We start from the raw sequence: 72,089 nt of genomic DNA, 5'->3' as shown, positions 1-72,089 counted from the left end.
TAATATATTGTCTTTTATTTATCTAAGTTTTGAAGATAAGTAGAAACAAGAATCATAGGATGCCTTTTGCATATGCATTTCACTGAAAGCTAGTGTGAATTGGTAATAAAATATTTTTAAAATATTTACTATATATATTTAAAAAATATTTAAACAGAATGAGGTATGACTGCATGAAATCTGAAATGTCTGAAACTCAGCTAAAAATCAAGAAGTCCCCCTACTGAATTATCTATGTTCTCTTGTGGCCTCACTTTGTGGCTAGTAGGCTAGGCCCAGTTGTTCAGCTTCAGACTTCCCCATTGCGTTATGTAGGATAATTCCTGATTTGTATTAAACAGTAGCTGCAAGGATTACACTTGGATAACGAAAGGAAAGCGCTTTAATCAACTAAATACAAATGTTGGTTTTGCTATTATCAATTTTATGGACAGATGAGAAGAGGACACATAGGAACAACGGTGCCCGGTGTCACTCTTAAATGGACTTGTCAAATACATGCTGGAGCCATTTACCTAAATACTCACACATGCATAAGCCAGCAAGTCAAGGATTATTTCCCCCACCCCAAATCTCCTCCCACTGTCCCCCATTTGAACCTGGTCTGTTACTTCCTTTGTTTGTTTGTTTTGGAGGATACAACAGCTAAATAATAAATTAAATGCCCCCCTTTTTAAAAAAAAAGAAGAAGAAGAAGCAGGTGCATCACAAGTTCTCCAATAGGAAACTTTTTTTTCTTTCTCTTTTCCCTTGCTCCTCTCCCTCTCCTCCCCTCCCCATCTGAAAGAGGGGTATGTTTAATTATGAAAGGCCCCTTCTTGGTTGTAATCCGTTTCCAGTTCAGTTCCTTGGCTGGATAAATCCCTTAAACGTGTTGTCGTTTCTTATTTATTGATTGGAGGTATTTGGGGGTTTAATTGAGCAAGTCGGTCGTGGCCCGGGGCAGGAGTGGCGCTACATGAGCAATTAAATCTGATTAGTCGGAGCCCTTTAAGCCCCAGCTGGGTGATTGATAACCGAGACCAGCATTCCTCAATTGACTCGCTACATCAAAAAGGGAAAGGGCTTAGCCGAGAAATGCTGGAGCCCGGCGTGAAAAATAGCAATGGAGTTGGGCGGATTAGGCTTTTAAAAGGAGTTGAACTAAGAAGAAGAGAAGCGATGGGGGAGGAAAGAAAGAAAGAAAGAAAGAAAGAAAGAGGGAGATCCGCCGACCATAAAGCAAACTCCTCGGGGACTGACTCCACTTAAAAAACAAACAAAAAAAACCCCTTGTCTGCCTACCGCTTCAAACACCACGCTAAAGTCCAAACCAAAATCGGGCTCCGCCTGCGTGTCCAAAGGGTTCGCAGGACCGCTCCTCGCGTAACTCTCGTCCAAACCCCCTCCCGTCTCTCTCTCGGGAACTGCGCCTGCGCTCATAAAACTTTCGAGAGTTTGTTCGGCGCGTTTGTTCTCCCCGCTGTTCGCAACTTTCCCAATCTTTGAAGGAAAGAAATTCTCTTTATGAGCCGAAAGCCGCGATGCTGCGGCCCTCCTCTCAGCCCGGCTCTTCCCTTCGCGTAGAAACCTGGAGGAAGGACGCCGAGCTTCCAGATTCCAGCCAAACTGAGGCGTGGAGACTGGATGTAGGGGTCAATGGGCTGCTGACATTGTTATTGTTTACCTATTTTCATCCAAAGTAGTCCAAAGAGTAGAAATAGTGCTCTCCTCCCTGTTTTAGCTTCACGATGCTTGTGAGGGATGGGAGACTAATCTGGCTTCGTGCCCTCCCGCCAAACTAGAACGTTCCTTTTGGATGTAACATGTTGGATTAATCTGAAAATGAAGCTGAAGATGAAACTGAAATACTTTGGCCACCCAATGAGAAGGAAGGACTCCCCGGAGAAGAGCCTCATGCTGGGAACGATTGAGGGCAAAAGAAGAAGGGGACGACAGAGAATGTGGTGGCTGGATGGAGTCACTGAAGTTACAGTAGGCATGAGCTGAAATGGACTCTGGAGGATGGTAGAGGACACGAAGGCCTGGAGAAACTGTTGTCCATGGGGTTTGATGGGTCGGACACGACTTCGCAACTAACAACAACAATGTTGATGAATCTAGCCAACCTGGTTTAAAACATTTAGCGACTTAATGTGTTGTGTGCATTATTGGTCAAGCTGCAGTGAACAAACCACAATTGGGAAGATGTGAATCTAGCTAGACGTTAGCCAAGTTTGAACACATCCAAAGGAAAGGGGATGGATTCTGAGCGAACATCGCAGCTTCCCCCCCCCCCCCCCGGTTCAGGGATTTGCAGAGCATCCTAAATGTTTAAGACCGGCTGTTAACTCCCGGGGAAATAAATACAGGAGAGCTTTTGCCTCCGGGACAATTTTCTTTCCGCCGACCCGAACCTCTCTCAAGATACGGAACAGATGCTGTAACTCATTTCTTCTGCGTCGCCTTCCTCCCCGTAAAACCACGGTTTAAAGGGCATCCCCATTAAACGTGCGGCTTTGAGTAACTCCTTAACATTTACCTGGCCTTTGTTCACAGATGAGGTTGTTCCACGACGGAGAGGGCTAATATTGTTAAATATTGACGATGCCTAAAACTGTGGGGACTTATATGGCAACCATGATCACTAAATAGAAGGCACCTAAGTGTTTTTAAGAGGTATAGCTGAGTAGGTGTTGGAAATGTGCAGGGCTGTATTTGTCCTGAGGCGCTGGGCTGGTCCAGGGTGCTCCTTTCAGGGCGGTGTGGACGGGCGAACCAGGTTTGTTTGATGAGGGAAGAGCGTGAGGTGGCAATGCTTTTATTATAGGACGTGAAGCTAAACTGACTAACTGGAGAACTTTGGACGTAAAGTTATTTTGAGTCGCTGAAGAAGGATTGCTAAACCCGACACTGGAATCAATAAAATTAGCAATGTTGATCCCGCGAATTTCAAATCCCCACCATCGCCACCGATCTAAGAAAGCCGAGCCATTTTCTCTCCCTGATCCAGAGAAACCTCATGATGGGTGCAAAGCTACGGAGCAAGGCCTGCGCTTATCTAGTTGCTGGTCCCTCCAGCTAAGCGGAGAGCCCTGGGGCCCAATTCACCCAGTTCCACCTTCTTTAGAGCGCCGAAATGCTTCGAAGCTTGAGAAATTCAAAACATTTGAAAGGGGTAGGGGTCACTTGACAGGGAGTTCGGAACTTTTTACCGAAACAAAACCAGGGGTGCTAGGAATGTAGGAGAGTTTCGGAGGGAGGGAAGCGAAAAGAAAGGGCCATAATCAGGAATTTCGATAACATTTCTCAGAAACTTTCTACGTGTCTGGTTCCCGAGTTGACGGGCTTTCGAAACAAACTTTTGCTGGAAGGGTTTCGGCTTTCCTTTTTCGGAGCAGAGGAAGGGAAGTAGGGGCTACCGACCTCGCGCTCATTTTCTTAACCTCTCATATTTTTCAGCCAAACCGTGAAAAAAAAAGGCCTGTCTTCAGCGCCCCAAAAACCACCGAACAGAACACACAACCCTGCAGCTCAGAAGGAGGGCCAGGGATCTCTCTGTTTCCAGAGGGCGCATCCCAGAGTAATAGCAATAGCAATAGCAGTTAGACTTATATACTCCTTCATAGGGCTTTCAGCCCTCTCTAAGTGGTTTACAGAGTCAGCATATTGCCTCCAACAACAAGTGTTTTGTTAGATCCTAGAGTGCCCTAGGATCTGATGGAGGCGATTCAGCTCCGATCACAAAACCCTCATAACCAAGTTACTGAACTGACCCATTCCCGGGGATCTTCTCTGCCCGTACATCATACCACCACCGACCAGTTACCAACTGAGAAACCGGCCTGAGTTCGCCCAGTAGTACATTTAACGCCACAGAAGCTTGACAGAAGAGAACGTTGACCAAGCTTAGCATGTGGTGTAAACGCAGCTGTAACACACCCGGGGAAGTATGTCTTGTGAACTGGAGCAATAAAGTGCTGCGGCAGGTGCTGAGAAGGCAACGTTGCTCTCGTCCAAGAGGGAGATGGCTTCGGATAAGCCTTCCCCAGATCAATGCTCCCCGTGCAGCCCGAGATTTAAGGACTGGGGTAAACTTAAATAGAATAGAGCTGGAAGGGACCTTGGAGGTCTGCTCTAGCAGGATACTAGTCTATACCATTTCAGATACGTAGCTGCCCAGTCTTTCCTTGAAAACCTCCAGTGATGAAGCACCCACAACTTCTGAAGGCAGCTGTTCCACTGGTTAATTGTTCTCATTATTAGAAGGTTTCTCCTTAGTTTCAGATTGCTTTTCTCCTTGATTAAGTTTCCAACCATTTTTTCTTGTCCTGCCCTCTGGTCTTTGAAGAATAATTTGACACACATACACACCCCTTCTTCATGGCAGCCCCTCAAGTACTGGAATACATGGAGAACACGGAGTTGGATTGGCTTGCACCAGCAGCCCTAAAAGAAGAGGCCGTAGACAAGAGAGGCCGCCCTAAGTTCATTCACACGTGCTAGGGTTACTTGCAGAGCAAGGTGTCAATGGTTTAAAAAGATCCGACTTTGTTCTGCTCGGGTACTGATCAATGCAATGATGTATTAACCATTAAGCAGGCTAAGCACATGATTAGGGCACCAGGCTCAAAGAGGGCACCGCAAAGGTCAGAAAGAAAATAAAAACCCAATGAAGATTTGTACAGTAGGTACAAAGGAGGAGGGGGGCATCAAGATTTGTCAGTGTTTAGGGCCTTAATCCGCCACTGGATCAATGCATAGGATGGCTGCTGTCCCTTCCGACTGATGGGCCAAGCCTGTGGGAATTCGCCCGAAGGGATTTGACGGGCGCCGCCTCCTCTGAAGTAAGAAACCTCCGGATCCGAAGCCTGTGGGGATTTCTTGTCTCAGCCTCCCCTTCCAGTCGTCGCCCCCCCCCCCCCGCGCGCCCAGCACTCGGGGAGGCCTGCGGAGCAGCAACAGCAAGAGACGCTGACTTTCAACAAGGATCAAAACAACTTGAGAGCAGAAAATCAGAGGAGGAGGAGAAGGAGGAGGCATCGGGGGCGGGGAGGAGGGCGCCAGCGGGATCCGGCCTTCTCCAAAGCCTTCCGTCCCCGCCGGCTTCAATATTAAGCCCCCTCCCCACCCGGGAGTCCCAGCCACTGTCTTAATTGGTGCAACCACCCATAAAAAAGGTGGGTTGAAAGCCGCACTCTTCGCCTCTGTTGCAAACAACAACAAGTCCCGTAAACACAATTGTTAGCTTGGCCTATTGCCTCTGGTAAATTACACAGCATTAAAAAATAATGCTTTTCATATTAGGCAGTAATTAAAGGTTGGGACAGCTTGAAAACAAGCGCAGGGTGGGGGGAGGGGGCCGAATCAAAGAAAATATAAAAATGTTCTTTCAAGAGTTATGGGAGGCTAATAAAGTATGTCTGTTCGGGAGAACCACTTTGCCCCCAGCTACAGCCAAACTGGAGCCGCGGCAATTGCCTCTCAATAAGACAATGATATTCCTTTCTCTGCTATTAAAAGGCTCCCAGTGCAAACTTAAAATGATTTATTTAATTTAAGAAATTATGAGGTGTAACTTCAAAGCGTAAGCCGTTAGTAATGGAAAACACCAGGTTGTTTCAAATTATAATAATAATTGTTTGGAATACACTGACATCAAAGTGCTTTCATCACCAAATAAAATATAGCCCAGACCCCGAAATCCAGGGGAGTTTATCGAGTAGACATTCTCTCATTCTCTCTCTCCCTCTCTCTCTCTCTCTCTCTCTCTCTCTCTCTCTCTCTCTCTCTGTGTGTGTGTGTGTGTGTAAGAGAGAGAGAGAGACGGGGGCGTCATGTGAGTGCGTGCGTGTGTTCATTATTTCCTTATCAAGAGACATTATTTTAGAAGCGCTTTTTCTCAGCTTTGAAGTTTTGACAGTCTTAAATTAGCTTTATTGCATTTCTTTTTTTTCTTGGCTCGCCTACGGGAGATTATCTCGGCTGTTTCTATTTCATTCTGACCGGAGTTTTCTTCCCCTCCTCTTCTTGCTGTTTCCAGGGTACTCGCGTTTGTTATTTAACACAACACCTTGAGAGTCCAGAATCGGCTATTCAAACTCATTAAAAAGTAAATAACTCTCCCTTTCCTCCCCTCCTTCGTTCTGGGGGGTTCTAAAGCAACCCAATAACGAATCGGGGGGGTTGGGGGTTGATGAGTTTAAACAAACTTCAGAATATTGGCACAACGACCATATTAAAATCAACAAGGGAATATTTCTAAAGATCATAGGCCTCTTCTTCTTGTGATTTTTTCTCCCCTTCTTAATTTCAAAGACGAGTGGGCATTATTTTAAAAGAAAGGGAAGAAGCGCTTTTTTTACAGCGAATATTTTTTCCCCGCTGTAAGGGATAGAAAACAGGTTTCGTTTCTAACGCGGCTTCTAACCTGCTTGGTTCGCTCTCGATACTGGCCGCCACGGACACCAACAGCCGTGCAGGATTGGGGGAAGGGGGGGGGGGAAGAGGCGTCTCTCCAAAGACAATGCGGAGAGTTGAAAGCCCGGGGGGGGGGATATCCAGGCATTCACTGATGTGGTGGGAGAGGGGAGGGAGGGTTCTCTGGAGCTTTAAAGATCGAGAGTTCCTCTGAAAGCTGCAGGTACAGAAGTTTGTCTGCTTATGTAACAGCAAGGCGAATTTTTTAGGAACCTGCGTCTGCCCACCTTCCCTTTCCAGAATCTAGAAGAGAGGGGGGGAGGGAGGGAGGGAGGGAGAGAGAGAGAGAGAGAGAGAGAGAGAGAGAGAGATTCACACAACACGCCTTTTGCTGTTCCCCACATCCTTGAAATGGAGGTCGAGAACTTAATAGTGGCCAAAGAGACGGAAAACGGGCTTTCCTCCATAGGATAATGACCAATCTCAATGAGTTGCAAGGCTAAAGCGGGTCTCCTGATCCCTGAAAAGTGAGGATCCCGAGCCGATGGTTATCCGTGAGCTGAGAGAGAGGCAGGAAGCCTGGGGACCGTCTCTCTACCCCGTCCCCACTGTGATCCCAACTGGATTCCCTAGGTCTGAAAACAGCGACAGCTCTCTGTAACGCGAGCCTCAGTAGAGATGCGGGGAAACGTCCCGTGAAAATCAACCACGAATTGGGCGCCGCGCCTCATATTCGCCCTCGGCCCTCAGTCCTCCGTTTTCAAGTTGGGTGTTCTCCTGGCCCGTCCTAACATGGGCAACAAGTGAACCCCTTTTCAAAGCACCTCTACCTATGAAATGTATGAAGCATCCTCCTCGCCCTCCTCCTCCTCCTCCTTCCTTTTCTCCAGGAAATTTGGCCCATTTAGACCGAGTAGACTAAAAAGAGCTTGCACCTGCCCCAGTTCAGTGCGACTTCCGACATGAATGCGATTCCAAGCCCCTCCCCACCCCCACCCCTTCCTTCCCTTCCCTTGCCTAAGCTCAAAAGTAGATCGGGCAGATTCAAAAACGAGTCCTCTCTAGTGACAGTATTTCAATTTTCAGTTTTCAATTTCTTGGGCTTTCCGAAGCATTTCTGCCACACTGTGATTTGACTCCAAGGGTCCAAAACAACCCAGGGAACAAATAAGATCAACTTCCGTCTCATCATGGATAAAATTGATAACGTTTTCTGAGAGTTTTCCAAATGCTTGGAACGTCATATATATATGAACTTATACTGGCCAGGTATACAACAATGGACAGCTGCCTTTGCAAGATTTACTTTAAAGAGGGGAAGGAGTGGGGTGGGTGAGGGGGTTGAAATAGCAAGCTCCGTGGAACAAAAGATATTTTTCTGTCTTCACGAAGTACAGGTTTTCCTGTACTCACTCAGACCCATTTCTGACCCATTCATATTTATCTGTATTTTACTTTAAAGGGGGCATGAGATCGGATTGTTTTACTTTTAGCTTTCCTGTTCCCTAGAATTAACAGTAACAAAAAAGGAGAGGAGATTCTAATGCCAAAGAGAGAGAGAGAGAAAGGCAGAAAAAACCCATCACGAGCAATACAGGTTTTGGGACCAGCAGTTGGAAGGGAAGCCACTATAAAGATAAGAGAAGGCTCCCCATCCAAGGCAGGCACCCAAGGATTTCCTCAAATAGACGAATTGAGTCGAGAAGAACTTCCTCTCAAAGAAACATGCAATCACGGGGTCAGAAAAATCCTTTTCTTGCTCATTAATTTAGTATACGTAATGGGCATAAACCTGCCTTGACTGCCACAAATATGTCCTAACCCACAAGGTAGTTATTGTAGTAATAGTTTGCAGTAGTGACGGCAGCAGCAATGTTGGGGCGTGTGCTCATCATTTTACAATAGAATTGTTTCTGCTTCCAAGAACCTTTTCTTGGCTGTCCCCTAAATATTCGGAATTTTCGAGGTCCAAGCCGGAATCAGCGGCCGATATATTTTTTTGGGTGCGGGGAGGAAAAGCTGCTGCCTGAAGAAAGCTTTGCTCTTAGGAAAGCTGTCAGAAATCCACATCACAGAGACCGGACTTGGTCATGGGATAGATTTCAGGAGCTCAAGTGACTGTTGGGTGCAAAAGTGAGATTGAGCTACGCCTTGGTGGTCGCATCCCTGCAACGGTCCACAAGGAGCACTCCAAATGGGGGGGGGGAGAGGAAAGTAGAATAGGGTAGGGTAGGGTAGGGTAGGGTAGGGTAGGGTAGGGTAGGGTAGGGTAGGGTAGGGTAGGGTAGAGTAGAGTAGAGTAGAGTAGAGTAGAGTAGAGTAGAGTAGAGTAGAGTAGAGTAGAGTAGAGTAGAGTAGAGTAGAGTAGAATAATAATTTGAAAATCACAACCCCCTTCTTTATAAGGAGCGCATGGTTGGAGAAGCAGAGCGTCAAACAGCCTCTTGAAAGAAGGGAACATCCCTGCCATTAGGGTCAAAGCTACCGCTTTGAGGAAGCTTGTTATCGCCCCGTCGCCGCGATGCTATATATCACTAGTGAGGAAATGCCTTTGTCAAAGCTGTCCATCTTTCGGGAGAACCGCGGAGGAGAAGCGCTTTCTTTCGCGATTCTCCCGCCCACTCCGCTCCGCCCCTCCAGCCTCCAGAAATTAATGTGGCCTTTAGTTCGGGGGGGGGACCCCAACAAACACATCTGTTCGAGTTCTAGGGAGACGAAGGAACTCAACGCACACAACACCGCATGCTGGGGAACCAGAGGAATTTACTTCGGAGTTTGCAAGCTCCGGATCAGAGAGCTTCTGATCACTAGGGAGGTTGCGGGTGGGAGAGAAAGAGAGCCTACCGTGTTTGCCAGATCAACCTGGCTTTTCTAATAAACCCGGACTGAACCTTCTAAACCTAGATTTAAAGGAGCCTCAGCGTTGGCACAACCTAACGGGGCGAGAGGGAGGGGAGGACTGGATTGTCTTTACAGGGGAGGCGCCCCACCCCCAGCGACCCCCGGTTGCGGGTGGGTCGCGCTGGAGGCCCTTTGAGTTCTGCTCAGAATACATCTCGATGGCTTCGGTGGGTTGGGTTTACTTTCCTCTCTGGCCCCGCTACGGTGACCTCGCTTCCCTCCCCTTTCTCTTTTTAAAATCCCTAAAGTTTTACCCCAGTTACTATCTGCTTCATACGGGATTGTTGTCCTTATAATACGTATCAATAAGATCAGTGGCGGATTAAGGCTCACTGGTGCCCTAAGCACTGACAAATCTTGGTCCCCCCCCCCCCTCCTTTGTACATACTGTACAAATCTTTATTTTTCAACTTTGCGGTGTCCTAGGCACGTGCTTAGTGTTCTTAATGGTTAATACACCACTGAGTAAGATCTGGTTTCTCTGGGATCCCCATCAGACAGCTACTTTTGACAGCAATTCGGTGGTCCCGATTCAGGAAACCCCACCCTTTTTTAAAAAAAATAGTTTTCGCAGCTTCTTACGGAAAGGTCGGAGAGGGTAGCGGGGGAGGGGGGCGCATCACTCCTCCGCCCTGACTCTCAGAGGAGCTGCGGTAACCATCTGCCTGTCTCCGGGACAGCCTCCCTTTGGAGCCGCGACAGAATCTGCCCATAAAGGGCAAGACGCGATTCGCTGGGCTCGGATCGCAGCAGTTACAGAAGTGCTGGGGTGAAATTAGAGGAGGGTCGGGAGAGGCAGAGCAGCTGGGGAGCGGTCTTGGCCTTCTACTCCCGGCTCTTCTGAAGCCCCCCCTGCCCCTTAGAGCCCCCCCCCCAGACTTCCCAGCGCAGAGATTTTCCGGGAATCCTCTCCTGACCCCGTTGGCTGGCTAATATCTCCCCTCCCTTGGCGCAACCCTTTCTCGGGAAAGCCAGGCTGTATGGAGCCTCCTTGCTCCCACCTACGTCATTAATTACATGAATTAATTGAATCGACTCGACTTTCGGTGAATGTTCAGTTCAAGCCATTCCTGCTTTGGTCTTACTGTGAATGTTTTCAGCGGAATGGTTGGTTCTGCACCTTTCATTAGTGGAAACTGGGAGAATCTGGTTAATTCTGGGAAGGATGGATTTGATGGGTGTAAATCCTTTTTTTTCCTTTTAGAGAAGAAAAATCATCCACTTTGGCAAATTCCTATTGACATTATTTGGTGCTGTATACTTCAAGAGTATTTTTTTTAAAAAAATGCATTATTAGAAGAATAATTAGAACAGACTGTGGAGAGCATGGGTGGAAAAAATTAAGAGAGTTGATGATAGCTCAGGAGTAGAGGGTTTGATCTATTTTCTTCCAGACTTTTGTTTAGACACCTCAGAGCAATCCCTGCAAAGATGTATGTATATATGTATGTATGCATGCATGCATGTATGCAAGCATGTGTGTATGAGTGAGTGTGTGTGTGTTGGCCAGTACAGACACCTAGCCCTTCTGCACAGCTAATCCTTCTGTTCCTATCAAGGCAGAAATCCATTCTGAGAAGTCTGAATGCAATTGCAGTGTAAGACTGTCCATTCCAAGTTACCTTGTGGCAGGAAGGGGAGCTTGTCACTAAGGAAATGGGTACAGAGTTTTAATCAGTGCCCGAAAGTAAGCCATTACGATCTGTAAAATGGGCACGCCAAGACACTGATCCAACAGGTTCAGCTGCAGATGTTTTATAAGTGGTGCCATTCCGTGCAAAGTTTTTCTTTTCTTTTCTTTTTTTGGAAGTAGGCCCTGTTGAATTGTAGGAGTTATTCTTGAATAAAATAGAAGACTCTTTGGAACATTTCTTATGCATTTAAGACTTTGGTCCATTCAACTCAAGAAACTACTGTATGGAAGATTAGGAAATGGGTTACAGGATTATTGTTTAATATCACATTTCCCCCAGCAATTAATTGCTAATGCTGTCCAGGTCTCTTTTTTAGATGTTTCATTTTCAAAATAATTTCAGATATTTTACTCAAATTATGGTTTTCAAATCTCAAGATTGTGTAGTTCCACATCTCCAAAGTATGATTTTTGAAGACAATGCCACTTCAGGAGTAAGAGGGAACTATTCAATGTATCCTACCAGCTGAAGGGGGGGGGGGGGAGGGAAAGTCATAATTTGGTTGAGGGCCAGTTTGGTGTAGTAGTTAAGACATCAGGCTGGAAACCTGGAGACCCATAAGGGGGTTCAAGTCCCTAACTTTGAGCCAGTTGCTCTCTCTCAGCTCTAGGAAGCAGGCAATGGCAAACCACTTCTGAAATCTTTGGAGGAATTTCTCTTGGCAACCATCAGTAGTCAGAACTGATACAAAGGCATTGTTGTTGCTGCTGCTGTCATTACAATTTGTCCCTTCATGATTAAAAAAAAATCCTTGTAAGATTTCTCAGCTGAACTAAGTGCAAAAAACACTTCCTGATGATCAAAGACAAGGACAATGAAGCCATTGTCTTAATCCCCTAATGGCATAATTACACACATACATAAACACACACACAAGTTTTAGAGAATGAGGGTCACTGAATTCAATAGAAACAAAGTTTACTCTCTGTTAAAGGTATGCAGGTTTGCAGCCTGGAGACACTGGCTTTCTGGATTGGGAGTATTAAGGTAATATCCTCTCATCTCCATGAATTCTAAATCTAGCATTTTCCAGTGATAAAAGATCAGGTCATATTTTCCTCTGGACTGTGCTTATAGCTTTTTTAAAAAAAAATCCTTTAAGAGGAAACAATTGTTCCCTCACCCACCAGGGTTGTCTGATATCCCTTAAACTGATTTTTTTTCCTGAACATTACAGCCTTAACCCTTTGGGGACTTCCCCCTTGCTATGTTTCTCCTAACCTGGATGTGAAATCTTTTAGTACTTATTAGGGAGCATGTCCTAATGATCTAGAGAGCCAAGAAAGCATCAATCCCAAAGGTGTTTTTTTTTTTTTTCAAGAAGGTAACTGGACTTTATTTTTTCTTTGGAGACGTTTCGCTTCTCATCCAAGAAGCTTCTCCTGAAGAGCTGAAGAAGCTTCTTGGATGAGAAGTGAAAAGTCTTCAAAGAAAAATCAGTTGCCTCTTGAAAAAAAGCACCTTTGGGACAACCATGACCTGGATGACAGAGAATCTCCATAGGCAGAAAGCAACAAATTCAGAGCCAAGACACCAGTTTGAATAGAACCAGTGGATTCTATTCATCTCTCTCCCTCCTGACCATCTCGATAATGTCATCCTATCAAAAGCACAAACTGTATTAATGGAGAAGCTAACATCAATGTCTATAGTAAAGATCCCAAAGGAAAAAAAATATTTAGAAGCAGATTGTTAATGACTTGCAATGTCTGCATTTGGATTTTCTTAAAATTATTTTTTTTCCTGACCCACCCAAAAGTCTTTGATTTTGACCCAGAGAAGGGAAGGCAAAATTAATCTTTTTTTTTTTAAGAAAGAAATTAACTCCACACATGGACAAATCAACACACCGTTAAACAAGATGTTTTTAATTTAATTCTAAATAAAGAGATAAGAAATAATAAATCTTCAATAAAATATATAAAATTGTACAAGGCATCCCTTTCAAAGGGATTTTCGTAAGGCTAGGGATGGGTGGGTAAAAGGCCAGCACTGAACTAATAGACAAAAGATTCACAATGTAGCCTTTAGCTGGGCAGATTCCTTCTCACTCTTGAGGACATGCTAAACACGCACCTTGAAAACATCTGGTCTTCAGCAACCTGCCTCCTCTGTCGACACTTTACCACAAGGTTTGGCCATAATAATAATAAAGCAATTAAAACAATTGGGTTACATAGTACCATATATGCCAAGCAGAACTCTTTCCTCCCTGCCCTCCTCTGAAATAAATCAAAGAGAGGAGAGTTGTCCTGTCATTAAAGTGGGCGGCACTACTTTGTTCTCATAGCTTTGTTTCATCCTCTGGGTTTTGTGGGTGTGTCAAGACTCCTTTAAGCATAATTCATTTTTACAAGCTAATAATGGTTAAATCACAAGATTATTGCAATAAACACAAAACAACTCTGCAACACAAAACAACTCCAGTTTCCTCATCCCTCTGCATATCTGCACAACTATATGTCCTCTTTCCGTATTCCTAACCTGTTTGTTCCCAAATGTCACAGACTTGGTTTAAATGAAAATTAAATGGACACGGGGGCAAACCAGGATCAAGACAAAGAGGCTTTTCGGGTTTTCCACCATAGCCCTGTACCCATCTGAATGCTGCCTTACAAACAAGAATAAACTGCAAACGAAAACTTGGCAAAAAAACCAAACAAACACTCTTGCATCTGTAGAAATCCTTTACAAGATTGAAATGGGAAATCCCACTTCATGGGTGCAATTCTACAGAAAATATTCCAGGAGGAATTTTTTTTTATAAAGGAACAGAAAACTTGCTTTGCCAGATCAGATCAACAACACCCCCCCCCCTCCAATCCATTATTTTGCATCTGAAGTATTCCAGTTCCTTGCATTTCAGTTTTCAGGACTGTCTGGAGTGCAGTGAAGGGATCCAAAGAGAAATGCAGAAACCAACCGAGTCTCAAGTCAGCTTTTATTTCTGAAGTTGGTTTTATAAATAAAGCTCCTCTATATGTTTACGCTTCCTCAATCAGCCAAAGAATACATGTGCGTTTTTACCTCCAGGCCTGCACTTATACCACACTATGGGAATAAGTACTACTGAACAAAGTGAGATATATTCCTTCTGAGTAAACAAGCATAAAAAAAGACTGCAAGTTTCTCACTGTCAAGATGTGTGGGTGTGTGAATGATATTCCACAGGTTTACTGGGAACTTTGAGGAGGCTAATAATTAAATCATACATTTTCCTGGGAATAATTATCAATGTAATCCCCCTTCCCTGTGCAGTATATAAATAAACTATATTCCTTAAGTCTGTATTTTTTTTTTAAAAAAAAACTTGCATTCAGGATCAGATTCTAGCTGGGGAGCTCACATTTGGTCGGTTCCCAAGTTGCAGAATCCCCAGGTTCTGGGTTCAAATTCCTATATATTTGATAAGGCACATTACAAGTAGGTGAAAAATGACCAGTCATAGTTCTGTACAGCACTTTTTAACCGAATACACTCCATCATTCCTTTCCGGTCTTCTTATGATAAGTGATACATGCTGTAGCCCACAGGAGTAGCATAGAGTCCTACAGGTGGGATGGGAAGCACAGGTCTGTGAAAGGGATATGATGTTCCATAGAGAGAGGCGGCCTGGAGAGGCGAGTTGATAGGGAAAGGGAGGCTAAAACCGGACGGCAACATGGGCTTCGCCGCCATTTTTAACTTCTCCAGCTCTGCTTCCTGCAGTCTTTTTGCTTTAGCCCTCCGGTTCTGGAACCATATTTTGACTTGGGTCTCTGTAAGATTGAGGGAGCTTGAGAATTCAGCCCGTTCAGCAATGGATAGATACTGCTTCTGACGGAATTTGCGCTCTAAAGCTAGCAGCTGGGAAGTTGTGAAAGGTGTTCGAGGCTTCCGATTGGTCTTGTGTTTCCTCAGCGTACAGGCTGTGGGGCTCAGGTGTCCTGGAAGGAAAGCAAAGGAAGATCGATTACTTGAGGAGACGAGAATTAGATGGCCAAATGCAAGGAATAGCAACTTTCTTTTTCTTATGCCGTATAGAGCATGTAAAGAGCATAAATTGTTTTTTTTGGGGGGGGGGGAATAATATCCATAGCCTAACAAAGTAGGAAGATGAAAGCTTTTGTATAGGAGTGACAACAAAGCTTATTTCACAAAAAGGTACAACGTGCACGCACTGATGTCAATAAGACAAAACATTCCATTTTGGAAAAATACCCAGAGGAGAGTATATGAAATAAAACAGAACAGAACATTTGGAGGTTACAGAAAGTTTTTTAAAATGGAGAAGGAATTATTTGTGAAATTCTGGCTTATGATGTCCTTTTATTTCATAAGGTGAATGTCTTAAGCTTATCCTTAGCAAAAGCACATCATCAGATAAAACCTACTGTGCCCACACATTAAATTATTACACCAGATCAAAGCAATCACCCATCCAATCCATTGTGTTTATTAATTTAGCCAATATAATCCACTTAAGTCAGAGTCTTTATCTGCTGTGTTTAAACTCTTCTGCAACTTAGCAAATCAAACACACAAGAGTTGCTTTGTCCTTAACAGTCTATTTAGAAACTCTCCTGGTGTGAGAGTTATTTCACACACATTACTTAGCAGCCAAAATTGGGGTTTATCACTAAGCACACACTTGACAGGAATATGTAGCCAATTGTTGCTTTCGATTTACTTTATCTATGTAAAACATGTGTTTGACACAATATCACTACCCAGTTTGAAGTGTACACTTTGCACACTCTGGCAAAACCATGAGAAAACAATGTGAAAGGAATAATAAACAGCACTCTATATGTTTATACTATATACTTTAAATTCCTCCACTAGGAATATTAGAATTTACCAAGGAAATTTAACGTTCGTCATAAATGTCCTACTCCACTACAGGAATCCCAGTGACCATATGTATTTTGGCAAGAAAGCGAGCAAAAGAACAAAGGTTGTGATGTACTGAGAAATATCCTGCAGGTAGTCCTCAACTTACAACAGTTCATTTACTGACCGTTCAAAGTTACAACGTCACTGAAAGAAAGGGACTTGCAACCGTCTTTCACACTTACGAACTTTGCAGCATCCCTATGATCACATCATCAAAATTCGGACATTTGGCAACTAGTTCATATTTATGACGGTTGCAGCATCCTGGGGTCATGGGATTGCCTTTTGCAACCATTGGACAAGCAAAGTCAACGGACAAGCCAGGCTCACTTAACAACTGTGTGACTAACTTAACAACTTGCAGTGATTCACTTAACAACCGTGTCAAGAAAAGTTGTTAAATGAGGAAAAATTCGCTCAACAAATGTTTCAATTGGCAACAGAAATTTTAGACTCAGTTATGGTTGTAAGTCGAGGACTACTGTGCTTAGAAACAGAATGACAGTTACGGTACCTAGTGTGACAGAACAGCCCACAATTTTTATGGCAAAGCTTGTTTGTTCTTCTCACATTCCGTATCTCCAATATCACATCGAGAAGGAAGGAAAACAGCTTGTTACCTAGTCAATCACTGGCTCACTTCCCTTTCTGCAATAATTTATGGAATAAATTATTGCAGAAAGGGAAGTGAGCCAGTGATTGACTAGGTAACAAGCTGGTTAAAAATGACTTTTTAAATTTTGATTTATGAATGAAATTGATGTGGCTGCCCATCTCACAGAAAGTGACCCTGGGCTGCCATACAATAGTCCAATAAAACAGTAAATAAACTTATGGAAGGTAAAGACATTGAAAGGCCTCTATTTGGAAGAATAAGCACATCAGGTGCTGCCTATATGTTCATTTTCGCAAGTCTTGGAAAAACAAGAATTTTAATAGGTTATAACTGAAGCAAAAGAGGAACATAATTCTAAAAGAAACTCAGCTAGGTGAGCTTGTTTTTTAAAGTCTTGCAAGTGCTAGAAAACTAGATATCACATAAGCCACTACGTTATGATTTATATAGCTGAGATATTTTTGAAATTTTGCCTACAGGCACTAGTATAAAAGCTGGTAAGTTTTTAATTTGTTTGTTCAAGTCTATGTTCACTTATATGACTTCCACTGAAATTAAGGGTTGATTGATATATATGTGATGTTTGAACAGAGTAGATTATCACCTCTCTGTTGGAATTAATTTAGTTTCTTGTAACTTTAGGCAGCAGTGGCAGGTGTGGGGGGGGGGATAGATATCAAAAGGCCGATATATTGATTTAGCATATAGTTTTTGTGACAGGTGCTAATCCTGAAAGTATATATTCTGAACAAATATAGGATTTAATCATATTCCATTACTACTCAAGACCTTTAATTGAGAAGGTTGCGATTCTTTTCAGCCTATTCTGCATATATCTAGAAGTTCAATAATATGAGCTATTATTTTCAATCCTTGGGAAAACAACAACAACCTGTCAGCATCAAAACCCACGCATTTCTCAGTCCTACTGTGACATATCAATCATGGTGGCTTATTTCCAAGACACCATGAAAATCACAGTCTCAAGGAAGCCCCTTGTAAACTTGAGAGTGCAAACTTCTGCTGGTTTACTCAGAAGTGAGTCCCTTGTGTTCAAGTTAGGCTTGCTCCTTTATAAACATATTTCAGCTTGTAGGTTCAGAATAAGCTGGAAGGAAACAGTGGTGGAAAAGGCAAAATGTTACATGCCAGATTTACCTAAGCATATCCTTAACATGGTTTCCTGAATTGACTCCATTGACTTAACTCCATTCTCAGCCACAAACAAATCACACAGGCTATGTTTGCAGAACCCATTAGGTGTTTAGCAGTTTGTGACTGAGGGGGTAGTATAAATCCAGTGACTCTTTAGTATTGTGTTATTTTAGGAACAAATGTAAAGAATTTAAGAATGAAGTAGTTATTGCACTACAGGATCAATGCTAGAAATGCCATGCCATCAGTCTACAAGGAATCTTTTTTTTTCTTTTTCTTTTGCCAATCTATTTTTGGTCTTTAGAAAGAATGTTCAGAAATACAAAATACAGTAAGATTTCCCTCCTATAAGGCACACTTACAGAGAAGCCACTCCCAATTAAATCTTTCGCAGAAATAGAAATGAAGTTATTTTCGTATTTCATTTAGGATTATGTTGTAAATGTCACCAAGTTGCTGCAAAAATAAAAGCTTTATCTTAAAGTGTATTAATTGTGAATGAAATAGGTTTTTTTGATCATGTAAGTACTATTTTTGTTTACTATTTTTTACTATTTTTTACAGATCTCCCTAATTAAAGCAAAGTCCAAGTGATATGTAGACAATGATCCTCTGTTGATGAACAGAGTTCATAAACAGAACATCAGCTTCTTTTGTGCTTTAAGATAGTGTTAAAAATCATTGTTTGTAAATGAAGAAATCTTACTGACTGAAAGATGTTATTGGAAGGCAGGATTAATATGTTCTCTTTTATATACTTGTATGAGAGTTTCGGTAAGCTACAAAGAATGTGTTAAACCACCAGGCTATTCAAATGCATAGACGACTTCATCTTAACTGGGTTTATATTAGGAAAGTATACATAGATTCAGTTCATGCCCCTATTGATAATAGAAAGGAGAAGGCGGCAAGGTATATATCTTCTGGCTGAAGTAGTAATAAGGCACAAAGCAGTAGTTTTACTTAATGGAAGTTGGTTAATAGCTAAGGTTCCGAATGGCATTACATCTGTTTTCAAAATATGATATGCATTATAAAAAAATATAATCTCTGTAATCTTTGTCATTTTTAAATTGTCTTCTAAAGTAGCTTGCCATCTGTCAAATGATCTCATTCCATTTATTGCCGCAGTTCATCACCATAGTACAACTATTTTTTAAAAAAAGTTTTATTACTATTTACAAAATTATATATTGAGCAGCAGCTGGAAGCTATCCCTTGCATTTCCTTTCAAGTATTCTAATGTTTGGTATTTTTTCTCCTTGTGCCTCAAGTGCCTTTTAATTTATTTGGCTATTTGATGAGAATAGATCTTCTCCAGATAAGTTTTTCCCTCTTCAGGAGCAACGTGAATAAATCTGTAAATTAGTGAATACTGCAGGAAGACTTTAAGATTCAATCCATGAGAGAAAATTCCACTGAAGTTAATAAAAGTTATTTTATTCAGAGGTAAGATTACTTATCAAAATAATTCAGTAAAGGGGACAGAATCTCTACAAGGTGTATCCTCCTTTCAGAAAGTAATATTGCTTTATGATTTTTCCTATTTCACTTTTCATCCAGTTGAAAACACACATAGGTCATATTGGAATCTGGTGCAATTTTAATTTCCAGGTTTAAAAAATGATTTTAAGATGAGTTTGGGACTATTTTAAAAGTTTTTTTTAAGTTATCAAGGCCCCACAAAACTGAATTCACTCCACAGAAAAAGAAATAAGCAGAAATGCCAGTGTATGCTTTGCAGAAGTTTGCTTTATTTTTTTCCCAAGACTATCCTTGCATATATCCCTAGGCAGACCTTCTAAATTGTACTGCAAGACAGATTTAGACTGTTTTAGAGTGGTTTCATCATGTGAAGGGAATGATCAGTGTGCAATCCTATACAGATTTACTCAGGAGTTAAGTCTGAGTGAATATGGCCAGGCAATAGAACCAAATAGAAAGAAGAGACATTGTCTTTGATTGCTTTCGATATGATTTTACAGAAAGGTGTGTGGAGCACAAAAACATGACAGTAGGTTACCCTGAAAACAAGGTTTCCTTTTATACTCAACAGTGATTTTTTTTTAAAAAAAAAAAAAGTCTACTTAGATCCTAACAGAACATACTGTGAATGTACGGTATATTCCATTAAAATGGGTAAGCGCAGAGCCTGACAATAACTTAAAAATGAACCTAGTTGTGACACAGGTTTTCATGGGGCAGACTCCATCCTTTGCCAGATGTAAGTCCAAAACAGCACTAAGGGCCATAAATGGCCATATTATAATGGAATATCGAGAGTACCCTGCAGTTAGTGTACTAAGACAGCTGCAAATAAAATAAGCTGTTTCTCCATCTTCTCCAATGAATCAGAAAAGGTTGATACAGGGGGAAACAAGTATCTTTTGAGGAACTGTTTAACTTGGGTTCAAAAATATAGAAGAGGAGGGGGTCTGTCTTCCTTCCTTCCTTCCTTCCTTCCTTCAAATGGCAAGCTGATTTTTGGAGAGGGGGGGACTCGGTTAAGAAAGAGTTTTACAATATATTCATTTCAAAACCTGCCTGCGATGAACTAGGTAGGTGTACCAGGATGGCAGAAACGCTCCTGGAGACCCCCCCCAAAAGGGGAGAGAAGATGTTATGGCTGAACCGCCTAGCAACGCCGATGTCGAGATTCCCTTTACGACCCAGCGTTACTGGAGAAAATCACCCGGGCGGGACCAGGCGAAGCGGAGCGGGAAGTTCCCGACGGATTATAAAAGAGCAAAGTGACCCCTTCCTCAGCATCCCGAGTTCTTGGGTTCCGGGGCCTGGACCCTGCCGTTGGGACCTAGGCAGTAGCAGGCATTCAGAGAAGCCGGGAAGGCCGGCTGTTGCTACAGGTGCACCGAAGAAGGCACCGGAGGGCGCTGAGCGCAAGGATCGTCCCTCGGCCGCTAGAAAGAAAGCCGCAATTTTGGCGGTGGCGAAGGGTGAAGAAACGGGAAGGGGAGGAAAATCCAGGGAACTAAGCGAATTAAGCAGAGAAACAGACTTTTCACGGGATGGGGAGGTGCGGATGAGGTGGTAGGATGATCAGGGGCGATCGAAGTCTAAGCAAGACAGCGAGGGCAACTTACCTTCTGCTCCCGAAAGGCCGAAGGTAAAAATTATCCGGTTAAAGTTGGATCTGAATGGTCGGGAAGATCGAGAGATAGATAGATAGATAGATAGATAGATAGATAGATAGATAGATAGATAGATAGATAGATTAGATAGATTAGATAGATTAGATAGATTAGATAGATAGATAGATAGATAGATAGATAGATAGATAGATAGATAGATAGATTAGATAGATTAGATAGATTAGATAGATTAGATAGATAGATAGATAGATAGATAGATAGATAGATAGATAGATAGATAGATAGATAGATAGATAGATAGATGGGGGAGAGAGAGGAAGAGATAGATAGATAGATAGATAGATAGATAGATAGATAGATAGATAGATAGATAGATAGATAGATAGATAGATAGATAGATAGATAGATAGATAGATAGATACATAGATACATAGAGGGAGAGAGAGAGGGAGAGAGAGATAGAGGGAGAGAGAGAGGGGGGAGAGAGAGAGAGAGAGATGGGGGAGAGAGAGGGGGGGGGAGAGAGAGAGATAGGGGGGAGAGAGAGAGAGAGAGAGGGAGAGAGAGATATATTCGGACTTCGGAGGGGGGGGGAGGAGGTGAACTAGCTTGAGCCTTGAACTGCAAAGGCGTCAGTGGCGCCAGGCCCGCGGCGTCCCTTTGGACAGTTCCGGACACACAGCAGCTTAAGGGGCGGCTAAAGCTTAAAAGATCGCGTCGCTAGCGAGTCCAAACGTTAACTGGCGGCGCTCAAACAAAAGAAGCCGCTTTATTACACTTTGAAGGCCGAGCGACCTCGCCGAAATTATCCAGCGGACATTGCGCCGCGGTTGCTTTGCAAACTGGAGCGGGGTTTGTAATCCCCTTCCCACCCCCGCTGAAAGCCTTCCTTGGATTCAGCCTGACAAAATGCTTTCTTTCGAAGTTTAAAAAAACAACAACAACCCGCAGTCTTCCTCCCTATCCCGCTCTTTAAAGTCCGGACCGTGGCGAGATCGCAGTTTTGCGGGGGGGGGGGTGGGGGGGGGTTGGAGGGGTTCAAGCCACATCACACACACACACACACACACACACACACACACACAGAGCTGACTTGGTCGCCCAACTTTCGTACTCCTAGCGCCTTCCGACCCTCCCTCTGTTAAAAGCACTCACTTGGGGGAGGGGAGTATCTGCCGGCCTCTGGAATCCAGGGCGAGCCATCCTCGGAGTTTTCGGATTTCACCGACGAGGTCTCGAAGGTTTTTGTAAGCCCGCCGGGGCTGGGAGCTTCCCTGGAGACGTGAGCGGGCAAGAGCAGGTTCCTAGAAGTCCCCAAGCCAGCTCCTTCCAGGCTTCCGCTCGCCTCTCGGGCCGGCTTTTTGTCGGACATAAGCGCTTCCACACTGAACGGCAAACTAGAGACCTTGACTTTGTGGTGATCCTCGGCCCCGGCCGCCGGGCCCTCTTCGTCCGAGGAGAAAACCTCCTTAGCTTTGGAAGGAGAAGACATCTCGGCGCAGCTTCGCAAAGATCCCTGCGTTAGAGAAGCAGCCGCCCTGCGTCTCGCCGCCGCCGCCGCCGCCTCCTCCGCCGCCGCCGCCTTTCTTCTCCTCCTCCTCCTCCTCCTTTTCTTGTTCCCGAGTTCAGACCTCTCAATCAAGCTCTGGCTTCAGAGGCTCTCCTGGACGAACCACCTCCGCTCACTTCAGCCCCCGACAACAGACCCAAGTTTTTTTTTCCCTCCCCTTTTTTGGGAGACTTCTGGCTGTTTCCTCCTTTGGGAAGTTGAGTAAGCGCGGCTCAGCAAATGAGAGCCGCTCGGGATGGCGACGTAAGGCGGTGACTCATCTGATTGGCTCTGAGCGGCCCTGAGCATAAGTGGAGGGTTTTTTTCCCCCTTTTTTCTTTCTTTTTTCTTTTTTTGCCTTTTAAATAAATTAGAAGTTAATGACATGGGCAGCAAACGGAGCTGTGTTATTAGGGAGCTTTCCAGCTCTGTAACCCAGCCAAACAACAGGAAAGTCGATGGAGTAATTAGGGCTGATGATACCAAAAGGAAACTCTGAAAGGGGGCAGGATTTCACCCCCCCTTTTATATTTAGACTCTCTCAACCGGGGGGGGGGGAAAGAGGGGGGAGAAACTGCTGGGTTTTCAACCAGAATCGCTTCAAAACGACCTAACTAGGCAGCCCCCCCCCCCCCGCAACATTCAAGTCCGCATGACATAATAGTGCTGCCATCCATTTTGCCTATATACTGAAAATGCAAAGAGAACTAGGTGGAAAATAGTTGTTCTCTTTTTACTTCTAGAGAGACACCGATGTTGGGGGCGTGGGAGTGGGGGAGAGAGAGAGGAAGAGAAGGAAGGATGGCACAAGGCAGTGGCATGAATCACTTCCAGGTTAGGGAGGTGAAATGGACGTCCTCTGGGCAGAACTTCTCTTAGTGGAAGTGAAACCCACGCAGTCCTTCAAAGCGCGGCCAGGGATACTGAGGCCCCCTTGGGAAAAGGGGGGGGGGAACGAGCAAAGTCTCCCGAGGCCAGTCGGTTGGTGTTCCGAGACGAGGCCTTTCCGATGCCTTCGCTAGGGTTTCTCCCCCTCCGAACGCTGAAGGAGACCCTCGCGGGACAAGGAAGAGAAATTGGCCCGAGAGTGGAGTGAGTGGGAGGTGGGATGAGTTGCAGACCTTCGCGCGCGGGGGGGGGGAGAGGATTCATCAGAGGCAGCTGACTCTTTCCACCCCCTTGCGAAGGTACTTGGGATTTGAAGTTTGCCTTTTTCTCACTTTTGTGCAGGAATCGTTTCCCACCGCTCTAAGGAACGCATGAAGCGAACACACGAAGGGGGAGAACCTGACTTTTTCTTTTAATTTATGTTTTTAAAAATAATTATGTCGGTAATGCTTAGTTGCAACAGGCGCCTAAGCCCTGATGAAAAACAGATGCATTTTTAATAAGCCTGAGTCGGCACTCTTTCATTTGCGAGCGCATCAAACAGCCTCAAGGAGAGCAGTTGTCACCCTGGGGGTTTTTTTCCCCCTTCAACACGACATGCCACGAAGACCAAGGAGGTGGATTCTATTTAAATGACATTGCAATTAGCAGCTGGAAAAAAGTAGATCATATTTTTTTTGGCTTGGCAATTAATTTTAATCTGTTGGTGATAGCTATCTAATCGCTCGCTGATAACTATTGTGCTATTAAAAGAAGCAGTAGGCTGGGGAAGCGGCGGTGGTGGGAGCGATGGTATTTTCAAGAGGGGGAAGAGGCTGAACCACAACAGGAGAAGAACTCTGCCCTTGAGTGATATTCTACTCATTTCTTAAAAAGAGAAAGGGAGAGTGGGGCGCCCTCTTATTTGATCTTATATAAGCACTTAGTTTGTTTTTAGCAAAGGCGACTCGAATCTTTTCAGCTTTCTGAAACTAGCCCAGAGGGAAGAGAGAGATTGAGAGAAATAAAGACCTGGCGCTTGGTCGGTTATGTAAAACAGTTGGGTTTATTGTGGTAAATCTTCCTTTATCGCAGTTATTAGGAAAAGGTGCCCTCCTTTCCCAACAATCCTGGGCTTTCCATCATTAGCTGGAAGGGCAAACCGAACCATCCTGAACCTCGGCCTGCAGCTTTGTCGGGAGTGGGGGGGTGTTTAAGGGGAGGAGATGCACATCGAATTTATCCCAATTTCTGCCTCCCGAACATTTTTCTTTTTTTGAGCAGCCCGCTGTAGTAGTTTCAACGAAACAGATGACTTTGGCTCGTTTACTCACTCCTCTTTGAAATAAGACCTGTTGCCCGCCTCTTTTGCATTTGATCATTAATGCTCAAAATAAAAATTAATTTGCTGGCTTACACAAGATGACGGGGATCATCATTTCCTTGTTTACGAGAAGTGGTGTCAGAGTGACAGGCGCAAATAAAGGCTGTCCCCCTCTCCTGCGGGGTATGGAGACAGTTGCTTTGATCGGGGTGATTTCCACCGCCCCCATCCCCCACCTTGGTCCGAAGCCATTACTTCCAGCAGTGGGTGTGAGAGAAAAAAACCGCTGGACTTCGGAGGGTGGACAGTCCACCTCCCGTTGAAACCATGGCAACACTCCTATGGAATTCATCATAGTGCCTTCAGGAGTCTGAAAGGCGCTGCAAGAAAACACACGGACTTCCAAAGTAATTGCTGTTATTGTCAGGTCTTGCAACCAATTACTGCGGTTATTATCACTACTACTATTTATGCTGCGTGTTGCAGAAAAGCAGTAGTAACTTAGGATCACAGGCTCCTGGACCCATCCTAAGGAACGCAGCACCGGCTTAGAGCTGCAAGTGGTTCAAATCTGGATTCCGGAGAAGAAGGCGAAGTTCTTTTTCATTTGCCAGTCAAGCCCCGTAGACTTTATAGTCCACCTTTCACTTTAAGGCTTCTGCTATCTACAAAGAGGTGCCGCTTGGATAAAGGGGTGGGCATCTCCTCCAAACTGACCTATGTCTGGTCGCCACTTCCCTAACACCAAGCCCTGCAAATGCCAGGACCAACTTGGAAGCGACATGTCTACAAGCTCGGTTGTTTTCTTGCAGACATTTCAATTACCCAACTAGGTTAGATCTTCAGTTGGGTAATGAAATGTTGTGCAGGAAAACAATCAAGCTCAGAGAGCATCAAGGACTGTTCAGTTCGACACCGAACTAGAAATATCTTCTTCCATTGGAACGACATGCCTCCGCTTGAGAAATATTTTAGATTAGGTAGATGAACCCATTATTCTATTAAACCGGAGTGGACAGAACTTGAAATAAAATCTTGGGAAGGTGAACCTTCTCTCACTCTCCTGCCCTGTTTTATCACGAGTATTATTACCAGTACCACTTTTAAGCTATTTTCAAAACTCAGACTGACAAACTATGCAGCCAGCGTGAACCGACGGCAGGTTCTTGAACCCTCGAGTGGCAGAAAGTAAGCAATTGAGTCCTCTTTGCAAAACCATAGGCGTTGGGATAGCAACCAGCCTGAGTCCTGATTCTCCTCCTCAGTCGCCCCCTTCCCATCGCCAGTGACAGGAAAATTAAAATTGATGAAAATCGAGAACAATATGAGTAAACAGAAACAATGTAAAGCTAGTGCCGCTCCGTCGAAGAGGTTGAGATAATTACCCCGAATCAATGCAACGCTTTACCCACAAAGAATGGGAACAAGCATCAGGTTAGGTCAAAATGACCTGGTTACAGTTCGGGCGTATTGGAATCTGTGTCTTCAAACGGACAGGTTAAGGCTTTTGAATTCTTCTAGCCTCCTATACCCCTCTTCCCCCCCTTTGTTATGGGTTCAGCTTGGTCGTCTGCCCAACTGAGCCCCACCAACTTTGTTATTTTTACAATTTGCAGGTTTTGTCCATCCAAACCACATTTGGTCATTTCATTCGCTGGTGGAAGATTTTGCTTAGTTTTTACTACAGGTAGCGAGGGAAGAGGTACCGATGCCACCCACGGACACCCCCGCCTCACGCCCTGTACACAGAGAAAGAGAGGATGATAAGTGAACCGAGGGGATATTCCCATAGGCTTCAGAGACAGGAGGACCCAATTATATGGTTCGGGATTTGAAAGGCTCAACTGGATCAATCATTTCATTCAAGGCAGCACAAATAATCCGTTCCGTGTAACCCCAAGTATTATTTCAGTAGCTGGGACTTTCCAAGCTCCCCCTCCTCCCTTCCCTTCGCCAGGCCATTGAGTTCAATGGACAAAATGTAACGGAGGGGGGTGGGAAATGCATTTGGGAGGGGGGCGAGTCTTTGAAAGAGCTTCTTGCGCATCTTGATCCAACTCCCCCACCCCAACGCATCGTTTCTGAAGGCAGAGCCAAAGGGAGAGGGGTTGGATGGAAGGTTCGTCCTCGAACAGAATGGATCGGAGGCGTTTCGAACCCAACACAGGCCCAAAGAGTTCAAAGGGCATTCAAACGCCTAGAGGGCAAGCAGCCCGACGCGTGGAAGGACTTTCCCCTGATGTCAGTGGAAGCGCCAACCTCTCACCGTTCCGGGGCTTTGAAGTCAAAAGCCCGAGGGGGGGGGGAGCTTTCGGGCTGCCACAGTCTTTGTAAAGAGCAATACATCTTTCCCAGCAGGACGGCCTTTCGCCTGTTGACAAGGGGGGCCGGGGTTCTTTCGGTAGGATGCCTTCCTAAAGGCGTCTGCGTCTAGCCCGACAGCATCAGAAACGCGGAGCAGCCGATTCTGGCCGGGCTCGCTCCTGCTTTGCCTGAACTGACGCCGCGCATTAAACTCGCCGCCTCTAGAGGAGGGACTCGTAGAATTGTTATTCCCGAATGTTTTGGGGTCACAGTTCATAAAGTGGCCCCCAAACTGCAAATGTCTTCCCTGTTTGAGCCTGCAAGCCTTAAGCGCTGGCATTTACTTCAACTAGGGAAGATCTCCCGAAGGGGCATGAAATAACACATGCCAACTATTCGCTTGTAGCCGCGCCTTCGCCACTCGGCCAGTTGGGTTCCCGATCCAACCAACACAATAAGTTCACGTTTTACTTTGGAGACAGGGGGAGCCCTTCCTAGAATTTAAGCAAACGTTGCAACCGGTTGCGTCCAGAACAAGGAAAAGAGCTTCTCTTTTTCTGCCAACGATGGTTGAGATTAAGAAATGTCCTCTGTACTCACTACACACTGTTGCCTGATTATCGTGTTGATAGCGACGGCAATAATACTCAGCGATTCGGGCAATTAAGCGGGATTGCACAAATCGGCATTGTTGCCTTGCCACGAACACTTTTTTAGTCATCGTCGAAGTGCTGTGCAATTTGTCTTTAACGCGGAACGCAATTCAACGAGAGGTGTGCCGCCCTCTGCGTCCGGTTCATTTTCAAAGGGGAGGGGGGAGGCCGATGTCCTTATGGGCATCGCTTCGGTACCCACCTTCAGGTTCAGTGGGACTGGCGGAAATTTCGATTTCAGGTTCCGAAAGTTCTTTGCAAGGGCTCCGGTTTGATCAAACTGCACACACACACACATCCAAAGTTCGGGTCCCCGCTAAGTTTAGGGCTGAGTGCCATGGTCTGTGTGTGTGTGTGTGTGTGTGTGTGTGTGTGCTTATTCGTCTTGTTTTAACAGGCCGACGGCGAACATCTTAAATGCTATTTACTGGATGAGAATACATCGCTCAGGGCGTGGAGCATCCAGGGGTTCAAGGGACAGTTGTGCCGGCGCTAAGGGCCGAGTAGCTGAGGGCAAACTCCTCTAGGCTGCTTCCTACTAGAGGCCAGGAAGGCGGAGAGCTCCCAGAATAGTTCCGCGTCGGCTCCCTCTCCCCCACCCACCCCATAGCCCGCCTTGCCGCCCCTCCGCTTTCTCTCTCTGCCGCCGCCGCCGCCGCCCCTCTCTCTGGTCAATTACAGCAGCTGGGAAATATGCGCCCTGTTTCTGAAAGTCAGTCGCTCGCTAGAGGAGGGGTGGCGAGCGGGAGGGAGCGAGAGACGGAGGGAGGGCGGGAGAGACGCGGCAGACAAACTAAGGCTGTTTGCAGGCGCCAGCAGCGGGGAGATGAAAGCAAACCTCCTGGGGGAAGTGGCTGTGCAGTTCGACCGGCTCCAGCGAGAGCAGAAGCTGCGGGCTGTCCCAAGGAATCCCGCCCCGCCCCGCCCCGCGCGCCCAGGGCAGCCGCCAGCCTGCCCCGCTCGACTTACCTTCCGCTGCTCCGGCCCCCGAGAAGTTGGGACGGGGAGGGTCGACCTCAAGATTCCATCGCCCCGGGGTGACTGTCCGATAGGGGAGAGGAGGAGGATCTTTAGGACGGGGGACGGTTTGGAAAGATCCTGCAGAGGGAAAGGGATACAGACCGGGTACCGGCGGTGGGATTCTCTCAGAGGTGCCCTTGCCGTAAAGGGCAGCAAGGAAAGGAGAGAAGATAGAAAGGGTCAGATCTCGGACCCGAATCGGACAAAGGGAAAGTGGCATCCGTAATCTTATCTGTATTGAATCGCAACTACGGGGAGAAGTGAGGAGCGGGGAGGAGGCAAAACGGAAGCAGCGCTTTTTCTCAGCAGAACGGACGGGCGCTAAACCAAGTCACATCAGGAGAAGCCTTCACGCTTGCTGGCGGAGGTTTAGCTTCTTTGCCCGAACTCAGCTGGTTTGATTCCATGCTTTGCAAGAATCCAGAAAAATGAGTTAAAAATGAGTTAATCCAATTGCTAAATTAAGTGCGTTGTGTGATTCTGAATACATTCTCATTCTCTCTCCCTCTCTCCCCCGCTCTTTCTCATGCGCCTACACGCACGCACAAATTATGGTTGTTTTTTTTAAAAGTCAGTATAATTCCCTTCTAGCTCTGAAGAAAGCCAACACAGGAAAGGGGAGTAAAAGCTAAAGGTGAACCAAATTGTTTTAAGGAACTGGTTTCCACCAAAAACACCCTACATGTTCGAACTCTCTCTATTCGTATGAAGCATAAAGAAGATCCTTCTGTGTATAACCAATTTTCATTGGACACACACGTACCCACGCGCACACACAGAGTCCATCTTCTTAGGAATCGCTTCCAGAAATAGGGAACATAGTGCTTTCTCCAAATACCAAATTCAAAAAGTGAGTTGAAATAAATAGCTTGCCTTTTCCACTAAGGATGGTCCCTTCATTTAAATGCAACTTCAGATTTGCGGTGGCTTGTAAGTATGGTGTATGTATTGGTGGTGTGCTCTGCTCAATTTGGAAAAAAAAATCAATGGGATCAGAACCAAAGGAGAAGGGACTGTATTTTCAACAAGTTTATTCTTCATGCAAAACAACTGCAATAAAATTTTAGATGCAGGTGAGATTCTTGAAGCCAACACCGATTTCAGCTGTTACTACTATCTGCTTGTAGAGAGCAGAGATCAATCTTCCCCAGCCTAAAATCTTTCCCAAGTGTGGAACCACAACTCTCACCACCATCAGCTATGTCCTGGGAGATTATGTACGGGTGTAATGAGAATGGTGGAAGTTGTGGTCCCAAATATGACAAGTGATTAGACTGGGGGAAGCTAGCTGGGATCCTTGTCTGTCTTGCATTCCTGTGTGTAGGATTGCAGCTAAAAGCCTGAACACAGAAACAGATGGCATGCTCAGAAGAAATCTTTGGGAATCTTTGGCAATTGTGCCTTCCCAGGAGTGAGTTTACACACTCCTGTGTAGGGAGTGTGTAAATGGAAGGGGCACCATGACCACATCTTGTCTTTTCCAAAAGGTGTCCCCTTTTTAAGAAGCTCTCATCTTTAAAACATCAATAGCAGATTATTATTTTTTTTTTAAAAAAAACTACTTGCTAATCAAATGGAGACTCCTCCATTTTCTCTTTGGTATCTTCCCCCACCCTCAGAAATAAATTTCACTCCTAGGGAAAGAAGGAAATTGGCTAATCTTTGGTCTTTGCAGTCTTAACATAAAGATGAATAGTCTGTGTTTTGTCCTTCTTTCTTCCACCCTTTGAGTTTCTAAGGGAAGAGGTGAAGTCAGTAAAAGAGAGCCTCAATTATAAGTAATGTTGTGTGCATTTATCTTCAGACACACCATGAAGGGGTGGGGGGAAACATCTAGGTAAGAGAGCTTTGGTGCATCTGCCTCTGCTCCCAGCTTCAAAGCTTCTCTCCCCTCCCCCCCCTTTGTATTTTGGCCTCCCTTAATTCTTATTATGTATGTATTAAGTTTTAAGTTTCAAGTTGTCTGCATCTGGGCAGATTCTACACAGGCTGAACACAGCAGATACTCCCCATTCAAAAATCCCTTTAGCACTCAGGTTTCCATCTGACAGGCAGGCAAAATTTCCTTGAAGAAGGCCAGTTTGTTGCTAAAGGTTGCAACTCCGAAACTTTTCAGACAGGAAGTAAGGCCATTACTGAATGAGGAAAGCATCTAAAATGGACACCTTCAGAAGTTTTCCTGTGGACCAAACAAAATAAAATTGCCTTCAACTAGATTTCTTTTTGCTTTAAATTTCCTGGTAGCCATCTGCTGTATCTAAATATGAGTGGGCCTTTGCTTCCAAGAAAAGGGTCCATGTTGCTTGTCCAGGGAGACTAAAGCTGCACTGTCTCTCTAAGGCAGTGGTTCTCAAACTGTGGGTCAGGACCCCTTTGGGGGGGTCAAATGACCCTTTCACAGGGGTTGCCTAAGACCATCGGAAAACAATATTTTTGAAAAAATACAGAAAACATAAAATAATTTTATGGTTGGGGGTCACCACATGAGGAACTGTATTAGGAAGGTTGAGACCCACTGCTCTAAGTGGTGCTAATGGTCTTTTGCTGCAGGTACAGAGAGCAGAGTCAAATTTTTAGGCCTTGGTAGTCGGAAACCTGAGTGCTGTTTTGTTGGTGGAGTTGAAGCAGCTATTCCAGTAAGGCATATTTTAGTTAGGTTTAAGGATCTTATTGATCTAGGAATAAGAATTTAAGACTTACACTGTAGAAGGTACAGGTACCTGGAAGTGAAGTATGTTGCCATCTGTACACCTATAGTATTGCTGAGTAACACTGAAACATCTGTTAACAATGCATTTTTAGAAATAAAGTCCACCGAGATTTTGGAACTTGTTCTTCTGGAAGAGTGTGATTAACTAAAACAATCCATATTTGCAGTCATTTGTCAAATCAGTTCTGTTACTTTTTTCTCCCCAATAACATTGGGTTTCCTGACTTTTCTTCAAGAACAAAGGTGTATCTGAGGTATAAACTCTCTTTCATACACATACACGTGCACACGCACACATAGAGTATAAGGAGTATAAAATCCTATGTAGAGTATAAACAATTAGAGACACAAGGACAGTTTCCCCCAATGTCAACACTCTACTAAACAATTCCCACACTTAAATTATCTAATAGTGCTATTAACCTTCTCATCTTTCCTATTACCTTTTTCCTTATCTTCTTATGGCTGTAACTTTGTTGCTTGTATCTCACAATTTATATTGTTTTATTTAGTGTCCTAGTATGGTTTGTGTTGGTAGCTTATTTAGTATCCTAAGACTATCACTAAGTGTTGTATTTTATGATTTATGATGAATGCATTTTTATGGTGACTATGAACATGATTTATCATTTGTTGCTTGTTTGTACACTGAGAGTTTATATCGGAGACAAATTCCTTGTGCATCAAGTTAAACTTGGTCAATAAAGAATTCACCTCTCTTCTACTCTACTCCCTTCTGAAAATCAAGGAGATCTTGACTTCATTACCCTTTTTCTCTGACAACTGAAATTCATAATTATTTATGTTTGACAATAGCCAATAAGATCAGTTACACACACACATTATGAAATTGGAGCCATCCTTCCATCAGTGTAAATTGTCTTCAAACAGGGGTTTGCTTTCTGTATAACTGCACACAATTTCATATCAGATATCCATGTTTATGGGTGGAGGGAAAGAGCTGATGGAAAAAAAAATGAGGTTGCTATTGTGCTCTGAGATTAGGAGCCATTGAATTCAGTGAGTTTACTTCTTAATAACTGCTTGAATTACAAGAGTATTCCACTGGGGATTTTTTAAAACTCATATTGAAGATATTACATATCCCAACAATTTCGGTTGTTGTTTTTATTTAGCCCCAGCATTCAGAGTTTCAGGATTCTGCTTTCTGGGATTTTATAGAACTCACTTTGAAGGATTTAATGTTTCTCCCTTTCATTTTTTGCTGCTTTAGGTCTGTAGATTATCCCTCCCCCCCTCTAGTAAAATGCTGAGTATATTAGAAATGTTAGATATTGATTGTAATTATCAAAGACGTGAGCAGGTGAGTTAAGTTTCTTCTCTCCTGGTAGGTGATAGGACCAATGCCATGCTTCAGTGATAATAATTACCTTCCAAATTTAGCAATAATAATAGTATCAACTTGTCTTTAAATCTGAGAACAAAACTTTAGGGTTACACAGACACGCATATGCAAACCCTTTCGGATAGACAACTGAGTTGGAAGACCCAAATAATTGTTCTCTTTCATACATTCTGTGTCTAGAGAGTAGACGAGCATTCATGTCGCCGGGAGTCTTTTATTCAGCTACCGAACATCACCGCGCAAGCGAGAGGTAGAAAAGTTCCCGAAATATCCAGGGAACCTCCCCCCATGGACTTCAGATTGTTTCTGGAATGTTCGTTTGTTCCGCAAAGATATTGCGGAGATACAAAGTTCTCGCTAGACGGTTGCATATTAATCATTTTGCACTCTCCGCGATCGGCTGGCAACAATTATTGCACCTGCTAGGACATTCTTGGAATTTAGAGAATATTAAATAAAATACGAGGGTTTCTACCTGCTCCCTTAGGTGAAAATTATCTGAGCCATAAGTCTCTTTAGTTACAGAGGCTTGGATCTAAAACGATTACAGAGATTCTTGACTAATTGTTTTCCCGAACGTGCGTTTTGTCTCTGGTTTGAAAGGGGAATTTCCCTACTATTAATTCCCTTTCTAGCTCCTAGGTGTTCTAAAATCGCTTTGCCTCTCCTCACCGTTCAAGTCACGAAGCAAAGGCTATAAAATGCGTCATCTGACATCCTTTTCATTTTCTTACACGGAAGAGATCCCTTAATTTCCAGCTGACCCTTCCTTTTTTCACACCCCACTTTCGATCATTCATCATCCGATATTACCCTACGTAATAGTAGGTAGCCAAATCAGTAGTCCTACCGTTTACTGCCTGCTGCACCTGAAGCAATAAATCTAAACGTGAAAATAAATGCAAACACTTAAGAGCCCAGGCGTTTTTGAATTTTTTTGTTTAATCGTTTGTAGCGTCCTAGCATTTATATTCATAAAGTTAGGAACGCATCACTGAACATTAGACATAGCGGGGTGAAAAAGAAATCATGGCTGGGAAAATCACTTTTCATGTGACAGCTTTCGGGCTGCTTCAGCCCCGTTTAAGAAAAAAAGGACGGCAAACTGATCTTTCTCATCGGAAATATTCAGGCAACAAGGTGTTAAACACATTAATTGGGAGGCAAGCACCCCTGTATTCAGCTGAGTTTAAACGTCCTGAGAAATCTCTCCACATTTGCAAACATGCAAAGTTCAGATGCCTTTATAGTACATTTTCCATGTCCCTTTTTCTTTTTTCTTTTCCAAGGAGACCGAGGTTGCAGCGCCAAGCGAATGTCAGTTTTAAGCGTCCTTTTCTTCGCCGGCTTTTTCTCGCGGAGGTTCTCCAGGTTAGAAAGAGCGACATTCCTCGGCTTTCAAACGCGGCTGACAGCAGGCGCCTGCGCCCTGCGGCTTCCTCGCTGCCTTTGGAGCCAATTTCGAAGGCTGGGAGAGGACTTCTCCAAGGCAAGGGGGGCGGGGCTCGCTGTGGCCTCCAAATTGGTTCCCAGCCGGCCTGGGGCAGCGTTCAAACGAGGGGAACGGAGGCGGGGAGGCCTAATCAAAACCATAGCGCTTCACTGCGAAGTCTTCTACCTCAAAGTTAGCCCACTGTCTCTCCGTTAGGAGATCGGAGCTAAAAAAACAACAACATCCACCTCTAAAGGTAAAGGGAGATCTCTCTCGCCTCCCTTCCACTTCTGTTATTTCAAAAGCGGCCTGGGGAATTCGCGTGTCCTCAGGAGTGGGGCACAAAATATTGCTGGAAATCGGAGGCATTCAAACAGTGCAGTCAGAGAGGCTTAATGAAGACCGGGCTGATACCCTGTAGAGAAAAGGGTGTTTTATGGTCTACCAACACCATTCTGAATAGTCCATGTGCTAGCACTTGATACCTTGTAAAACAATATTACAATCTCTCTCTCTCTGTGTCTCTGTCTCTGTCTCTCTCTCTCTCTGTCTCTCTCTCTCTCTCTCTCACACACACACACACACACACACACAGAGAGACACAGACAGACAGACAGACAGACAGACAGACACTCAGCTATAAACTTGCACACTGAAACCCTAGCAGGAGAAACTTCCTGCATATTATGACATGGGCTTTAGTCAATAATAAAAAAACAACCAACAAGAAAATTGATCTTTCATAATCAGACATTGAAGCTCATCCATCCAAATTCATCCTTGATTTTTAATAGATTTACAAAGATGCCAAACCTAGACAAAATGGGGACAAAATGCTTCTAAGGTCCTGTGTTAAAGTTCTTAGCATTCATTCAGTTCAGGTAGAGATGACAGTATTTCTTCAAGTTATTAATCCCACAGTCTGGAGGGGCAGAAAAAAAAATCAGGAGCAAAAAATTCCTTGAGTTACAAATCATTTCATCAGATTGATGGCACGTTTTCTAACTACAGGTAGCCCTCAACTATAAACCATTATTTAGCAACTCCTACAGGTAGCCCTCAACTATAAACCATTATTTAGCAACTCCTAAAACAATTTATAATAGCACTGAAAAAAATTACTTACAATGGGTCCAGCACCCACACAGTCTAGTGATTAAAATTTGGGCTTTTGGCAACTGGCATGTATTCATGATAGCATTCCTGAGGTCATTTAGTTGCCATTAGCAAAGTCAATGGGGGAAACTGGATTTATGTAGTGGAGTGATTTGCTTAACAACCATGGCAAAAATGATCATAAAATCAGGTGTGACTCATTTAACAACTGCTTTAGTTAGCAATGGAAATTCTGGTCCCAGCGGTAGTCTTAAATTGAGAACTACCGGTAACTACTGATGTATGTATGTATGTATGTATGTATGTATGTATGTGTGTATGTATGTATGTATGTGTGTATGTATGTATGTATCTATGTATATATTTGTCACCATAAATTGAAGCTGTGCTCCTACAGATCTAAGGACACTGGCTCTATTTACACTTTAGCAGATTCCATTGTTATGCCTTATTAGCAATAGCCCTTAAGACTTATATACTGCTTCATAGTGCTTTACAGCCCTCTCTAAACAGTTTTACTGAGTCAGCCTGAATCGATCTCCTGGCTGTTGGCTGAATTAGCCTGTAAATACTGCATTCTAACCACTGCACCACCACGGCTCACATTGTTGACTTTACTTAGTTTTCAGTTTCTTTAAAACAATGAATCCTATCAGTATTAAGTGTATATTTATCCTACCGAATTCATTGGAAGAAAAGCCAGGTCAAGAGCTCAATTAACTCTCCCATTGAGTTCAGTGGGTATATACTACAATCCTGTTAATGAATACTACAATCCTGTTAATGAATTGTGTCCTTTTATGAAAGGAGCAACAAAGAGCTTTTCCTCAGAACCACTTCAGTGTAATTTCCTGCAGTCCATGAAACAGCATGAAAATATGCCAGCTCCTCCATCTGACCTCATTGATAAACACTGTTCTGCTCCAGCAGTTGTCCTCACAATTTTAATATGGGATAATTTAAGGATAGTGAATGGTGGATTCCTTCTTGTATCATTTGGTGGTAAAACAACAACAACAACAACAATCTGTTCCCTTAAGGAATAGAGGGAGAACTCATTAAATTTGCAGATGACACTAAGCTGGCTGGAATAGCCAATGCCCCAGAAGATAGGCTCAAAATCCAGGTGGCTCTTGATAGATTTTAACACTGGGCCCTATCTAACAAAATGAAATTCAATGGTTCTACCCTTAGGCAAGAAAAAACAAATATACAGGTATAAATAAGGTGAAACTTGGTTCAAGCAGTAACTGTTTGTTAGAGAGATATTGGAGTCCTAGTGGACAATCACTTAAATATGAGCCAGCAATGTGTGGCAGCACCCAAAAATGCCAAAACAATCCTAAGCTGCATTAGCAGTGGGATAGAAGGATCACATGAAGTATTAATATGGTTTATAAAGTCTCAGTAAGATTACACTTGGACTATTGCACCAGCTTTGGTCATCACAATATAAAAATATGTTGAAACTCTGGAAAGAGTGCATGGAAGAACAACAAAGAAGATTAGGGGTTGGAGGCTAAAACATGAAGAACAGTTGCAGGAACTGGGCATGTCTAGTTTGATGAAAAGAAGAACTAGGGGTGACATGATAGCAGTATTCCAATATCTAAGAGGCTGCCACAAAGAAGAGGGAGTCAAACTATTTTCCAAGGCACCTGAGGGTAGAACAAGAAGCAATGAGTTAATTAATCAAGGAGAGAAGCAAACTGGAACTAAGGAGAAATTTCATAACAGTGAGAACAACTAACCAGTGGCTTGCCTTTAGAAGTTGTGGGTGCTCCATCGCTGGATACTTTTAAAAAGAAACTGGACAGCCACGTGACTGGAATCGTATAGGGTCTTCTGCTTGAGCAGGGGGTTGGATTAGAAGACCTCAAAGGTCCTTCCAACTCTGTTATTCTGAAGGAATCGAAGTTGGTCCAAATGTCAAACTCTGAACTGGAACTAATACTATGCATGGATATTTATGCACATGTGTTGATGATTTTGATGAGTGAAATAGTGAAACTTCCGCTTTACCAGCAGAACCTCCCTCCTCACCATGATTCAGGCACAAATTGGCCTGGCAGAACATCTCTCATTTCACTAAGCAGAACCTCTTCCTAGACATTAAGTGCTGGAATGCCTGATCAGCGGGGCAGGGGGGGGGGGATTTTGTGTAGTAAGGCAGTTGCTTGATCATTGGTGTTGGTGTTGCTTCCCAGGAGAGAAGAAGAGTAGAAGTTTTTTTGCTTTACCAGGAAGTGCCCACTCACCACATGGATAAGTCTGAGGAGTGCTGACATATGTTTGGTAGCCTTCCAAAAGATTACTGGATGCTTTTCAAAAACATCCCTCCCCTTCTCCTGCCACGCATTTTAATAAGAGAAGGGGGAGAAAGCAGCTCCTTGGCTTCCAGTTTTCCCCTTTCACTATATTTGCCATCTCTCCAAGCTCTACTAGCCTAGCAGGATTGGCAGGTGAGGTGGGGAAAGATAGGTGTTTTTTTTTTAACAGAGCTCAGTTTGAGACAATGGGACATTCTCACTTTCAAAAGTAGAATAGCTAAGGAAAACAGATCACAGGAACCAGAGAGTAGAGGTATGTCTACTTTAAGAAGATTTTGGATAGCCATTTGTCTATATAGAGTTTCCTGCCTAGGCAAGGGGTTGGACTAGAAGACCTCCAAGGTCCCTTCCAACTCTGCTATTGTATTGTATTGTATTGTCTGCAGTAGCCTCAGGTAGCCTATGGGAGCAAGTAAACCCCAGATTTTAATTACTTCATCACCAGCATAATTGTGAATACTTCCGTCTTAAGAAGATGGAAAATATACTTATAAACTGAATCAGCTAAAGTGGAATGTATGCTGCTTTTGTAGTGAGCTGGGAATGAGATAAAGACAATATTTGGATGGTGCAGCCTACAAAAATGGCTAGTCAGTCATCATTGTGACACAGTAAGGAGGATATTGTGGGATGCAGTGGCTCAGTGGCTAAGACACTGAGCTTGTCGATCAGTAAGGTAGGTTGGCAGTTCGAATCCCTAGTGCCACAGAATGGAGAGAGCTTCCGCTACTTGCCCCAGATTCTGCCAACCTAGCAGTTCAAAAACATGTAAAAATGGAAGTACATAAATAAGGACCACCTTTGGTAGCGCTTTGGTGTATAGTCATGCCGGCCACATGACCATGGAGATGTCTTCGGATAACACTGGCTCTTCGGCTTTGAAACAGAGATAAGCCCCACCCCATAGAGTTGGGAATGACTAGCACATATGTGTGAGGGGAACTGTTACCTTTTTACCTTTAAGGAGGGTGTAAAAAAGAAGCCAGAGACATCTTCCATATGTTCTTGGATCTACAAGCCCTACAATCCACTATCAGCATATCCAGTGGTCATGTGTACTGGGAAGTGGTGGGTTCCGAATCCCGTTGCAACTGGTATGGTGCAACGGGGCCTGGCATCCACCACATGAATGTGCCCAGCACGCACGCACATGTGTGCAGCACGTACATGCATCCTTACCTCCTGCGATGCTCTGCGATGCTCCAGCTGCTCGGCAGAGCATCGTGCAGGCACCATACACTCCCTGCATGTGCACAGAAGCACCGTAGAGCTCAAATATAGGTAAGGAGGGCGGGTGGGTGGGCTCTCCGGAGCACCATACCAGAATGGTACCCGGTGCTCCTGGCAGGTACCAGTATGCCGGTACTGGGGCTTACCGCCTGCAACCCACCACTGGCATTGGGAATTCTGGGAATTATTGTTCCAGGACACTTGGTTGTATTAGTTTTGGAAAGTCTGCAGTAACTCAATAAAATAATTGTCATAAGCCTTTGTGAATGAAATATTTCTTTATTAGAGAGAAAATGGACCAAGTGTAGCAACAGAAATGTTCTAGCCTGCAGCTCTCATCATTCCTCAGCTAGCTTGGCTGGTAGTCAGAATGGCTCAATTCCCCCACCCCACCCTTAGGAAAGGCTGTTCTGTGTTCTCTAAGATGATGTAGGAGTGTTGTTGCTGCTGCTGCTGCTTAACTTTTTAGATTAATCCTACTCTCTTAATATTTTTTAGCTTACATAGATAAGATCAGAACATTATACCTTTCAACAGATCCCATTTGATGAAGCCATTTATTATAAAGAAGCTTTGTTCAGCTTCAGAACTGGATGGATGCTTTATCTGGGATAAATCTGAAGAGGAAGGACTACTTTTTTTTCATTTGTAAGAAGAGGCTACCGTATGTTGCTAGCACAGCCAACTAGGTAGTCTTCACATCTGAAAAGGCAAGGTGCTAAAGGATCATGTGAAACATTTGTTTGAAAACTAAACTAGAGACTCTATGAAAATTCTTAAATAGAAGTATTACGTTGGTATCTATCGTCTGTCCACTTGGACATCATGCTCCATAGCTGTGCTAAACTGAAGGCATTCTATACCACAGTATTTTCTCACTGCTGCTCTTCATGCTTCCATCCCATAAACCTAAATCCCACACCTTTATGTTGAATTTATTGAGGTGGCTGCTGAGCCAGCAGGGAGAAGAGAAAGACACTACTCTTCTTTCAACTAGTGCACTAGCTTGACCGAACCAGGAGATAAACTTTTCATTTTCTCCCTTTTGGCTACAGGAGAAGTCACCAAGAACTGTGGCCCTCAGAATGTGGAAATTCATGAGAAACCAGCTCTTTTAGCATAAGCAAATGGCAGATGTTCTTTATCCTAGAAAAACTACTGTGCCCAAAGAAAAAATCTATACAATTTGTAAAAAGATGTATAAGATAACACTACATGTCATTTTTGTCTTTCCTTCAGGATCCACTTTGGTGATGGGAAGACAATAGTCCTTGGCATGATCTATAATAATAAAAAATGAACCAAAGCATAGCCTGCCCACCATAGCTTACATGGATGAAAAGAAAAAGGCATTAATAAAAATACAGGTAGTCCTCAACTTATGACCACAGTTGACCCCAACATTTACTTCTGTTAAGTGAGACATTTGGTAAGTGAATTTTGTCCCATTTTGCAACCTTTCTTGTCAAAGTTGTCAAATGAATCACTGCTGTTGTTAAGTAAGTATCAGGATTGTTAAGTGAATCTGGCTTCCGCGTTGACTTTGCTTGTCAGAAGGTTGCAAAAGCTAATCACGTGATTCAGGATGCTGCCAACCATCATAAATATAAATCAGTTGCCAAGCATCTGAATTTTGATCATGTGACCATGGGAACGCTGCAATGGTTGTAAGTGTGAAAAATGGTCATAAATCATTTTTTTCAGTGCTGTTGTAACTTTGAATGGTCACTAAATGAATGGTTGTAAATCGAGGATTACCTGTAGTGAAAAGAGTATAAGACAAGAATGAGAAGACCAGAGCAAAAGAGAAAGAACTCATGGGAACTGGCAAGCCAGTGAACAAAGCAGACAAACCAAAATAATACAATATAACAGCTATAAAGATTGTACTGTAAATGAATAAATGTAACATTTGAGTAAGTAGATATAGGTGTATATATGTGCGCATACATCCTCTATCTCTCTGATACACAGGAGAAGAATGTACCAAAAGTTAAGCCCGTGTACAAAAAAAATGTCTTATTTTCCCCCCATAGAATATGTTATTGATCTTAGGAGTGTTCAAAGGTCATGAGTCAAATAAGTACGAAAGTATTTAGAAGAATGGGCAAATAATTTTGGTTATAATCTACAGATGGGACAAATGGGAAATATGTGGCAAAAAGTGTGGAAAGTTGACACTATGTTATGATATTAAAAATATTACAGAATGTTGTACATGACATCAGATAAATTATCTAGAATGCATAAAGGTATTTCAAATGTATGTTAGAAATGTGAACCACATGCAGGGAATTTGGTGAATAAACACTAAAAACTTTTGTATTTGAATATATACATACAATGAGGATTTTAAAGTTTAATATTCAGCTGAAGCCAGACGTTTCCTTTTAAGATTGATGGATTTAAAAAAAAAGAGCAATGGAAGATTATTTCATTGTATGATTACTGGGGTGAGGGTATTTTGCGGGCAAAGATGGAAGATTTGGCATTACCTATTATGGACGAATGGCTGGTGAAATTGACAAAATTTGCTGAGATGGACAAATTAACTTTTTTTCATTAGAGACAGGTCATTGTTGACATTCATCAGTGACTAGAAACCCCTTATGGACTTTTTGCATAACAAAGAAAATGATTTTGTAATTTATGGTGCTGATGATTAGAAAGCCTAGATTACAGAAAGATGAGAATTGTGATGAAATTGCAATGGTTTGACCAGAGTTGTGTGCATAACTCCTGAAAAGAATGTTCACTTTTTTTTTAAAAAAAATGGTCTTTTTATTTTCTTTTTTCTATCTTTTTTGTTTTTCTTCTCTCCCACTTTTCCACTTACCTTGTTATATTTTTTTCTTTCTTTGAACGTATTTCTTATTAACTATGTAAAAACTGTTAACAAAAATATTTTTAAAAGAAAGTGTTTAGAGGAAAATGGCAAGTGATCCAAACGTTTCATGCAATTTATATAATTGAACATTTAATGTAATTTATATAATTGCTTATGGGATATGATTTTTTGGTACTCTTTTTTTAAAATGTATGCATGTATATGCATATATGAGTGTATACACACATACAAACGCACACACATTCACACAGGATATTGTTGCTGAGTTATCTCTGTCAGCTTCCCCCCCCCCCCCCACACACACACAAACACTTATTTTCTTTCTTATTCCCAGGGCTAGTTCCCAGGGCTTTCGTCCAAGCGTGATCCTGTGAGACCGATGCAAATACTTTCCTAAAGGAGCTCCTTTCAAACGCCGTCGGTTTTCAGTCCAAACTATCCAGTCACCATGCCCTTCCTTTCATCACCAAGGGCCCTACTGGCTGGGGATGATGGGAATCGCAGTTCTACCTATTCGGAGAACCCGAAAGCTACCCTCCAAAGTCTAGTTGTTCATCCCACTGTGTTTCAGGAAGTGGGACTTCCTTTCCTTCAGATTCGGCTTGGCAGCCGGAAGTTCAGAGCAGCAATGGAGAAGAGTTACAAGAAGCCCGTATTGCTCGGCGGCGCCCGTCTCTCGGTCCCCGACGGATCGCCGGGCAGCCCAAGCCTCCTTTGGTGCGTCCGCCAGGCTTCCGCCGCTTCCTGAACCCTGAGCGCGCGCGCGCGCCCTTCGAGAGGACTGGCGTCTTAACCGGAGCTAAACTGTAAGCCCGCTGAGGGGGGGCAGAAGCGCCTCTTCACGTGTCTTTAAGGCTGCAGTCCCGTGTACGCTTAGCACTCGAAACCGGGAAAAGCTCTGCTTTCCCTCAGTCAAAAGCCAGCGCTCGGAATATACTGTATATTTCGAGCGCTGGCTTTTGTCTGGAGGAAAGTAGAGCTTTCCCGAGCACTCAGTCTGTCAATGGCTTTAGAAAACCTATTTCTTCCCTCATTTCCCGGGGACTGAAAAAAAAATCAGGTTACCCTATTATTGCGAGAGAGTGGGGTGTTTTTTTTTGGGAGGGGGGAGCGGGAGTGTTAACTTTGCTCAGGAACCGATTTTTCCTGCTATTTGGAGGGATTCGAAATGGGAACTCTGAGGAACAATGCCTTTTTCTTTCTTCTTCTTTTTGTTCTTTTCCTAGAACAGCATCCGAGTTAACCGAGACTTACCTAACGTTCAGCGGACTAGCACGCGCTGGCGTTGCTTAGGTAAAGAAATCCTCTGCCAAGGGTCTGTTTTTTTAAGACATCACACAGATTTCCCCGAATCTTGACTGCTTATTGATGTCTTTTCCCGCCATAATTTTAATTATCAGGGCGAGTCCGATTTTTCAGGAGAAATTGCAGTGGGGAAGAAGAAAAAAAAAATCAAACTTCACTCTCTCAGCCTTGCCGCTCCCAGAAAATCTTCAGTCTTGAGGAAAAATAAAATAAACTCCATGTTTGTTATTAGAAAGTATGGTATCTGTGCCTGTTGATTATTTTGTGATAATAATCACTGCAGTCCCACTGAATATCAATACCAGGTGGTGGTGAAATATAGGGAAAGAAAGCCTTGAACTAGTATCACACATAGGGTGGATGGGAGGGGATGGTTTGTCCATGGTGAAAAATACTCAGTGTTCACATTATTTTCTTCTTTTTAAAGCTGAAGCCTTTATAGATATGAAATCAAAAAGTGAGCTTATTCTAGAGAAAATCCATTTCACATCCACTCCATAAAACAATGCCTGAAGTACAAGCATTGTTGTTATTATTTTTAATGTGGAAAACCTATTCTTCTAAATTCAAGTCATAAAACTGGGTCCATGTATACTGTTATCAGAAATTGACAGGCTGCAGAGTAAAAGAGAGAGAAAAATAAAACAAAGATGAAGAATCTCCAGGCCCCTGGCTGAATCCCACCTGTAGGCAGCTATACCATATAGCTACTGTATATAGCTATAGATAAGGGTCATTTCTTCTTCTCAAGTGTCAGTTTCCTCGATTCCCTAACCAGTGACTCCTTGCACAGTTCAGCTAATTCTTAATCTTTTCTAGCAATTCCAGCATATTTCTCATATGATCCAGGAAAATACTTCTGCAGGTTTCTAAGTGCCTAATGTTTGGCAGGCAAAAATACTCAGCTGCTTCCAAACACAGGTTTTTTTTATTCACTAATATCTACTGGTGGATTTTCTCCATATCTTTGTCTAATCAAGGACAGTTTCAGTTATAAGTTGATATTGAGTCATTACTGGGAATACCATGAATTTTATGAAATTTGAGGCCACCCAGCAACACAGTGGCTCTGAGCAGTTTACAGATAAAATAAGAAAGCAAGATGTATCAAGGGGAAAAAAAAGACTTTTAGTTCCTTTAAGTCCAGAGTGAAGTCTTCATCTTTTCAGCTTCTTCCCTCTTTCCATGCCCTAGCAGAAATAAAACTTTAAGCAAAGTTTAAGCCTGTAAACTTTGATTTTAAGCTGCTCTTGAAATTTGATTGAATACTTTCCAGGCTGTGTGGTTCCTCGATCCAAGCCGCGAGTAACCTTGTTCTGCTTTAGGTTATGAGAATTTTTTTTTTGCTTTTAGAACTAGGCTCAATGGCTTTGTAGAAGAATGCTCAATAACAATTTACATGAAAGTTCTCCCTCTTTAGCACACAATTGGTAGGATGGTATTAGTATATCTGTACACCATAGAATCACAAGCTGTTAAAATTTTTTAAAACCCACCATTTTTATTTGATAGCCTTCATGCAATTCTAAAATTCAATATTTCAGAAAGAAAAGTGACCAAACATTAATAATTAAATAATTAAGGAGAGCATGGAGAAGAAAACTTGGAGGCAATATTTAAGAGAATAATTAATCAGAGTTTTTATTGAGAGTGCAGAACTAAATCTGGTTAAAAAGGATTTATTATGTACAATGAATACAAGAGACGTGTGATGTCTTTAGAGAAATGTGAAGCATGCATTTCCTTTAACACTATATTTTGGCTTCTATAATTTCACATCTTCTCTACTAAAAAGGAGACAAAAATAGAAAAATTATGGAGAATCCCCAGGCTACAGGCTTAATCCAATTTGAATCACACCTAAGTAAGCCTCTTCTCTCTTCTCAAGTCTACCTGCTTACCATTGTTATATTTTTTTTCTGAAATAGTGGATGTATAAATTGAACAATCTTTTTTCTTCCGAGAAAGGTAACATCAGATTCCAATGACATTTAGTCGTAGATGTAATGGAAGTATGTCAAACATTTGAAGAAAAGAGTGTAGAACTTTAGAACATATTCCAGCCTAATGTAGGCAGTTTTCTGCTATGCTGATTTTGGTGAGACAGTAAAAGTAGAGAAACTCAGTAACATAAAATTTAATGCTGTTAATTTCCATTCAGGCTACTTTTTTTGTTTCTCAGAAACATATAAATACTAATTAAATACATGGTGTGCCAAATCAATATTCTATAGATAAAAATCAAAGCAAAATCCCAGAGTAAAAGCAGTGAATAAAATTCAAATAATATATTATATACACAGAAAGGTATGTAATTATGCTAATGATAAGCATCAAAAAGGATATTTGGAAAAATGATGAAGTGAAGGAGCCTGTGGACAAGGAAAAATGCTAATAAGAGATTAATTGCTATAAGATGAAAAATAGAAATTTATTGTATATGTTTTATAGAAAGAAAAAGATAATTTCAGAGAATGTAGTCAAAGATAATGAAGAATGGTTAAGATGGAAAGGGGTAAAAATGTGGAGCAATATTGATAGAAATAAAACATAGTTTTAGAAGTAGAGGAAAAGGGTTAAGCAAGGGGCCTATTGCAGAATAAATGGAATTAAGAATGATTTGAGATGAAAACTAATGACAGAATGCTGAAACAAATATTTTAAAGATGTAAATGAGAATGAAAGGGGTATGTCAAAGAATAGAACTGAAATGAACAAGAAAAGGTCTAGTTTCCATGAAAATAAATGTTGAAAAGGCAATAATGAATATTTTGAAAATGTCAAAAAAATAGTAAGGCTATGCCTATGGGCTAATTGAAAAATATTAAAATATGGATTTGGTTTGTTTGCAGTGTGGCTGTGTGACTAGTTAGAATAGACTCTAGTGTATGTGAAAGCTACATCCATGCCTGATTACTGGAAGGATGCCATTATTGTTCCTTATACAAAAAGAAAGATAGGAAGAATAAATACAAAATACTACAGCGGGATTCATTTTTTAAGCCTGCCTGGGAGAGTATTTAGCACAATGTGATTGGAAGAGTACAAGAGTTGACAGTGGGAAACATTGGGAAGTGGTGCTATACTGGTGCTACATCTGGAAATCTTTTGCTTTTCAGTAGGTCACTGAAAAATGCATGAAAGTAGAAAAGAAAGCTAATTGTTTGCGTAGAGAACATTAAAAAAGAGATATAAATAAATAAATATATTGCAAAAATATTTTTGAATTTTGTGTAACTATGCAGTTGAAGACTACTTACTAAATATCTAAGAGTGATATGGTAGAAGTAAAGCATGCATGAGAATAAATTATATGTTTAACACTGAGCAGGAAAAAAAAACCTCAGGTATCTTTGACATTCCATTGGTTAGCTGTATTTATAGATAAATGTATAAAATGCTTGTATAAATGTATTTATTTAATATTAAATTTATTTGACGCCTATCTTATGGTTTGAGGCAACTCTCTGTGTAATTTTGTTTGCAGATGATGGAAACAATCATCATGTTTATTATTATGTTATCGATGGATGAGAACCTTCATATTTTCCAATGAATGTTAGTTTATATGAGGTAACAAAGAATATGAACTTGAAAATTAATGTAGAAAGCTCCAAGATATTTGTGGCCAGCAAGGAAAATGGAATAAGTAATTGCAGGTTATGTAAAAATGGCAAGTAATTAGATCAAGGAGATGAATTTATATTTGTTGGGAGACTAGTGTTTAACGATGAGTTAATGGATAGACAGTTCTTAAGATGTGTAAATACTAGTAGAAAAATAGTGACTATTATGTGTCTGTTACAAGGAATGCATGCATGTCAAAGGAAGCAAAGGTGGAATAATTTTGTTACATAAAAATGAAAATATGTATGTCAGGACAAACATAAAAGTAATTTGAATGCACTGGGAAATGGATACTTGAGAAATGATTGTGGTAAATTAACAAGAGAGAAATGAACAGAGGCTGAATAGAAAAATGAGTGACCAGTATATAAAATAATACATTTAGGTGATTTGGTCATATAAAATGACTATATATGACCAGGTTTTGGCTGATTCCTTGATAAAAACAAATTTAAATTGAAACTTCTAATTTTGTATTTTATTTTGTATAAAAGTGCAAAATAGTTATACTTATTCCAGAAGAAAAATAGTCTGATGGATAGGTCAGATATTTTTAACCAAAATACCATCAAAATGTGCCATGGATAAGCTGATATATACAGTATATTAATGATATTTTAAAATTTTGAGGGTCTGCTTATCTGCGTATGGATTTACATGTAAGTAAATACAGGATAAATGGGTAATTTAAAAAGGTGTTGTCCTATTTACTTCTGGAAAGCCCATCCATAGATAAGCTGAACCCATTTTGGCAGCTGTCTTTTGGCACCCACAAATCTGAGCTTATTCACAAGTATATTTGATGATAACATCTCAGTCCCCATGCCTAAGGGAAAAGCCAGGTTTTAGGCACATTTCCTAAGATTGCCAGGTAACCCAGCTTCATTTAGAACAGAGCTGTCAAAGTCTCAGCCCACGGGCCCCATGCATCACGTGCAGGCCATACCCATGCCTGGTTTAGCAAAGGGGAAAAAAGTTGTGATACGTCATGTGATGATGCGAGTTTGACACTCCTGACTTAGATCCGTGGAATACCTTCTCTGTCAGATCAGATGAGACACACAGAAACCGTAGGCAGTTAGGCAGTTCTGCAAATGACCTGGCCTCATTCTATATAGGGGTTAAAAGTATTTAATTGTTTGAATTGTACCTAGAAGTCTACTGGAAGCCTATGCAGCTCATGTAACAGTGGTATTACATAGCCATACTACAATGCACTCAATACCGTACTAAGCATTCTGCTCTTCAAGGGCAGCCCTGTGTACAGTCTGTTGTAATAGTCAAATGGGAGATAGCTAGGGCTTGAGTGACGATTAGAAATGTCTCCAGATATAGGAATGCATGCAACTGGTGTACAATATTATTTGCTCAAGGATCCTCTTGACAATGACTGTCACTTACTCTTTGAACAGAAACCACAAGTTCATGTGGAACCCCAGATTGCCCACCAATTCTGTCTGGAAAGATGTCACCCATGCAATATTAATTAGGGAAGATCACTTGATGCAAGGACCCTAAAACCCATAGTCTCTCCGTCTTGTCAAGGATAAGCTGAAGCTTGATTTCTTCATATGGACCGGTTCAGCCTCCAAGCCCAGGGAAAGCATCCTGATGGCGTCATTTGGATGGCTGAAGTCAGAAATATGCAACTTGCTATCATTAAGATCTTTGTACCTAATCCCTTGATATCTGATGATCTTGCTTAGGAGTTTCATATATGTACTTTAAACAGGAATGGGGATAGAGTGTAGTTCTGTAGCACCCAGCAAAGCAGAGGTGCAGTTCTGAACCCCTCCTTACTCATCACACAACTAGAACTTGCTTCAGAGGGAGGAAGAGAACCACTGAAGAAATGTGCCCAACTACTAAATCCCCCTCAACTGATCAGAAGGGTACCATGTTTGATGGTACTGAATGCCACTGAGAAATCATAGATGACCAGGCATTGCTCTTATCCAAAGTCCATCAGAGGTCATCTATAAATACGATCAACTACTATCTTGGTAATATAAGATGGCCTAAAATTTACTTAGTCTTACCAGAAGATTATTCATTGCAGTGATTTTTTTTGAAAAAGACATCATTCATCATCTAGAAAAATATCACATCTTTGAAAAAAAATATTCTCATTATAGAACTACTTTTTAGCTCAACTTTAAGGCTTGCATAAGATTGGGCTCCCTTGTAGTAGTGTCAGTACAAAAATAATGTTCAGTGTAACACAATTGGGATTTAGACTTAATAGATTTAGAAATAAAATAATAGAAATAAAAAATAGACTTTGGCCACATGTCATTTTTTTTTTAAAAAAAGGTTGTTTACATTAAAATTAACCTCTTGACTCTAAGGCAAGGATTCCATGTAAAAACTTGTGTGTTATTACATAGCAAACATTTTCATCTCTCAAATAACTGAAGCTTTCAATGTGGCAAATTACTCACAGATTGTTGGGATTTAGTACAGTCCGTTTGTCATTTGAGAGGGAGTCTCATTTCATTCTGAAAAGACATAAATCCGCTTTAAGTGGAGTAAATCGATAGTTGCCATACCTTGTTGGCATAGTTATGTTGGACAAATAAGATCTGGGATTTGGCCAGATGAGTTGTATATTGTGTCTGTTTGGAGAAGGCTATCTTGATATCTGAATTAATTTAATAGAATATGGAAAATTTATGAGACCTTAGAACTGTTGGACTCTCTGGGAGTTGGGCGGCATATAATTTATTATGATGGTTTGTCATATACTCAGCCGATATTTAGACTGAATTTTTCATTTTTATCCACCTATCAGGTCCTTCCAAGGATCTGGGATAGATAGGCAGATGTTGTTGTTTGTTGGCATTAAAAGTATCATCAGTGAATGTAAACTCTTCCAAATAAGTCTGTCTTTTGCAATTGACTGATTGTGATTTTGCCAATGATGGGGGATTCAAGTGGTGCTCCATATATTCTGAGATTGTACCCAAAGCAACTATCATCATTGGTAATATCTTTGCTTTATTTTTCATAGTTGTTCTACTTCTATTTGCAGGTCTTTTTATTTGAGATTTTCTCCAGTTCTTTGTCTTCTCTTTTACTGTCTTCAAGTACTGCACTATCCAGAATGATTTGTCTTTCTTATCAGCAATTGTTAACTGTGGGATATTAGGTGGCAGTTCCATGATTATGATAATGATGATGCTTGGATATATATCAAATAATGTCTAGGACAGGCTTTTAAAATTTAGGATTCTGTTAGAAACTAAGTGCATCTCTTCTTCCCAATTATACTTGACCAACAGTCGAACACTAGCTTTCTATCATTAGAACATTACTTCTTGAACAGGGATCTTGGGATTTTCTTTTTACTGACAAGGTCCACAGTATGATAACAATTGAAATCTTCTGATTTGTGAATGTTAACTATGAGACAGAGAGGGGAGGGAGAGAGAGAGGGAAAGAGAGAGGGAGGGAGGGAGAGAGAGAGGGAGGGAGGGAGGGAGGGAGGGGGAGAGAGAGAGAGAGAGAGAGAGAGAGAGAGAGAGAGAGAGAGAGAGAGAGAACAATTTTTAGCAATTTATTCAGTTTTTCTTTGATCGTCTCCTAAAGTTTGTTTGCCACTAAACATTCCATGGGGAGTATACTGGGGGGCGGGGGGTATCACAATCATGTTTTAAAAATTACTCATAGCTCCTAAATGTGTAAACTGTGTTTTTTGAAATGTATGCTAAAACCACAAAATAAACTTTCTATTCCAAGAAGCAATTAGGCATATACCCTTTCACATATTTTTAAAATAAACAGTATATGTGCTTTTGGAAACATCAAGAATGAACAATTGCAACTTGTGGATTCCCAAGAATGAAAGTTTATTTGTAATTAGAGTTACTTACATACAAACAGAGTATTGATCAAAATATACCATCTCATGAATAGTTCTATAATTAAGAACGAAAAACATTTGTTTTCTATCTAAGTTTAATTCTAATTTTAAGCAGCAATCTTATTTCAACGTTTGCTGGAAGTAAAATAAAACTTTCTTTGAGGTCTGATTTGGTTTCACAATATCTTAACTGGACAACTAATTACTGTTCTGGAAATTCTCCACTTTATCAGGGTTAAGTTTCCTGTTTAGCCTCAAGTATACTCATAACTAATCCTGCAAGGATCCATGATAGCCCAAGGTATCAGTTCATATTTGGAGATAGGCAAGACTCACTTTTTATGTTCTAAATAACAGCTTATTTATTTAGGAATGTGTTAGTTATCCTTCAGTAGCTAAAAAGAAAGATCAAGATACAATACATTAAAACAGCTACAGAAATTAAAAGCAGAACTAAATCTGGTTAAAGTATTGCATCACAAAGGAGATGTGAACATTTAAAATGAAATTGGAGGATTAAAGTGCGCTTTACACTGAAAAGAGCAGGATGACTTAATAAACACAGCATTAACAACAGTTAATGTTAATTTGTATGCATTATTACTATAGTGTTATTAACTTGAATTATAGGATATATTTTTGGTACAAAGAAATTGCTGCTGCTGACATATGTACCTAATCCAGCAGCAATTCATATTTCTAGGACAGTAGTTATTTACTTAGTTGTGAAGTGATGTTCTTCAGAAGTGAGTTGAAATTGAATGAATAAGTGGACTCTGCCTCTTCTTAAAAGCTGGACCTATTGATAGTGCATTTCCTAGTTAACGTGTACTGCTCTTTCATCTAATATTTGGCTCTATTTTCCTTCCCTTACCCCACTGATCAGTGAAGATTTTGGCAGGCAATTTTGAATGAAAGAAACTTCTGGTGTGCTTTCTAATATATCTTGACTGATACCCAACTTTGTCTCTTGCCCAAGGATCCTCTGTAGGAAGATATGATAGTTGGCTGTCTAAAAAAGGGCTTATTAGTAGTAGTCCCTATTTACAAATTGCCCTCCTAAAAGATTCACTGATTCGGTATGTACTTTTGCATACCATATCAGTATCAGTTTTTTGGAAGTCACAAAGTTTTAAAATCTAGCATTTTCCACCTTGCATTATCCTGTTTTCACTAGTCCCATTATGCATGTAGGAAACATGTCTAAGATGTGTTATCTGCTGCATGAAAATATTTTTTGTGTGATTTATAAAAGTTTTGATATACCGTAGTATAATAGTTTTTTTTTTTTACTAAACTGTGATTTTAAATTCTCTTGGTTATATTTAATAAGATGAATTTTCTATGTAAAATTATAATTATTTAGGTTATATATAAAACAAGTAAGTAAATGAATGAGTGAAACAATACTTTCTTTTAAAAGTATATTTAGTTTATTAAATTAAAAAATGCAATTAATATTCATTGCATGATTTTTTCCCTAGCCAGTGCTAAATAAGCAGAATTTTGCTTCTGCATCCAAAATCTTTCCTCTTCCTCCCCCTGTGCTCCCCAAAAGCTTTTACAGAAGGATACTCTTTCCTCTGAGAAAAATCTGTCTGTCAATAGAAGGAACTCATTTCTTTTAGTGTTCTAAAGGAATATTTTTAGCTTTTTACTCCCAATGATAGAACAAGGATTGATATCACTTCTCCCAAAGCCTGCAAATGGCATTGTGGTAACATAATCCATATCTGAGTTCCTAACAAATTGACTAAAACATGATATTGATCACATGTATGTTAGCATTGAGATGTCTTCTATGATTTGGAGAGAGAGTTCAAGTTTTATAACACTTTTCAAGATTTGACTGACAGACTTACAAGAAGTCAAATTCAGAAGAATTACATTCATGATGATGGAAGATAGATAGATAGATAGATAGATAGATAGATAGATAGATAGATAGATAGATAGATAGATAGATAAATAGATAAACTTTTGCATCAATATCTGGAAGATATGGTGATATCGATTATTGGCTGCAGGAATAAACTAGAATGTATTAAAAAATCAGGATTGTATATTTTAATAAACATAGTTAAAGTATTGGACAGAATGAAACCAAAAATGTTTAGATGTCAGTATGAGTGCTGAGGATGGTAGAGGACAGGAAGGCCTGGAGTAACGTTGTCCATGTGGTTGTGATGGGTCGGATACGACTTTGCAACTAACAATAACATGAGTGCTGTAAATATCATTTTTCTAGAACTGCTAGTTAGTCAGCTAGCATCTTGTATTGAAGATCTAAAACTGGAAACATTTCTGTTTCACATACCTGTCAGCTTTTCCCCCCTTAAATTGTATTATTGGATTGGGAAATTATATCTCTTCTCCTAATTTTATTTCATTTGTTGCTTTGTTTACAACCAGGATACTTTTGCTCCTGTGCAATTTTATTTACTGGTATCTTTTACCTGTTTCCTGACCATTCTAATTGGTTGGACTGGAATCATAATTATTTTGAAACAAACAATTCAGAAATAAAAAAAAATAAAAGAAAAAGTTGGAATTGGAACTCAAGCTTCTCCACCCTGCTCCATCGGACTTGGATCACTTTCCCTGGATTCATCTTTTAAACGTATTAAGGAAAACGGGGTCCAAACAGAGGTCAGGGAATGTTAATGTTAACCCAGGAAACAAGATGGTGTCAGCAGTCTTAACTGAATCTCTCTGGTAGTCTTTCCTTCTAGTCATGTTAGGCCCATCTTAATAACAAAGCTGCCTTTATAAATCAGCACAACCTGTAATGCAGCTTGTTGTATAAAATAATACACTGTTTTCTTTTTGTATATGTTTTATTTATTTAATGAGTATTTATAGGCCAGGTCAGTCATGGATATCCTGTCAGAACTGCTACAGTGAAACATCTCTCACTCTATTATCCATTATAATCTACAGTTGCTGAAGTTTATAATTTAGCAGTAAAAATCTCCTCCAGGCTAAATCTTGGCATAATAAGTGTCAGCACTGAGGTAATTCATTTTCTTTACACACCTTAAGAAAAAAAAGAAAGAGGGAGGGAGGAAGGGAGGGAGTTGCCAAGGGGTTATCATGTGCAAACACCTACACTTTCTTGGAAAGGTCTCCTTTATTATTTTTGCTCCTTCTTCTGTTCTTTTTCTCCCCTTCTCTTTCCTTGTTATTCTTCCTCTTTACTTATTTTTTCTAAAACAAATTTCCGCATTACTAAATAGTGCCGTAAATGCCCAATGGGCAACTTACCCAAAGACAGGTGATTCCTTCATGATTTTATAGAGGTAAATAAATCCATGCAATTATAAAAAGTCATTCTCAGCTCTTCTCTCATGATAGGGTCATTTTTAAATTAATACAGCTCTATTAAAATCAGAGAGTCTGCTCTCATTTAAGTTGTTATTTTTATAACTCCTTGTTAAAACAAGATACTGTGAATATATTAAAACTTGTATAGAAAGAATAGGGAAAATTCAGCCTGTTTTCCCAAGAGCTTTTTCAAAAAAATAGTTTCATAAATTAGGGGCTAAATGCTAAAAGCAGGTTTTCAGAAGCTTTCTTAGTCTTAACATGTTTTGACCTTGAGATTCAGTAGTCTTGGAATTTCATTTTATAATTTCTTATTACAAAAATGCTGCTCAACTAATATAAGCCTTACTTTTGAAAGAAAACAAGGCCAGCCCTTACACTATGCAAAATTTAATTCATTATTTAAAAGATTTTTTTCATGCCTTGTCAATGACAGTTCAGCAGAATATAGGAGAACAACTTTAATTCTTACAAAAATGCCTATTTGATGACTTTTTTGGGGGGGGAAAAACCTCATTTCCATAGTCACCAGATAGTTTCTTCATAGACGTCTTCCATACTTATCTGTGATTTTACATTTTCACTTTATCATTACATGTGGGATATAGAGAATTGAGTCTGAAGAGTGAAATGGAAGGAAACTTGTAGCATTGTTTAATTCATGCAATTCTTACTATCTGAACCTACAGGTGGTTGACCATTTCTTGACCAATGAGAGTTTGTCATTTGCTTTTTCAGCCTTTCTAGTTTTCTGCTGAGTAAAATGACATTCTAAAGGGTCTCTCTTTGCAGATCTTGAAAAAGCAAAACACAGCACAGAATGCAATCTTCTGCTGTGCTATACCATCAGTGCCTTTACCCAGCCTCATCCCTCAACTTCCTGTCAGGAGCAGATCTTTGTTTGCCAGTAATAAGAATGGGAAGAGAGTGAACAAAGAGACCTGTGGAGATAGGATGGCAAGCCCAGGGGCTGTATCCTTGATCAGTGCTTTTGAAGTTTTAAAAGGGAACTGGTAAGGTCTTCAGGTCGACAGCTGGCAAGCCATTCTACATAGTCCATACAGCCGGAGGTATCTGCAGGAAAATATATCTGTTTTTACTCTTTGAATTTTCTAATTGTTGCAGTGCTGAGATAGATGCATGGCATGATATGGCTGGCTTTTTTCCAATAGAAAATGCTAATTTTGTGTGGAGTCGGTTGGACATCCTGAGGGTCTCAGCCATCAATATCCCTTCCCCCTTCCCAGGCCAGAGTTTGTACTTCTAAAAGGTTCAAATTTTTCTTTTTTTAGTGTGAGATGTTGGAAAAATTATTAAACATGTAAAACATTTTTTAAACTATTTAATGAATGCATTATTTTAATACATTGAAATGTAAATTATAATACATTTATTTTTTTCTGATTCTGTCAACATTTATCTTGATTTTGGCTTCCTTTTGGCAAACCTTGAAATAGAGTGAAATTAATTCATTAGCAATACATTTTTTTTACTCCACAACATCTTTCATATTAGATTTGGTGGAATTGGAAAGCAATTAGATTGCAGACTTAAAGATTCAAGTAACCACCAGAGGAATAAATGGTATTAAATTAAAAGATTGTCTTACAGAACTTGAAAAAAGCTATATGTCTTCATTTCATTCATGTTATGGCAATCCATTTGTGGGGAAAAGTTTTCACAAACTTTTCTCCTTCACGAGTAATTTCCTGTTGTTATGTGTCAGAATAATTATTCTGTCTTTTCTGATTCATATTCCTTAGTTCTTGGCTCATGAATTGCAAATTATACAATGCAACTTCAGAATTCCTATTTGATAATTTAGAATTAATAATCTCATCAGTGTATTTAATGACGAGAAAGATTACATTTCCATGTAAAAGTAATTAGGCACTCAGTACTTTATAGCATATGTTACTGGATTACAACTCACTTAAGCATGGAAACAGCAAATTGCATAATGCACAAGTAACAATGTATGGCAAAGCATTCTCATTAACTTGGTTGCCTTAATACCACTCATCTATGTTACTGAAAGAATATATTTTGGATAATGATTAGGACACCACCCAGTGAATCTACTCCACCCATTCAGATGTGCGCAATCCTTTGTGCTTTTCCAAAATATGCTCTTCATAAACTCTTGAGAATGGAGAACTATGTAAACTGATAGCATTAATAGGGAACCAAGTGGATTTGTTCCTAATTTGTCTCCAAAATTCTTGTCTGAAAGAGAGCCCATTGTAGTTGAAAAGCCAACTAGTGAAGCTTTTCCCTTAGATACTCTAAAGCAGTGGAGTATATTTTTTTCTGAACCAAAGATATATGGAGCTGAATGACATGTTAGAACCACACTTTAAAAAACAGCGGTGGGAAAGAACAGGATAGGAACTAACTATGGATTTAATTTCATTTACATGAAATGAAGATGAAATAATCTGATTATTTTCTTGTAAGTAAATAATCAATTATCCTTGTTGTCATAAAAATGATAATTTTAGAATAACATTTGGAGGTCAAGGACTTTACCTGAGTTGTGTTGGGTTCCCTATTGCCCAGGGCTCAAGTCCTATAAGAAGAGATTGAGGTAACTGGATACTTTTAGCCCTCAGAATATATGTCAAAGAGAGAATATGATTGTACTCTTGAAGGGATGTCACAGAGAAAGGAACCAACTGTTCTCTATCAGGTTGGAGTGTGGGATGTGGATTTATTATCAAGTTACATGAATGAAGATTCTAATGAGAAAAAACTGCCTAAGAGCAATTCAACAGTGGAGCTAATTACATGCAATGTCATAGGCTTTCCTTTTTGATTGTGCTCAAATATAGACTAGTTGGAGAAGCTTTAAATTGGTTGCATGTGATTGCTGGACATCAGACTCAGTGTTTTAAGTTGTGTGTCTACACTGTAGACTGTAAAGAGTTTTAATAGATTCGTTCTGCCTTTCCCTTCCCAATTTTACATTATCTTGCCTCAAATGACAACTGAATTTAGCTTTTTCTTCACATTTCATCATTCCTAGAGGCTACCTAATCTGTTACCTATTTTTGGGGAGGTGGTAAAGTTGGCCCTTTGATTTTTAAAACTGTATACCTATTGCTGTATATTTCAGCTTTCATTTAGAATGGCCGAAAGTTCTTGATTATTTTTAGTACAATAATAACATTTTATTAATGGTCCTTTTAGAAATGAGTAGGATCATTCAGGATAGAAATATACCGTATCCACTATTTAGAGTAATTGGAGAAAAATAAATAGGGATAAGGCTGCAGTTGTTATGCTTTGTATATTTAAATCACATTTTAATATCTTTACTTACGGTAATATTCTCAAGTTTATAATTTGAAAGACATAACAGAAGGAGAAAAGGATGCTGAGAGATGAGGAACTGAAACCATTTCCTAGAGACAAACTGAATTTCTAATATATAATAGGACCACAGTGTTCACTGTAAGTGACAATCTTGGGCTGGGAGAGTATTCTTTTATTTAAAAATTGTTAACTCTTTCTAGTAGAATAGAATCACGAACTATTTTCTGAAGTGATTTAAAATATCTCATTTACTTATATGGAAACATTAAATATGAACTTAAGTTTCTCTCATTAAATTAATGGGTGTTGAAAAGTATTAATGATAGTTGGATTAGAACTGCAGTCTTAAACTACACAATCTTCTGTGTAAAGCACCTGAAAATTAAGATGCCTCAAAAATCCCTTTTTAAGTGCCAAACCCTTCCTTCATTTTGCCAATGGTAATGGCTTAATTTTCTGCTTTAGAAAGTTCATAATGGTAGAGATATTTATGTGTAACTGCATCACTACTCACATACAGCAATGAGGAATCTGTGGTGATTTATATATTGCCAAGCCACAATTTCCAGCCACCTAGCCCATACAATTATCATAGAAGTGAGTAGTTGGTACACGTAGCTCAAAATCAAAAGGTGCCAAGTTCTTCATCACCTATATGGTGATGACCATAAACCAAGAAACATCTGAACAATTCCACCTACAAAGTCTTATGAAAAATCTGAACCATTTTTGCATGTTAATATTGAACATATATAATTAATTTAGTCTTTCTGTCCAATCTTCCTACAGTGCAGTTCCTATTTAACTTACCAATCTGTCAATGACAACACAGATAGCTTTAGTTTGCTACAACACAATATGAGAACTAGTCTATTGCAGTGTGAGATAGATATATTGCCACATATTATTGACAAGGTACTCTACAGGAATGTTTCACACCATTATGTTTATCTATTAAGAAAGCTTTGCTCTACTGAGTATCTCTGTTAGGCTGATATCATTGTTCTTAATGTTTGAACTTGACAAAATGAATTTCATATGCAAGTTCTATTGAATTCATTATAATGATTAAAAGATAATTATCCTCTATTAAAACCTGTTCCATTGTAATCAATTAGACTTTAAGAGGGTGACATGTTTTCAAATTATTAAATATCTCTGTGACTATTACTGAGATTGTGTTGAGTTAGAAGTAAAGTGATTGACTTCAAACCATAAGCTGCATTCAGGAAAATTAAGCATATAAACTGACACAAAGAAAAGAAACATTACCACATTCTAGTATAAGTATATTTTGTTCTTGACAATAAAAGATTATGCTTGCAGAATGTTATCAGTGGATACAAAGGAATTATCTCTATTCTGTGAGGCTCTGGAACATAAGATTTATGTTAGCTGCTGTGTAAGTTCAGAAAGTAGTATGTACTAGGGTATGTGTTCCCACTCCCACACATTAGGGGATAAATCAGCAACAAAAAACCTCAGAATTTTTATGTCTGATCTATTAGATGGTTAGTTATCTGGATTGATGTCTGTTTCTTTAGGGAGACAGGGAAGCTCAATGGGAATCCTCATGTTTTGCTAAAAAGAGTCATGACAATTGTGCAGCATACAAATATAATATATTATATTTAGATAAAGTAGTGTAGAAAGTTAGCACCCACCCCACTCCTAGAAAAATAAAACATTTTGAGAAATATTAAAAAGGCAGAATCTTATATTTCTCTGGATGAAAAATGGAAAAACTCTTGGAAAGGAGCTCCCCTTTTTTAATAGCCTCAGCAGATGTCAGAACTTAAGAGATAAATAGATAGATAGCTCTATTCATAAGCAAATATCCTCACCCAAGATCCAACAAAGGTATGATTAACCCTCAGCTACAATAGGAATTGTCCAACGTTTATAGTTTATAGTTTTATAGTTTTATTGATTTTGTATGCCGCCCACTCCCGTAGGACTCCGGGCGGCTTACAATAAAACAAGGGAGGGGGATAATAGACAAAACAACATATTAAAATATACAACAGTCACAATTTCTGAGGGGCTGGATATTTCGAGAGCCCCCCGGCCTGCTGGAGCAGCCAGGACTTAACAGCTTTGCGGAAGGCCAGGAGGGTAGTAAGGGTCCGGATCTCCACGGGGAGATCGTTCCAGAGAGCTGGAGCTGCGACAGAGAAGGCTCTCCCCCGGGGAGTCGCCAGTCGGCATTGGCGGGCAGATGGGATCCGGAGGAGACCTAACCTGTGTGATCTAATCGGTCTATGGGAGGTGATCGGCAGGAGGCGGTCTCTCAGGTACCCAGGTCCGATGCTATGAAGGGTTTTATAGGTAACGACCAGTGCCTTGAAGCGAATCTGGAGACTAATGGGTAACCAGTGCAGCTCGCGAAGGATAGGTGTAACGTGGGTGTACCTGGGTGCACCCACGATCACTCGCGCGGCTGCATTCTGGACCAGCTGGAATCTTCGAACACTCTTCAAGGGCAGCCCCATGTAGAGCGCGTTACAGTACGTCCCTTCACTGCACCACCCTCAGAAACTTCAACTAAACTTAGCTCAGACAAACTCCTAGGATTTGTACATGGCCCCATGGGAGTCTGACAACAACCAATAGAATACATGTCCTTGCACAGGAACAGGAAGCTCAAGTGCAACGCCCAAGAGAAGGTATAAAAAACCCACACTCTCAACTCCATGTGGTCAGCTGCCCAGAACCCATGTGGTTCTGCTTTATCATTAAACCATATTTCTAATCAGCCTCCATGTTTCCAGTGTCTTTCGCCCAGCTTGGAACTGAACCAGCTGGATATTTCTTCCAACAGTAGGGATGGGCAAACCACGTCTTGCAGAAAACATGCACAACCAACTCTTTTTTTGCACCCTCTCCTGGAGCCTGGCACAATTGTGCCATCAAAAGCTGTATGTGTATTTTCTGCCAGTATTCATATGCAAAGGCTCTTGTATCCAGGCCATACAGTTTGATTCAAGAACATCTTCAGCTTTTTAAATTGAATAATTCATCCCCTCTTTCCCACCCCCTAAACTAACCCCATTTCTAAACTATAAATTCTTTAGCAGCAAGATAAGTCATTTTTCTCCTCCCCCTCCCCAGCATCTGGTCAGAAACAGAAAGATGGATAAGTAATTGTGGATTTATTCTTTTCCCTGGCCATGAAAGAGTTGCTTGCTTCTGAGATAAAACACTTTTACAGTAATAGTAGAAATTGCTGGAAAAGATGTCAGCCAGATATTTTAGGCTGGGTGGAGTTGCTGCCCTGATATCCATAAAAAATCATGAGATTTGGAAAACATTACACTTCCCAGGGATTCTAATGATTAAGATATTATTGTGGCAATGTATTAGGGTCTAGGGAGCAGGCTTCATATATTAATTGTTGTCTGATTTCACATTTATAGTGGATGTGGATTATATTTAATCTCCATTCATAAGGGGAAACACTCTAGAAACTCTATTAAGCATTTAATAAAGGCTGACCTCTGAATATAACCACCAAATTATCAGATTGATTTAATATGCCCCTTGTGCACAAAAAATCGCCAAATTGCAGGATTAATTTAAAGACATCCAATCTGACACATCAGTTCCTTCCACTAATTTTACTTTAAATGAAACAAAAATTACAACTCCCTACAACACATATAAGATGTTATCTGTGTGCTTTTCCTTTTATCTTTTCAAAGCATTGAAGAGATAAATGAGGTGTGTTTTTAATGCTGTCTTAATGGACTAATTAAGATTTTGTCCAAAGTCTAATATTTTAATATATTACGCTTATTAATATCTTACATCATATTAACATGCTTTCCCCCACCCTCTTGCACCCAATATTTGAAAAATGGATGCAGTTGTGTCATCCTCTCCTTAGAGTTGAACTACTAGCTCATCATCAAAAATGCACTGCCCATAGCTGCTAACTTTGGAACAGGTGTATCTTCTGGCACCTCATAAATTTGATTGGCTAGAAAATGCCAATAGTCAGAGAAGGGGGTCCGCTGCACAAGAATCAGAAGCCACAATCCAACTGACAGTGACATGCCTCTAATTCCTCTTAATGGCAGCTGTAGCTTTTGGCTCTTGATGTGCTCATCCCACTGTGGTTTTCCAACAGCCTCTGTACTTTTAAAAGATTTGCTAATCCTCTACTTTTAAAAGTAAAAGAGGAAGGGGAGAGGGTCTAAACTGAAAATTGACTCTTTTTTTGCTCTAGGCATGAAACTATTTTTTTCTTCCTCTTGAGGATTAGCTGACATTCTATTAGTGCTGCAGCGATGACTAGCGGCAGATAAGGGGCCTCTTCTCCTGACACTAGTTCTGCACTGCACTGTAGTAAAACATGACATTTCTTGCAGGGGTGAGCTCCCCACCTTAACATACATGGCTCAGAATTGGCTAGCCATTAAGATTTCCCCTCGGGCAGCCTCTCTCATCTTTTGTTTAGAGCAAGTTTTGACAACAGCAATGCTAATTGATTGAATGTTCCAATAAGAGATTATAGCTTAGAGAAAGAAAGATAACATTTTTATTTCAGTGAGCATTCATTTAATCTGGATGGCTATATTTTTGCAGTCTAGACAGCAGTGGATTCATTTGCATTGTTTATTGAATTCCTAAATTGGATAATTTTAACAGTGATTTATTTTATAGGACTTTTAGCTTGAACTGCCAATTGCTCTGTAGATTTCTCAGTCTTGATGGTCCTTGATGTAATTTTTGTTTTACTCTTAGCGGATTGTCAGCGTAAGTACAGGCTTTTCTGTTATTAAACAATCCAAGCATCTTTTCTGAACACTGTTAATTCTCACAGGGCTAGAAATCTTCCATGAAAGTGAGTACAGGACTCAACTGAGTTAAACAATGACTAAATAAGTCCCTTTATAGATTCAGGAATTTTAACGTAGAGACTTACCCTGCCTCTCTATAATTTTACATCATATATTATCCAAGTTAATTTGAAAAGTATTTTTAATGTCAGGATTATGATTCTGAATTATAATCGGCCATGGATATATACCAAGCTCAAAACGCACAGATCAACCCCGAGCTACAAACATTCTCTTCCATTGAACTTTTCGATTCTTGATCATGTAGAATCTGGAAAATATGAATTAACTTATTTTAAATTTAATTTGAATTGAAGGAATTTTAAAGCTGCCATAAAAATTAGAGTGCACACTATAATTTGAAAATCACAACCATACTGATGTGAATTCAGGAACCAATTTATTTTGAGTATCAACATCATCATTAATTCAGTGACATCAATGTTTCCTGGTGTGGCATACTCAGCAATTTTGTTTTCTCCACCTCCATTGCATTATTTTATCCTGGCAGCTTCAACATTAGTATTTACTAATAATTAGCATTATTAATAAATGCTAATTATATCAATAGTCAAAATGCTGCAATAAAAGGGAAAGTCACAATTATGCAAATATTTCATGGCATATAAATTTGATAAAGCTACCCAAAAATAGAAAAGAGAAAAGAAAACAAAAAAAATGGAGAAGAATCAAAAATCTTATGGGAAAAGTTAATTAAAACAAACATGTCTCAGGATTTTGGTCTTAAAACTGTGGGAAGGCCCAGCAGAACTAAGGGTGGAACAGAACAGAATTTGATGTAGTAAGCTTTGATGTAGTAAGCTTCCACTGGGGATGTGCATACATGTGCAATACATGATTGTCTTGAGGGATGTTTGGAAATGAACAGGTGCGGTCAGCCACTGAGGATGAACAATAATCTCTCTGTGACGACTATGCCAATTTCAAATATCAAATGAGAATTATTATATCTGATTGTTGTGGTTCAAAAATTTCCACATTTTCTCCTTAGCTGCTATTTCTAAGTGTTTAATTGTACTTCTGCCTTTCAAGATCTGATTCTCTCTCTTCCTCCCTCTCCCTCCCTCCCTCCCTCCCTCTCTCTTACCTACCTACCTACCTACCTACCTACCTACCTACCTACCTACCTACCTACCTACATCTATCTATCTATCTATCTATCTATCTATCTATCTATCTATCTATCTATCTATCTATCATCTACCTACCTACCTACCTACCTACCTACCTACCCACCCACCTTCTTTTCTTCCATCTTCTGAAACTAATTTTGGACGGCCGTCTCTTCAAAATAGAAGGATAAGAACTTTGGTTGTGATTCTAATCGTGAATGTGGTTAACAAAATTTTCTAAAAAAACAAATCACTTTTTAAAGCGTATGGCATGTGTTAGCCAGGGCTGCCTCTGTGAAAGGAATTTTTTGGATGGTGTTATCTTACCCGCGGGACGTCTGAATGCCAGTAGGCAATCAGGGGAGGCTCCTTTCCTGTTCCTACATGGTTTATTCGCTCATGGGAATGGATCCGCCAAGCTGCCAGGGAAGTGCAGACTCACCACCTTACCATGTCAGCCACGACGACCCCCTTACAAATCACTGATTGCTATTAATATAAATCAAACTAACTTGATCATTTTAAAGGCCTCTTATAGCTATGAATGGCTAGAATTTTAAAGGGCATTCTGTGCTTAACTGTAGTTTATTTCTTCAGAAACAAGACAATGGAGTCTTAAGATGCTGCATTTTTGTGATGCGAGACATACATTTATTTCCACATGTATAAATTGAGCATAAGATAAAGGCTCAAACATTCACTGTTCAGTAAATTCCTGTTCCTCATCCAATTGTGGGATAGAATGTAGAAATAAGTCAGCCTTCTTCCTCTCTTTTAGACCCAGTTGTACCGCACAACAAAACATGAGCTTAGGAGGACAAAAGATGATTCACTGCTGTTGTTTTCTTGCACTGAAACCTATTTATGGCCACCAACTGACCTTTGTTGTGTCTTAAGAGGCTTTATCTAAGAGCATCCATTCAGCTCATATATAGAAAACATAGTCACAAATTACTATAGAGTCAGGTTGCTTATGACTCTGTTCTCTTAGATATTGATCCAATTCCTTCTTACCCTCTTTCCCCTCTATATCTTTACCAAGGTCGGTGAGAAAAGGACAGAAACAATACAATTTCCTTTATCTTTCCAATTATTGTCACTAGAGGAAATGGATAACTTTATGCTTCCATCTTCTTTTTAGTGACCTTGATTCATATCACTGAGCTCTGGTTGTCATTTGGCAATGGAAATCTAGTGACTTCTTTCTATGTTCACAAGAAGTCCCTCAATCAGTTGATTGGTAGAGACTAGATTCTGGAGCCAGAGATTTTAAAGTTGGAATGGAAACCAGGGTTTGCCAAATCTCTGATTTACAGAGCGAATGCCATAAACTGTACTTTAGGTGAAGTGTTCCTTTAAGCATGTACAGCATTTTATTTTAAAATAAAGTAAGAGAAACGACACGCAACAGAATGAAAGAGTAAACATAGCAATTCAGCAAGGTTGTTAATTAAGGCAAAAAGGAACACCCTGATTACAGTTCTTCAAGTATCAAGGATAAGCTTGTGAGCTAATTAGAGTAAAACAGCCTTAGAGATTACACTTTATCAGTCATGACACTACTAGCAATTTATTTCAAACAGTAAACTATTTGATTATAATATTTTATCTGTTCTTTGAAATAGTACACACATACATCTGCCCTAACTATTCTTCCTTTCTTTAATTAAAAAGCAAAAACTCCAAAGGGAGTCAAACCATTTCAACTACTTTGCACCTGGTTTCATTCAAGCTGCTTTGTTTTTCCTTGAACGAGCAGGTTTATTGATTCAAATTCACTCCCTATCCTACCCTTCACCGATAGGCCTTTACTGGTGCATTATGTACTTGCTCCCTTATTCCTGGGCAAGAAATAAATAAGTTTGGCTTTTGAAAAGTGTATCAATATAATTTGTTCAAAATGTCTTTGGGGAAAAGAGTTCAATCCCATATGAAGAGTCATCATATTAATGCACCATTTTATTATATTTCATATATCCCTGAAAAGCAGTGCTAAAATGAGATTGGGGAAAAGAGACAAATCACAGCCCAAGATTGAACTCTGGTAATGGCTGAGAATTAGGGTAACAGGCTTTTGGTCTGTTTAGAATGGCTTAGAAAGTGATCAGAAATTGTTTGCTTAGCCCTGTTACGAATACAAGGTTGAACTTGTGGCCTTCTCTGTCATAAATAAACTGATGTCCAGGCAAGAGTAAGATGGTCCTCTTTCCTTGATGTGACACATCCTAAAAAATCTTTAGGGCAAGGAGGGTTATGAAACATAAATCTATGAAAATAGCTTTATTAATGCTCCATTGAAAATCCGTGCCTGTGAAACCAACAAGGTACAATTGGCAGGCTGGGAGAAACAGGGGCTTACCTCTTGTTTTTCTTCTTTTCATTAAAAACAGACATGTAATTTTCTCCTAGAAAATCAGCTATGGTCACTTGTAGGAGAATGTCAAGAGGATGTAAATGAGACTCACCTGATTTACTTAGCATGCATGTCTTTAAACATATGTATTTACATAAAGACAGAGACTATGATGCTTTCTTATAATTTGGATGTGAATGAATAATTCATGGGGAATAATCTTGGAAGTCAGAATACCTGAATGGAACTTCATTGATTAGAAGTAGTACTGATACCTGTTGCTAGAGATGGAATAGTGGGAACAACAACTGCGTTTTAAACTTCCTAAAGGCATCTGTTTGGTCCCAACATTGGAAATGATATACAGAATAACAGAATGATTGAGTTGGAAGGGACCTTAGAGGTCTTCTAGTCCACCCCCTCCTCAAGCAGGAACCTTATACCAGTTCAAATTAATGATTGTCCAGTCTCTTCTTAAAAGCCTCCAGTGTCCAGTCTCTTCTTAAAAGCCTCCACAACTTCTGGAGGTGAGTCTTTCTACTGATTGTTTTAAGTGTCAGGAAATTTTTTCTTTAGTTCTACGTTTGTTCTCTCCTTGATTAATTTTCATCCATTGCTTCTTGTCCTGCCTTCAGGTGCTTGAGAGAATGCCATCTTAGATGGACATTATCATATAAAGCTGCAGTAGTTTGAAACGTGTAATTTTATAATTAAATTCCTACTAAGTAAGTAGGTTAGTGAAGCTACCACTAAATTAGCATCTATTGCAAAATTATTCTTGAGCTCAATGTATTATTCCAATCATAACCAGTATGTACATCTGTACTGAAAATATTTAAGAGTCAGGTTGAATGTAACTTTGTTCTTACTCATTACACAGCTTCAATCATTCTACATACTGCATTGTAAGTTTTCATTTGGTCAGGTCACTACTTATTTGCTACGAAAGTGCCATTGATGTAGTATTCCAGTTGACTGAATAAAGCAAGAGAACAACATAGAGAACATGAAATATTATGTGAGCATTTTCTCAAATCTCCAAAATTATGGAAAATTCTAGTTAAATATTTATTCATATTAAATATGACCACTGTTCACTTATAAACTGGCAATCTGGCATGGTCAAGATAACTCATATATTCATACTGTCAAAACTAGTAATAAGAATACAGTTCTGGTTAACTTTCCATGCCTTTTGCCATCAATTCATTCTCTTCATGTCCTGCAAGTAATAAATCACACATTAGAACAATTTGCTGATAAAGCACTTGTAATCTGTCTCACATGTGACCTGCATCTTATAATCAACCTCTCTTCTCCTTTCTTCATAGTGCAGCATTCCGATTTAAATCCCACATCAATCTAGTGGGCTGCAGCTCATGAAAAGTTGCAGTTTTTAATCAAATGCTACCAGTCTCTTCCTGATTAACATAGCTCTTTTCCCACAATGAATCCCAAGTACAGTTCTTGGTACTGAGGTCGTAAATGCCTAGATAGCTATCCAATCTGATTTCTACTAGAAAATCTTATTTAATATCTCCTCTGTCTTTCTGTAATTGCCCTTACTATTTTTTCTAAATCTTTTTATTTGTTCACAGGGGTATCCTTCCAGCTTCAGTTTTGGTTGCTTCTTTATTATTAAAGCTACAATATGTATGTATGTATTCAATTTGTTATACTATATTCTCAATTTATTATATAACTCACACGTATAACTCTGCTTGGCTCCCATAGTTAAAGCAACACTCAGAAGCAATTAACAAAATCCAAACAAAAACAATGATATATAAAGTATGTTAAAAAGCATAAATCAATGGCAGAGTTACATTTTCTTTATAACATTCAGTCTTTCTATTGAACAGGTTTTACACTGGAGTCAGATTCCCAAGTACAGAGGCAAAGCCATCTCTGAAACACTAATAGAAGATTTTAGTGCAGTAAGAGCTGTGGCATAATGGTTAGAGTGCAGTACTGCAGGCATCTTCTGCTGACTACCGGTTGCCAGCAGTTTCGGAGTTCGAATCTCACCAGGCTGAAAGGTTGACTCAGTCTTCCATCCTTCCAAGGTGGGTAAAATGAAGTTTACAGTATGCTGACTCTGTAAGCAGCTTAGAGAGGCTATAAAACACTGTGAAGCGGTATATAAATCTAAGTGCTATTGCTATTTCTTAACTATTCCCAAACATAGATTTTGCCTGTTTTAGTGTTCACATAACAATACATGGTTTGTAGAATACACTAAATTGGATAATTTCAAATAAAACTCTCAGGGGTGAGCTTCAAAATTTTTAGCAAGGGTTCTCTGCCTGGTTGCTGCCTGGCCGTGGCCATGGTGAACATTTTGATCGCGTGACCATGAGGATGCCACAATGGTCGCTAAGTGTGAAAATGGTCACTAAGTGTGAAAAATGGTCATCAGTCACTTTTTTCAATGCCATTGTATCTTCCTGATTATTAAAAGTGCAAATTCACTCAGTGTCAATCATGACTCCTGAGTCCATTTCAAAGTATTGTGCATAGAAATTTTAAAAATGGCTTGTTTCAATTTATTTTGGATAGAATCTTTTTTTAAATAGTCTAAGACAATTTAAAAAAAGAATCAACACAGAATACCACTATTTTAAAAAATCATATGCACAATAAATAAAATATTATTTTAAAATACATTAAAAAAAATAAAAGAAAAAAACCTGGCTCACTTACCAGCAGGCAGGCAGAGTCAGCAGATCTTCGCAGCGATGGATGGAAGCACACAGGGAGCCTATATACACAACTGCAGTAACAATGACAATGATGAAGGATTGGATTGAGTTAAAGAATAAAAGAATTCTGATCTTAGAAGGCCATGACCTGCAGGCAGGCTGGCATAATTTTTTATGGAATGACAAACATAAAATGCACAAATACTTTCAAAATCATTTAATTAGGAGAACTTTACTGCAACAATGGCTCAAAATAAAAAAAATCCACTATGTGAAAACCCCAAATTGGCTATCACCAACAGAAAGAACGACACACCCAAATTTTACAGATTGGAACAAAATTCTAAGATACAGAGATCTAATTGACAGACAGGGAAATTTAAAAACAATTGAAGAATTGGCAGATCAGAATATGAAAGGTGATTGGCTAACCTACCTCCAAATTAAAACTAAATACAATAAAGACACTAAAATATATGGTATTGAAACAGAACCACACGAATTGGATAAAATTATTCAAAGTCTGGACAGAAAGATGATAGGGAAAATATACAAATTCCTCTTGAAGTATCAAATGGAAGAGGAAATTGTAAAAGAACCAATAATAAAATGGGCACAGAACTTTGGCTATAACATTGAACTAGACAAATGGGAAAAATTTTGGGGAATAAATTTAAGAATGATACTATCAATCCCATACAAGGAAAACCAGTACAAAATGCTTTATTATAAATGGCATCTGACACCATCAAGGTTGGCCAAAATTTCAACAAATACCTCGCCAAATGGCTGGAAATGTGATTCAATACATCATGGCACATATTATCATTTATGGTGGACTTGTGAAGAGCCACAAAAATTCTGGAAAAGGATCAAAAATTGGTTGAAAGAAATAACAAAGGTTAAGTTAGATTGGAAACCTGAACTCTTTCTATTAGGAATTATACCAACGAAATACAAAAAAGAAATACAATATCTAATATTACGTATACTTACAGCGGCAAGGATAGCTTTCGCCCAGAAGTGGAAAAATAAACTAAACCTAAATGAAGAAGAAATAATAAGAAAAATTATGGACTGTGCCGAAATGGATAAATTAACGAAAGAATACAGGGAAAAGAAGAATCAGAATTTTATTGGATATGGGATAATTGGTATATAATTGGATGGAACAAAGGAATCACAGACAGTGGTCACATTGTTCTAACATCTTTAAAATCAACTTTTTAAACATCTCTGACTAAACACTGATTAAGATCTTAGGAAACAGAAAGTCAGATGATTTGCACACTATTTTCTTAATTGCTCTATAGCATATATACAAAGCTGTAACTTCAGTAAAATAATTACTTTTATTAGAATAAACTTCTGCCACAGCCCCTAAGTTTACTTACACAGGTAAGTTTCTACCACTTCTCAACATCAGAGTCAAAACTTTTTTTTAATTAGAGAAGATAATCTTTCATGGCAGATTTTTAAAACTCAAATATCTCTAGTATTAGAGAATATTGCTATTTTATAGTTGGATGGAACAAAGGAATCACAGACAGTGGTCACATTGTTCTAACATCTTTAAAATCAACTTTTTGAACATCTCTGACTAAACACTGATTAAGATCTTAGGAAACAGAAAGTCAGATGATTTGCACACTATTTTCTTAATTGTTCTATAGCATATATACAAAGCTGTAACTTCAGTAAAATAATTACTTTTATTAGAATAAACTTCCGCCACAGCCTCTAAGTTTACTTACACAGGTAAGTTTCTACCACTTCTCAACATCAGAGTCAAAACTTTTTTTTAATTAGAGGAGACAATCTTTCATGGCAGATTTTTAAAACTCAAAGATCTCTAGTATTAGAGAATATTGCTATTTTGAGATTATGGGGGCCGCCACGCCGGCAGAAGCTCCGTGAGTCGTGACCGAGTGGAAGTTAGTTAACTGCGCTGGGGAGGGCGGCGGGAAACGACCATGCCACGCGGACTCGTGGCGTGGTCGCTGGGAACCGCAGCACAGGCGCCGCCACGTCGGCAGAAGCTCCGTGAGTCCGTGACCGAGTGGAAGTTAGTTAACTGCGCAGGGGAGGGCGGCGGGAAGCGACCACGCCTCGTGGACTCGTGGTGTGGTCGCTGGGAACCACAGCACAGGCGCCGCCATGCCAGCAGAAGTTCCGTGAGTCCGTGACCATGTGGAAGTTCTCTGCGTGAGCGGCGGCGGCTGTTTCACTCGCGCAGAGAACTTCCACTTCCGGAGCTTCTGCCGCCCGTGGCGGCGCAGCACAGGGGCTGGCTGTGACGCGAGGTGAAACTGAACTCTGCAAAGGGGGAGAAGGAGGAGAGGAGGGCTGTCTCCTCCCCCCAGCGGCTCCCGATTCCCACCAGTACCAGTCCATTCCATTACTCACCAGTGAGTTAAGGTAAGCCTAAGCAGCTGCAACCAAAACAAAAGGCGAAATGAAATGGAGACTCGCGTAGGTGTGCTAAGCTAAGCAGAGTCCAGCCAATCAGTGAGCTGGCTGGGATGGAAAATTTTCAGCACGCAGCGTGCTGAAAATTTTCCATCCCAGCCAGCTCACTGATTGGCTGGAGTCCAGGCCAATCAGTGAGCGGCAGGCTGGGCTGGCTTAGATTTTTGTGTAGGATAGAACAGAACGAGCCAGCGAGCTAGCAGCTGATGGGTAGGGGAGGGCGGCGGCAGTGGCTGTTTTTCACCTCGCGCAGAGAACTTCCACTCGGTCCCAGAGCTTCTGCCGCCCGTGGCGGCCCCTGTGCTGCGCCGCCATGGGTGGCAGAAGCTCCATACCGAGTGGAAGTTCTCTGCGCGAGGTGAACAGCCGCCGCCACAGGGGAGGACGGCGGGAAGCAACCAAGCCTTGCGGACTCGCGGCGTGGTCACTGGGAACCGCAGCACAGGCGCCGCCATGCCGGCAGAAGCTCCGTGAGTCTGTAACCGAGTGGAAGTTCCCTGTGCGAGCGGCGGCAGCTGTTTCACTCGCACAGAGAACTTCCACTTGGTTCCGGAGCTTCTGCCGCCCGTGGCGGCGCAGCACAGGGGCTGGCTGTGACGCGAGGTGAAACTGAACTCCGCAAAGAGGGAGAAGGAGGAGAGGAGGGCTGTCTCCCCCCCCAGCGCCTCCCGATTCCCACTGGTACCAGTCCATTCCATTATTCACCAGTGAGTTAAGTTAAGCCTAAGCAGCTGCAACGAAGACTAAAGATGAAATGAAATGGAGACTCGCGCAGGCGTGCTAAGCTAAGCTAAGTGGAGTCCAGCCAATCAGTGAGCTGGCTGGGATGGAAAATTTTCAGCACGCGGTGTGCTGAAAATTTTCCATCCCAGCCAGCTCACTGATTGGCTGGAGTCCAGGCCAATCAGTGAGCGGCAGGCTGGGCTGGCTTAGATTTTTGTGTAGGATAGAACGGAACGAGCCAGCGAGCTAGCTGCTAGCAGCTGATGGGCGGGGGAGCGAGGGAGCTGCAAGCGCCAAAATAAAGCGTGTTTTTTTAAGCACAGCCCGGGACGCAGGAAAATTTATGAAAAGGCGTGCCTGTACCGCCAAATGCGGGACGTCTGGTCACCCTATGGTAGGCTCATTTTTTTGCCCTTCTTGAGCCTCTGTGCATGCCCTGCACTTACCTGCATCCAAAATGAGCCGTCTGGGAGGGGCAGAGTGGGGTGGACAGGGCAGGCCAGCCAGCAGTGGGATTTGGGGGTTCTCTGAACTGCACAGAATCTTAGCTAGAGGTTCTCCTGAACCCCTGCGAACCTCCAGCAGCCCAGCCCTGTACTAAGATATGAAGTTTAGAGTGTATTAAACCAAGACCAAAAATTCATACTATGGCTTAGTTTAATGTCTTAATTAGGTTGTCGGGTCAATATTTTCACTGAATTATCTGTTATAACTTCAAATTCCATTTCTTGGTCAGCACCAAATCTCTTTTTATCCACAGGCTTGCCACTTTTTAAGAATTCTAGTGGCACCAAAAAAATCCCACTTGAGTTCCATAAACTAATTCCCAGTGAATATGCAAAACAGAGAAATTGAAAAGGTTAGTGAGGTAAGAGTTACTGTTCCATAAACTATGCTGATTTTCCCTCCTAAGATTTTTCTTTTGGTATGATTGAT

The 72,089-nt window shown here is 40.9% G+C and overlaps 1 protein-coding gene across 1 annotated transcript; it reads right to left on the bottom strand.

The window, feature by feature from the left end:
* Nucleotides 1-12,957: 12,957 nt before the first annotated feature.
* On the bottom strand, nt 12,958-22,388 carry MSX2 (msh homeobox 2). Its single transcript, XM_032210984.1, has 2 exons — nt 21,906-22,388; nt 12,958-14,920 (listed from the first exon to the last, which is right to left on the bottom strand). The coding sequence occupies exons 1-2, from the start codon at nt 22,240-22,242 to the stop codon at nt 14,496-14,498; spliced, it is 762 nt and encodes a 253-aa protein (XP_032066875.1). The 5' UTR covers nt 22,243-22,388; the 3' UTR covers nt 12,958-14,495.
* Between the last annotated feature and the right edge of the window lie 49,701 nt (nt 22,389-72,089).

The sequence above is a fragment of the Thamnophis elegans genome, chromosome 2 (assembly GCF_009769535.1).
Source record: "Thamnophis elegans isolate rThaEle1 chromosome 2, rThaEle1.pri, whole genome shotgun sequence".
NCBI lineage: Eukaryota > Metazoa > Chordata > Lepidosauria > Squamata > Colubridae > Thamnophis > Thamnophis elegans.
This window is presented reverse-complemented; position numbering and strand designations above follow the sequence as displayed.

What these genes read in the sequence shown, in the direction of transcription:
- MSX2 (XM_032210984.1), bottom strand. Translation starts at nt 22,242, where the DNA reads ATGTCTTCTCCTTCCAAAGCTAAGGAGGTTTTCTCCTCGGACGAAGAG. An exon ending in CAGATACTCCCCTCCCCCAA is followed by an intron (nt 14,921 to 21,905) that starts GTGAGTGCTTTT and finishes CTTTCCTTCCAG; the next exon opens with GACACCTGAGCCCCACAGCC.